At 42.3% G+C, this 69,032-nt stretch overlaps 1 protein-coding gene across 1 annotated transcript; it reads left to right on the top strand.

The window, feature by feature from the left end:
* The first annotated feature begins 28,277 nt into the window (after nucleotides 1–28,277).
* LOC127557589 (immunoglobulin superfamily member 1-like) lies at nucleotides 28,278–50,016 on the top strand. The gene is made up of 9 exons (XM_051990898.1): nucleotides 28,278–28,437; nucleotides 46,257–46,556; nucleotides 47,150–47,437; nucleotides 47,697–47,723; nucleotides 47,844–47,948; nucleotides 48,146–48,173; nucleotides 48,316–48,392; nucleotides 48,495–48,532; nucleotides 48,744–50,016. The coding sequence occupies exons 1-9, from the start codon at nucleotides 28,278–28,280 to the stop codon at nucleotides 48,873–48,875; spliced, it is 1,155 nt and encodes a 384-aa protein (XP_051846858.1). The 3' UTR covers nucleotides 48,876–50,016.
* Nucleotides 50,017–69,032: the final 19,016 nt, after the last annotated feature.

Below are 69,032 nucleotides of genomic sequence, written 5' to 3'. Positions count from 1 at the left end.
TTTGCGAAATATATGCATGGGTAATTTTTCAACATTGACCCTTACAAAAACTTCTATTCTAACTTTCCCCCTCCTACTCCCTATTCCCTCTCCTAGATGGCAGGTAGTCTAATACATGTTTAAAATGTTATAAAGTATATGTTAAATACAATATATGTATACAAATTTATACAATGAGCTTGCTGCACAAGAAAAGTTGGTTCTAGAAAGAAGACTAAAAAACCCAAGAAGGAAAACAAAAATGCAAGCAAAAAATAACAAAGAGTGGAAATGTTACATTGTGGTCCACAATCATTCTCTCTCTGGATGTAGCTGCTTCTCTTCATTATTGAACAAATGGAACCCGTTTGAATCATCTCATTGTTGAAGAGAGTCACATCCATCACAACTGATCATCATATAGTATTGTTCTTAAAGTGCATAATAATCTCCTGGTTCTGCTCATTTCACTCAGCATCAGTTCATGTAAGTCTCTCCATATCTTTCTGAAATCATCCTGTTGATCATTTCTTACAGAACAATAATATTCTATAACATTCATATACCATAATGTATTCAGCCACTCTCAAAATTGATGGACATCCATTCAACTTCCAGTTTCTAGCCACTACAAAAGGGGCTGCCACAAACATTTTTGCACATGGGGTTAAGACCTCTTTGGGATATAAGCCCAGTAGTAATACTGATGAAGTTTTTAACTTTAAATCCTATGATCCAAATTGGTTTGTCTTCCCACTGTCACCCCCTCAGAGATCTTATATGAAGAGTCTGCTAAGGGGAGAAGAAGACTCTGTTTTCCTTCCTAGAATCTTTTGATCTAACCCCTTAAATCCCATAGTCAATATAACTGGTACTTTTTTGTACAGAAACTCTGACTTGGAGACACTGGTGAGTGTGTCTCCCAGAGGGACCTTTTCACACCTCTTCTATTTTCCCATTATAGTTTCCAAATTTTTCCACATCTGTCTCACTACCACCCTTGGAACCCCACAAGCAGACACCAAGTATAATGGACCAACAGAGAAAAGGACCAGAAGATTCTAGAAAATTCAATTTATCTGTACCTATAAGTGCACATATTTTTGGCACTTGTCCCTGCTGGGGAAATTCGTTTAGATCTAGATGCAGCAATATAGCATCACATTTACAACATGGAGTGGTGATCTTTTAATGCTCTGCAATCCAGCATGTCATCCTGTAAAGTGTAGCAAAGTGTAATAAAAAATAAAAAAGCAAAAAATAGATTCAATTAACATGTGCCAAGAGAATATGAACATATAGTTCTCAAAAGAAGAATTAAAAAGACTAAACAATCATATAAAATGCGCCAAATCACCAATAATAAGAAAATTGAACATGAAAACAATCCACAGTTTGTAGCTTATACCCAAGAAATTGGGAAAAATGAAAAAAGATGGATATTCTAAACATTGTATTTGAAAATAAATACATAACACATTGCTCATGTATTTGTGCTCATCCAAGCATGCTGGAAAGCAATTTGAAATTTTGGTAATAGAGACTAAAGGATTTGTATCATTGATCTAGAAATCTCTCTGTTAGCCCCATAGCCCATGAATGATAAAGGCAATTTTTTTTTGTAATAAATAACTGGGAATAAATGAAGATCGAAGTTCATTGGTTGAGGAAAAGGTAACAAATTATGGCACATGAATATTTATAAGGAGCCATTTATAGAGATTCTTTTTTATCTATTGTCCAGAAATTTTTAGCAAATTAAAACATTTCATTATACAAAGGACAAGATAATAAAATACATTGAATTTCTTTTAGGAAATATAGAATTTAACACAATAGTAACAAAATCACTCTATTTGTTACTGGGCTCCTGTGCCCTTCTAGTTTTATTCTGTGTTTTCCTTCCTTCCTTCCTTCCTTCCTTCCTTCCTTCCTTCCTTCCTTCCTTCCTTCCTTCCTTCCTTTCTTCCTTCCTTCTTTCCTTCCTTCCTTTCTTCCTTCTTTCCTTCCTTCTTCCTCACTACCCCTCTCTACCCTCTCCTTCCTTCCCTCCCCTCTCTCCTCACTCCTTTCTTCCCTCCCCTCTCCTCCCTCCGTTCTTTCCTCCATCCCGCCTTCTCTTACCCCCTCCCTTCCTCCCTCTCTCTCTTCCTCCCTCACTCTCTCCCGCCCTCCTCCCTCCCTCCCTCCCTTCCTTCTTTCCTTCCTTCCTTCCTTTCTTTTCTTCTTTCTTTCTTTCCTTCTTTCTTTCTTTCCTTCTTTCCTTCTTTCTTTCTTCTTATTTTTGTTAACTAGAATGTGTTTTTGGGTGGGATGGAGAAGAGATATATTTAGAAATAATAATTATATAACTACAATCTCTTACTATATTTAACATAAAGAAATCTCAGCATCTTGAGGGTAGGCATTATTGTTTTTCTGTTGGATTTCCTACATTAACTGGGGGAGAAACAGGCTTAGATGTATTGACCCCAGACTATCCATTATTAATTTTTCTACCAACTCCAATAATATTCTTCCACTTCTAATTAACATTGTTCACATTCAAGCCTCTCCCAAAGTCTAGCATTGACCTCCTTCTCTGCCATTTATGTTTATGGCTGCCATAGGAGAATTATCTGGTAGAGTCAAATGGTGTTAAGACACATAGTGGCCTAATGGATTGAGCACTGGGCCTGTATGCAAATGTGTCCTCACATACTTAGTAACTGTTTGATTTCAGACAAGCTCCTTATTTTCTGTGTGTCTCAGGTTTTTCAACTATAAAAAGGATAATGATAGCACTTACCTCCTGGGTTGTTAAGGATTAAATGAAACAATAAATATAAAAAGTTTCATAAATTGCCTGGAACATTATAGGTGCTTAATACTCATTCCCTCCTTATGCCACAAAGCATGGAACCTTGAAGACAGTATGTGCTTATTAAATGTTTTCTTTTGAATTTGAATTAGAGAAAGCAATGCATCATCCCTCCCTGTTCTAAATTTCTCTTTACAACCACCTCACTTCCATTCTGATGGGTATCAGCTTAGCTTAGGACTCATGCCAGGAGGGTAGAAAGATTGTTAGAGTCCATTTGGCTGCAAGTGTGTCTGCCTGAGAATTCCTTCGATTGGTAATTATGGAGATACTGCCAAAGCTTCCTCACTGCTTCTAGCCCTGCTTTTTCTCCTAATGCTAAAGAGGGATGAGTTTTCTCCAGTTTTACAAAGAACTTGCATGAATTTTTTTTTTTGTTGTTGTTGTTCTAAGTACCAACTCACTGAGGTCAACATGACAGTTTATTATATACAGAGATTAAGATGTTGTTACACAGCACAGATAGTAAGAGTAGGACTAGGATTTCAAGGCAGGCGTTCTGCTTCTAAATCCTAATTTTGCTTCACCTCTCTTCTCCCCCCCGCCAATACTAAAGAGGGTGTGCGAAGATTGGAGGGGAGTGGGATGAAACATGGAAGAATAAAGACAAGAATTCATAACAGATAGGTGTGGATGCCTCTTTAGGGAAGACTAAAGAGAAAGCTTTCTGGGAGAGATCTTCTCTGTTTCACCTGTTTTAGAGGGGAAACAGTTGGAGCTTGTTTTATGGGGTGGAGACAGAAGCCCTGCCACCACATCCTGTACCCAAGCCTCAGTCCCAGTCCCTTCTCCTTTCCTTTGGACAGCTGAGATCATTCAACTGAGAACAGCACTTTGACTGCACCATGGCCTTCACACTCTCCTTTTTACTCTGTCTTGGTGAGTCCAAGGGATCAGGAATAGTGATGGAGGAAGTGGGGGATGATGGGAGGATTCTGATAAGGTACATGCACAGGGAGCTGTGGGGGAATGAGCAGGTTCTTCATGCTTCTCAGTGTCATTAATTTAACAATTTCTGGCATTCAGAAAAAATACATGTCAGGTATTTTTAATGAGAGGGGGATAAGATGTGGTATGGTGAGTGCCATTCTAGGACTTGGCTCACAGGAATGTCTCTTTGACAGGGCTGTGTCTGAGCCAGAGGATCAGAGCACAGGAGGGTGAGTCCTATCCCCCAAATACCCCTTACTCCTTCTCGTGTATTAATATAAACAGTCTCTTCTGGGGAAGTTGTGACTCTAGAAAACTGAGGTTTGAAGATGTATCTTACTGAGCTGGCAGAGAGCAGTCCTAGGGGAACATGGAGATAGAAGCTGCTGAAGCCAGGATAATGAGAGGAGGGAGACCTTCCCAAGTTCACAGGCTGTAGCTCTCTTCCAAAAATGCTCTTCCTGGGCAGTACCCTTCTTGGGCACAAATGGGACCATCTGGTGCCAAGGCTTGACAATAGGAAATTCAATATCTCACAAGGGATTAGACACGATAAATATTTGTAGGCTGGAAAATGAGTTTCTTTTCTTTTCCTTTTGCTTTTTTGTTCATTCATTTATTATGTTTTTATTGTTATTATTATAGCTTTTTATTGACAAAACCTATGCATGGGTAATTTTTCAACATTGACCCTTGCAAAAACTTTGTTCCAATTTTCCCCCTCCTTATCTCCACCCCCTGCCCTAGATGGCAGGCAGTCCTATACATGGTAAACATATTAAAGTATATTTTAAATATAATATATGTGTACATATTCATAGTTATCTTGTTGCACAAGAAACATTGGATTTAGAAAGAAGGTAAAAATAACCTGGGAAGAAAAACAAAAATGCACGTGGTCCACATTCATTTCCCAGTGTTCTTTCTCTGGGTATAACTGATTCTGTCCATCATTGATCAATTGGAACTGAATTGGATCTTTTCATTGTCAAAGATATCCACTTCCATCACAATATATCCTCATATAGTATTGTTGTGGAAATGTATAATGATCTCCTACTTCTGCTTATTTCACTTAGCATCAGTTGATGTAAGTTTCTCCAGGTCTCTCTGAAATCATCCTGCGGCTCATTTCTTACAGAACAATAATATTCCATAACATTCATGTATCATAATTTACCCAACCATTCTCCAATTGATGGGCATCCATTCAATTTCCACTTTCTAACCAACCGCTACAAAATGGACTGCCCCACACATTTTTGCACATACAAGTCCCTTTTCGCTTCTTTAATATCTCTTTGGGATATAAGCCCAGTAGTAACACTGCTGGATCAAAGGGTATGCAGAGTTTGATAGCTTTTTGAGCCTAATTTCAAATTGTTCTCCAGAATGATTAGATCCGTTCACAACTCCACCAACAATCCATCAGTGTCCCAGTTTCCCCACATCCCTCCAACATTCATCATTATCTTTTCCTTTCAGTTTAGCCAATCTAACAGGTATGTAGTGATATCTCAGAGTTGTCTCAATTTGCATATCTCTGATCAATAGTGATTTGGAACACCCTTTCATATGAGTAGAAATAGTATCAATTTCATCATCTGAGAATTATCTGTTCATATCTTTTGATCATTTATCAATTGGAGAATGGCTTGATTTCTTATAAATTGACTATTTTGTTTGTAAACCTAAACTATTCCACTGATCAACTACTTTATTTCTTAGCCAATACCAAATGGTTTTGGTGACTGCTGCTTGATTGTTGAACAAGTGGAACTGATTTGGTTTATCTCATTTTTGAAGAGAGCCACATTCAACAGAATTGATCCTCATAGAGTATTGTTGCTGAAGTATATAATGATCTCCTGGTCTGCTCAGTTCCTGACTTTCCTTTGGCAGATAGATTCCCAAATATTTTATACTATCAACAGTTATTTTAAGTGGAATTTCTCTTTGTATCTCTTGCTGTTGAATTTTGTTAGTGATGTATAAAAATGCTGAGAATTTATGTAGATTTAGTTTGTATCTTGCAACTTTGCTAAAGTTGTGGATGATTTCTAATAACTTTAGTAGAATCTCTGGGATTCTCTAAGTATACCATCATATCATCTACAAAGAGTGATCATTTGGTTTCCTACTCTAATTCCTTCATTCTCTTATTGACAAAGCTAGAATTTCTAATATAATATTGAATAGTAATGATGATAGTGGGCAATCTTGTTTCAAACCAGATTTTGCTGGGAATGGTTAAAATTTATCACCATAACATATGATGCTTACTGATGGTTTTAAGTTGATGCTACTGACTATTTTAAGGAAAAGTCCATTTATTCCTATACTCTCTATTGTTTTCAATAGGCATGGGAATTGGATTTTATCAAATGCTTTTTCTGCATCTATTGAGATGATCATATGGTTTTGGGTAATTTGGTTATTGATACAATCAATTATGTTAATAGTTTCCCTAATATTGAACCATCCCTGCGTTCTTGGTTTAAATTCTACTTGGTCATGGTGTATTGTCCTGGGGATGATTTACTGTAATCTTTTTGCTACTATTTTATTTAAGATTTTTACATTAATGTTCATTAGGGAAATTGATCTATAATTTTCTTTTTCTGTTTTTGTCCTACCTGGTTTCATTATCAGTACCATGTCTCATAAAAGGAATTTGGTAGGACTCTTTCATTCCTTATTTTTTCAAATGGTTTATATAGCAGTGGAGTTACTTGTTTAAATATTTGGTAGAATTCACATGTAAATCCAACTGGTCCTGGGGATTTTTTCTTAGGGAGTTGATTAATAGCTTGTACTATTTCTTTTTTGCAAAATGGGAATTTTTAACCAATTTAACTTCTTCCTCTGTTAATCTGGGAAACCTATATTTTAGAAGATATTCATCCATTTCATGTAAGTTATCAAATTTATTGGCATAAAGTTGGACAAAGTAACTCCTAATTATTGCTCTAAATTCCTCTTCATTAGTGGTAAGTTCTCCATTTTCATTTTTAAGACTAAAATTTTGATTTTCCTGTTTCTTTTTTCTAATAAAATTTACCAAGGGTTAATCTATTTTTTTATAGCACCAACTCTTGAGGGTTTTTTTTAAATTAATTCAATAGTTTTTTTTTTTACTTTCAATTTTATTAATCTCTCATTTTATTTTTAGAATTTCAAGTTTAGTAATTGATTGGGGGCATTTAATTTGCTCTTTTTCTAGTTTTTTTTTTATTTGCAAGCCTAATTCATTAATTTTCTCTTTCTCTATTTTATGCAAGTAGGCCCTTAGAGATATAAAATTTCCATTATTACTGCTTTGCTTCATTCCACATCTTTTGGTATGTCTTCTCATTATTGTCATTATTTTGGGTGAAATGATTAATTGTGTCTATGATTTGCTGTTACAGCTATTCATTTTTTAGGATGAGATTATTTAGTTTCCAATTACTTTTTGGTCTATTTTGCCCTGGCTTTTTATTGAAAGTAATTTTTATTGCATTGTGAGCTGAAAAGGATGCAGTTACTATTTCTGCCTTTCTGCGTTTGAATTTGAGGTCTTTATGTTGTAATATATGGCCAGTTTTTGTATAACTTCCATGGACTGCCAAAGAGAAAGTGTACTCCTTTTAGTTTTTTCCAAAGAGCTGTCATACCTAACTTTTGTAGTGTTCTCTTTACCTCTTTAATGTCTGTCTTATTTATTTTGTGGTTTGATTTATCTAGTTCTAAGAGTGCAAGACTGAGATCTCCCACACTTATAGTTTTGCTGTCAATTTCTTCTTGCAGCTCTTTTAATTTCTCTATCCTCTCTAATTATCCTGTCTAAATTTTTTGTTAATTCTGTTTTTCTTAGGAATTCACCTATTTCATTGAATGTCCAACTTTTTCCCTGGAAAAAAATGCTCAGTTTGGCTGGCTAAGTTATTCTTGGCTGCATACCAAGTTCTTACCTCTTTGAAATATCAGATTCCAGGCTCTTTGATCCTTTAAAGTGGATACTGCTAGGTCCTGAGTAATCCTTATTGTGGCTCCTCTGTATTTGAATTTTTTTTTCCCTGGCTGCTTGTAGTATTTGTTTCTTGGTCTGATAGTTCTGGAATTTAGCCACAATATTTCTTGGAGTTTTGATTTTGGGATTTCTTTTAGTAGGTGGTCAATGAATTCTTTCAATGTCTATTTTACCTTCTATTTCTCTAACATCTGGGCACTTCTGTTTGATGAGTTCCTGAAAAATAGTGTCTATGCTCTTTTTTTCATTATGATTTTCAGGGAGCCCAATAATCCGAAGATTATCTCTCCTAGATCTATTTTCCAGGTCTGTTGTTTTTCCAAGTCGTTATTTAACCTTTTTTCTATTTTTTTTCTTTCTTTTTTTTTTATTTTGGTTAACTGATTCTTGGTATCTCCTCAAGTAATTCATTTCCATTGTTCAATTCTGATTTTTAATTAATTATTTTCTTCATTTACTTTTTATTTCTTTTTGTAATTGTCCAATTGAGTTTTTTTTTCTATTTCTGCCTTACTGCATTTGAGTTTGAGGTTTTTATGTCCTAATATATGTTCAATTTTTGTATAGGTTCCATGAACTGCTGAAAAGAAAGTGTACTCCTTTCGGTTTCCATTTCACTTTCTCCAGAGATCTATCATATCTAACTTTTCTAGTATCCTATTTACCTCTTTGACTTCTTTCTTATTTATTTTGTGGTTTGATTTATCTAATTCTGAGAGTGCAAGGTTGAGATCTCCCACTATTATAGTTTTGCTGTCTATTTCTTCTTGCAGCTCTCTTAATTTCTCTTTTAAGAATTTAGATGCTACACCACTTGGTGCATATATGTTTAATATTGATATTGCTTCATTATCTATGCTACCCTTTAGCAAGATATAGTGCCCTTCCTTATCTCTTTTAATTAGATCAATTCTTGCTTTTGCCTGATGTGAGATCAGGATGGCTATCCCTGCTTTTTTGACTTCACCTGAAGCATAGTAGATTTTGCTCCAACTTTTTACCTTTACTCTGCATGTATCTCCTTGCTTCAGGTGTGTTTCCTGTAAACAACATATTGTAGGATTCTGGCTTTTACCCACTATATTCATTCCCTCCATTCTTTCTCTCAGATATAATAGGTTTCCTTTGCCTCTTCATGAGATGTAGTATCCCCACTTTACCCTTTTTCTGGTACAATGTCCTTTCCAATCTAGTTTCTAGAACAAGGTTTACATGTATTCTTTATACATCTTTATTGCAGAAATATAGTTCCAAAGATTTCTTTTTACCTTTTTAGGTTTGTCTTGAGTTCTATATTTGTAGATCAAACTTTTTGTTAAGTTCTGGTTTTTTCATCAAAAATAGGTGAAATTCATTTATTTCATTGAATGTCCATCTTCTTCCCTAGAAAAAGATGCTCATTCTGGCTGGGTAAGTTATTTTTGGTTGCATACTGATTTCTTTAGCCTTTCGGAATACCATATTCCAGGCCCTTCGATCTTTCAATGTGGATGCCGCTAGATCCTGGGGAATCCTTATTGTGGCTCCTCTATTTTTGAATTGGGTTTTTCTAGCAGCTTGCCGCATTTTTTCCTTCATCTGAGGGTTCTGGCATTTGGCCACTATATTTCTTGGTGTTTTGATTTTAGGATCCCTTTCAGTAGGTGATCGATGAATTCTTTCAATGTCCATTTTACTTTCTGTTTCTATGACTTCTGGGTAGTTCTCTTTGATACTTTCCTGGAAAATAGAGTCCAGGCTCTTTTTTTCATCATACTTTTCTGGGAGTCCAATTGAGTTTTTAAATGAGTTGTTTTGTTCTATGGATTTTTTCCCATTTTCCCAATTTTATTTTTTAAGAAGTTATTTCTTTTTTCTAATTCACTAATTCTGTTTTTCAGAGAGTTGATTTCTTTATCCACTCTATCTTTTACTGAGTTACATGTCTTATCTAGACCCTCTTGCAAAGCTTCCCTTTCCTTTCCCCATTTTTCTTCTAGCTAACTTTCATGAGCCTTTTTAATTTCTTCTATGAGAGTCTTATATTATGGGGACCAGATTATATCACCACTTGGGGTTCATCTGTTTTTAGTCTGCTTAGGGTTTGAAGTCCATTCTCTTTCAGTATAGAAGCTACCTACAGTTAGAACTGGGTTTGCCTTTTCTCATTTTAATAAAACAAAACGAACAACAACAACAAAAAAGTTTCAGTTTGCTTTTGAGGTAATGTGAGGTTACCACGCTTCCTCAACAGACAACAGGAAGGAGCAGTGAAGCAGCAGTGGGACAACAATGGCTGTGCTAGGATCAGCATCTGCACTGGGATCACTGTGGCACGCTGAGATGGTGCTAAGTCCTTCCTGTTGGTCCATTGGTTTGGTCAGATCCAGAGAGACTCTAGCATTTTGGGGTTATAGTCTTTACTCCCTGTGTTTATAGCTTCTCTGCTCATCTACTGGCTTGCTGCCAGAGAAGAGCAGCTGACACTGGGTTCAAATTCTCCTTGCAAACTTTCAGCCTCTTAAGACCACACTCCAGCCCTCTCTGGTCTGCTCAGCATGAGCTGTTTTCTTTGCTCTCACTACCTACCTGCCTGAGTCTGAGTCTGGCATAGCCCTGTTCTGTCCCCATGCTTGAGCAAAAACATGCCTTTTCTGGTGAATTTCGAGATTATCTTCTGTGTTAATATGTTGTACTCCCAATATTCATGGGTTTTGACAGTCAAGCATTAATTCTGAGGCTGAGTTTCATAAAAAATAGTTTGAGGGTAAAGGAGAGCAAAGGAAGATGCATGGGTCCTCTCCACCATCTTGGCTCTGCTGAATGAGTTTCTTTTCAAGTGTTTGGGAGCTCTCAATTTAGAGTTCCAACTGTTATTTTGACCAGAGGACTATCTAACAATCATTCAGTGAACCCCAAAACTAACACCAATAGAGTGTTACAGTAAAAACTCACATTGGCATGGTGCTTTAAACTTGAAACAGTGTATTTCTCCCAAGGCCCTGAATGGTCAGAAGGGCATAGAAGCTGGGTGTTCTCAGGGAGAAGAAACTAACATTAAACATCTGAGACACAGGCAGGAGGAGAGTGATATTGACAACTGAGATCTAGAGACTTCTCTGGGAGGTTGGTTTCATCCCTAACAACCAGGGATACAGTGCTGTCATGGTACCCCCTTAGCCCCTGCTGCTGTCATGTCCTCCTGGGATGATATCCCTATGCCCTCTAGGTCACCTGCCTCAGATTCTGGAACTTTCTGTTTTCCTTCTTCCCACTGAGGTCCAAGAGGTCTCTTTAATTCTTTATTCCAGTATGTTTATGTTCAACAAGTAAGGAAAACTTTTATTGTTCCTTTCTCCACATAGCTCTATTCCTCTAGAATGGAATTAATTATACAACACACACATATACATGTTTATATGTATATAAATAAACATATGTATTCATATAGATATAAAATCAGTGTTCAAACATGTTTACTGATAGATCAATACATTGATGTAGTTCAGTCCTCTAATTTTTCAGGCAAGGAAATCAAGCACACAAGGGGCAACAAGAGTGTCATGAATTCCCCCAGCTAAACAGCATGGGAATTTTGTAGATTTACAGCTCAGAGGAGCTCTATGGCTCTGCTTGTCCATCTGTATATTTTAGAGAGCTAGATATAATGACCCAGAGGTTTAAGTGGCCACAATGCTCATAAATGAATGTCTGGGAATTTGAAGTGATGGCATTACTATAAGATCTATTGGCTTTCCACCAAATAGTAGCTTCTGGGAAGCCATTTCCTTTGGTCTCTTCCTTTCTTTTATTTTACCAACCAGTTTATGTGCCCATTTCTGATCAGTACAAGAGAGACATTCCTATACAAGCATTTCTGCTTGTCTCAGCCAATCCATCTCATCTCCTCTTAGAAATTCACCTTCTTGATCATCCTCCTCCTCACCTTCCAATCTTTGATCTCTCCCTATTATTTTACTCCTTCCCTGCTGTCTAAAATCCCAAAATACCAAGCCTCACATCTTCAGATATATGAAAATGAATGTGTTTCCATGATCTCCACCATGTCACAACTAAATGCATGTGAAAAGTTGTTTATACTCCTTGCCTCAGTTTCCTCTCCTACCTCTCACTTTTCATCTTTCTTTGGACCTCATTCCTCAAAACTGCTCTCTCTTTAAGTGGCAAATCTGATGATTGTATTCATTCCTCATCCTTCTTGGACTCTTTCTAGTTTTTAACACTAATAAATGTCTCCCTCTTTACTGCTCTCTTCTCCCTGGGTTTTGTTGACTACTCTCTCTTCCCTGTTTGCTTCTTCTTAATCTTCTTTCTTGGATCATCATTTTTATCATGACCCCAAAGGAATATAATCCTTATGACTCTTGTCCTGGTCCTCTTATCCCATCTCGAAATTGTCACTTAGTCATTTCATCCTCTCTTTGGCTTACATCATTATCTCTACTCAGCTCCAGTTTAGGTTTATTTCCAGTCCTTCCATTTCTTGGTATTGAACCTGGTAAACTATATGTGCTCCATTTATCTAGAAATGTGAGATGTGTACATTTAGAGCCATCTCCACTCTAAATGTTCATATGGAACGTTTGTGTCTGACCTGTGGTAGAATTTTCAGAACTCATATTAGTCTTATTAGCCACAGTTCATCACACTGTACCTTCACCCCCATATAGTGATCTCCTTTTCGAGAATAAAGGACAAGCACCTCTATAGTCTTCTCAAAATCGACAAGCTCCAAACCGGAACTTTTCTTTCTCAGAGAGAAAACATTGCTTTTCTTTTTCAATTAGGAACACCGCCAACCTTCTAGTCATGTAGATTTGAAATCTTAGAGTTTCTTGTTATAGATGTGGAAAATGAATCTCAGGGAGGGCAATAGACTATGTCTAGATCATGCAGCAAATAAGTATCAGAGTTTGGTCTAGAACTTGGGACTTATGACTTCTCAATTACATTCCAAACCAAAACTTAGTTTTAGGTCTTGATACTTTCTGTGGTTGACAAGGGTTAAAAGTAAAGGGAGACCTAGAACAATTTTCCCTACTGAGTTATCAAAGGTAGGGAAAAAGAAGATATGGACTGTGTTTTATTGAGAAAGTTTCCCTTAAAACATTTTTACATTCAAATGTTCTGATAAAAATCTCACTTCTAAAATACATAGAGAATTGACTCAAATTTATAAGAATTCAAGCCATTCTCCAATTGATAAATGAGCAAAGAAAATGAACAGATAATTTTCAGATGAAGAAATTGAAACTATTTCTAGTTATATAAAAAGGTCTCCTAATCACTATTGTTCAGAGAAATGCAAATTTAGATAACTCTAAGATAGTACTATATACATTGGTTAAGATGACAGGAAAAGATAATGATGCATGTTGGCAGGGATGTGAAAAAACTGGGACACTGATACACTGTTGGTGTAACTGTGAATGGAACCAACCTTTCTGGAAAGCAATTTGGAACTATGCCCAAAAAGTTATTAAACTATGCATACCCTTTAACTCAGCAGTATTTCTACTGGGATTATATCCCAAAGAGATCCTAAAGGAGGGAAAGGGACTCACCTGTACAAAAAAAAAGTTCTTTGTGTAGTGGCAACGAACTGGAAATTGAATGGATGCCCATTAGTTGGGGAATGGCTGAGTACGTTATGGTACATGAATGTTATGGAATATTATTGTTCTGTAAGAAATGACCAGTAGGATGATTTCAGAGAGGCTGGAGGATTTACATGAATTGATGCTAAGTGACATTAGCAGAACCAGGACATCCTTATAATGGCAACAAGAAGACTATATGATGATCAATTCTGACAGATGTGGCTCTCTTCAACATTGAGAAGATTCAAACCAGTTCAAATTGTTCAGTGATGAAGAGAGCCATCTACACCAGAGAGAGGACCACGGGAACTGAGTATGGACCACAACGTAGTGTTTTCACTCTTTCTATTGTTATTTGCTTGTATTTTGTTTTCTTTCTCAGCTTTTTTCTCCTTCTTGATCTGATTTTTCATTGCAACAAGATAACTGTATAAATATGTACATATAGAGATTGGATTTAACATATATTGTAACATCTTTAATACATATTGGACTATCTACCATCTAGAGAAGGGAGTGTGGGGAAGGAGGGGATAATTTGGAACATAAGGTTTTGCAAGGGTCAAAATTGAATAATTACCCATGCATATGTTTTGTAAATTAAAAGCTTTAATAAAAAAGAGAAATTTTCCCCTTCTGATTCTTAAATTAGAAAAGGATTCTGGAAGAGGACCAGAAATCATTATGGCAGATACCTTAATATATAGATGATAAAACTGGAAATGAAAGAAAAGGAATTTGTCCATAGTCACCCTAATACATATGAGAAGAGGTGGGATCTGCACCTATATGTTCCAACTCCTACTTCAGCGACTTTTGTTTTCCAGGCCCTCTTCCCAAACCTAACCTCTCAATTCAGAAAAGTTTTATCCTGGTCCCAAGGGGCAATGTGACCTTCAGGTGCAACATGTCAAATGATGATTTGCCACCCCTGAAATGGACATATCTTCTGTTCAAGGAGGGGTATTCCAAGCCCTTATGTTCAAAGACTACAAAAGCAAGCTGGGTTGAGTTTACCCTACCGTTTACTACAACCCAGGATTTTGGGAACTACAGCTGTAAGTTCTTTGACTCTCAGAACTCACAAAATGAGTCAGAGTCCAGCATCGTCCTGGAGATTTCTGAGAAAGGTGAGAATGGGGATCTGGTTCTATTGTTGTAGTTGTTTTTTATCTTGTATAATGTATTTCTTTATTTAAACAAATAAAAAAAAACAAAAATAAAAGAAAACCCATAAGAATAACAGTGACCTGATTCCTATGCTTTTTAGGTCCCTTCATTGGCAGCACAGGGTCACTCATTTGGAAAGGGAAAGTGGAAATATTCCAGTGATGCAATTCTCCTTCTCCCCCTGCCCTCAGCTAATCACATTGCAGTACAATCAACATATTTGTCTATATCTCCAATTCAGAAATGCCTCAGCTCTTGGGGGGAATTTAGTCTCATCCTTTTAAGTTCCACCAAAGACATTAGATTCCTGTGGCAAAACCGTGGTTGGTCTTTCAGATTATAAATTCTGAAACAAAGCCCCAACAAGAAAATAAATCTCAAGTTCCTTCTGCGTATTTGGGGGAGAATCCCAAATTCCAAAGATCAGCTTTGAGGTCCACACTCTTCTGGAGTCCCTCCTGTGACCCATTAAAGATTAACTTGGTCCATAGACAAAGCTAGGATGAGGACTGTTAATGCAGATGTGTGGTCTTTGCCCAAAAATGGGGGAGGGGGAATGAAAAAAAATAATCCAAATGAAGGTACTCAAAGCTAACTCTCCAAATGCTACAATGAGCCTTCTTGCAGGAGGTGTCTTCAGAGGCAAATAGATATGATAACTCTTAAGAATACAAAATCAAGCAGTCTCAAAGGAACTGAGAACAGTTAGTTCTTTCTTTAAAATGATTATAACTTACGTTATTTTTTAATGTAGAAATTAATATTTATTTTGTATATTTAAAAAAGTTTTGATTTCTAAATTCTCTCCCCTCCGACTCCCCGGCCCCCGGAAAGGCAGGCAGTATGATACACGCTATTCATGTGAAATCATTCAAAATATATTTCCTTATTACCTATGTCACAAAGACCCAAGAAAAATAATACATATATACTTATACATGCATATACACGTACATAGATAATTATAATTGTTCACAAATATACACATGTGCCCTCATAAACATCTCTGCAAGGTTGTACTATGTTTGGTCCTCTGTCTCTCTGAGGGTGGATAGCATCATTCTTCTTGGATCCCAATCTTTCCATAGCTTTCTAAATTCACCAACCCATGCTACACCACAGATCTATTCCAATGTTATAATGTCTACATCTAGTTCCACTGAACAGAACAGAGGACTGAGAACTGGAAGGAGTGTCTTGAGAGCTGAGAGGATCCTATTGGACAGGCTCAGCTGGCTCTTGGAGAGAGAAAGTTCTCATTGGTGTCATGAGCTTCTTTGTCAGGTTAATGAAACCAATGGATCCTTTCTCAGAATAAAGTTTTGAAATGCATAAAATGTAATACAAAAGATTGAGAAGGAAAAACCAAATGTATTGTGATACAATTATCAAAACATCAATTCCTCCTCCCCAAGTTCAAGGACCCTAGTTAAGGAACCCCTGTACTAGGATCTCAGCAGGACCATAAAGCTATGGCGAGAAGGCACCTTGGCTAATCTGTAAGCATTCATTTAGTGTTTGCCACGTTCTGGGCACTGGGTGATACAGTAAAAACCCTTTTCACCTCTTGTTTGTTTCTTTGTTTTTGGTAGTTCATAGCAGGGTGTGTAGAATAATGATACCGTGTCTCTAGTGCCTTCAGGTTCACAAATTGATTTAGAAATAATTTCCTTTGATTCTCAAAACTCAGAGGCAGGTAGTATTATTCTTCCTATTTTATAGAAAGTGGACATGACAAAGAAAATATACATAATAAACTCTTCTGTTTTGACAAAAATCTGTCAACAATAATCTTTAAAATCACTTCATCATTAGTCTATCTCTGAGCATTTGTGGTTTTAATTGGCAGAGCCGTCTTCTGTCACAGAAAGCATTTTAAAGAAACATTTATAGTAATATTGAACAAGGAAATACCATAGTATGAGAAAACAAGAATACATCATGGTTAACTTCTTTAAAAAGAAAAGTCATTCATCTACTTTTTCAGGAATAGTCCTGGAGAATCAATTTCTTAAAATCATGCTGGACCAGCCCTCTCAAGCTAGGCTCAGATGATGTGAAACAATCAAAAGGACCTCTGATACTCTAATCAAGACTTGACTCTTCCTTAAGGAAGTCCTTAATTCTCATCTTCTTGGGGATGAGGAAAGATCTTTAATTTGAATATCTCTTTCTTGAAATGTCAAGTCCCACTCTGCCTTTCTCAGTAGAAGGATGCTGGTGACATTGGCTGCCACTGTACTGTGTTCAGGACGAGTTGTAGATATTGTGATTCTCTTTTTAGATCCTCATTTTGCCTTCCTGTTTTGGAAGAAATACTTAAAACAATTCAAATAATAACTAAGCTACACACTCCTTTCTTGTGAAATTTATTACCCCTTAAGTTGGAGATGCCCCTGGAACTGCATTTCTGTGCTCTTTCCTTACTGGCAGCACAGGGTTACTGGTATCTTAGTTTTCAATTGGGAGGTGAAAGTGAAAATATTCTAATGATGCAGTTCTTTCTCCCCCTTCTCCCAATTAATCACATCGAGAGACAATTATCACATTTACACATATTTCCCATTCCAGAAATGTCTTGGCTCTTGAGGAGAATTTAGTCTCATCCTTTCAAGTTCCACCGAAGATACTAGGTTCCTGTGGCAAAACCGTGATTGTTCTCTCAGACTACAAATTTCAAAACAAAGAACCAACAAGAAAACAAATCTCAAGGTCTTTTTCCATGGTTGTGAAAGAAGTCAAAAATTTTAAAGATCAGCCTTGAGTTCCACATTTTTATTGAGTCTCTTGTGCAATCCATTAAAGATAGACTTGGTCCATAGACAATGATAGAATGAGGATTGTTGGTTAAGATACATGGCCTTTGCCAAAAAAAAAAAGAGTTTAAGTTCTAAATTCTCTCCTCTCCAGCTTCTCCCCCACTCACTTGAAAGGCAAGAAATATGATGCCCATTATTCATGTGAAATCACACAAAACATATTTCCATATTAGCCATGTCACAAAAATACAAGAGAAATAAAGTGAGAAAACCAGACTCAAATTTGCACTCAGCCTATCAGCTCTTTCTCTGGAGGTACATAGGAAGTTTTCATTATGAGTCATTCTGAATTTCTCCTGGAATACCAAGACCAGTCTGAAGGGACCCTTGGCTTTCTAGAGGCAACTTTTCTGTAAATATGACCAGGTGTACATCCGTGGGGCACAGATTGTATACAAAAGAAGCCAAGGTAGATTGAGGAAGGAGGGAAGTCCCCTGTAAGAGGGTGTGTGGTTTGCAACTCACTCAATAAATCTCAGAGATATCTCAAGGTGCAAGGAGAAAGTTGATTTGGTTCTTTTGAGAATAGGGCAGTTACTCTCACCATATGGAGAGGTAAAAGTGAGGGCCCTGAGCACAGACAGAAAGGGCCATAGGTAGGTTCTTTGCAGCTACATTAACCCTCCCCCTTTGGCTCATCCTCATTGACTGAGAATGTGACCTTACATTCTAAGCTTGAAAACTACATCGAATGAGGAAACAACACATAGATTCAAATGTAAACAAAGACAGTCCTTTTGCTGACCTGAGATGTGTTTTCAATGCATGAGAGTTAAGGGGTGAGTCAGTTTGCTCTACACTCTCCCAGAGTTGTCCCCCATATCCTGGGAACTATTTGCCAATGAGGAAAGGAAAGGGAAATGAGGAACCTGATCCCATCACTTAGTTAATTTATACTTTCCCTTTGGAAAAAATATTAAATTGTCCATTCAAGAGGGTCCTGAACTGAGCATTGGGAAACACCTAAGATTCTAAGAGAATCTGTGCTTGACAGAGGAAGGGAAGAAATGGGCAAACCAGTGAGGATGCCCTTTAGCTTGTGTCTGAGGTGAAGCATGGGGAGGAAGGGTGGAATGAGAGGGAGGAGGAAGATTATGGAGAGCTGTCCCTGTCACAGAGAGGACTTGAGATTCAGTTCTGGGTAACTGGGAACCACTAGAGTCATGAAGTAGGAGAGTGAAATGTTAGAGCTGTGCCTTGGTAACATCCCTATGTGAGGGATGAGCTATGGCCAGAGTCCTCAAAGCAATTGTGGCAGCTCAAAGCAGCAATCCCAGCAGCAGCAGGCCTCTGCCACCGATAGTATTAGCAGTAGTAGCAGCCCCAGCAACCCCAGCAGCAGCAATGCTTTAACAACAGTCATGGCCTTTGGGCTCCCCTCCTCTCCTAGCCTCTTCCTTTTCCTTCCAACTACAGTGCTCACTCAAAGCCTTCTAGCCCCTTGCCTTTGCTTTCTTCTGATCTCTTTATAATGTCAGCTTCTCAGAGGATTTCTGGAGAGCCCAACCTTCCAGTGGCTTCTTTGTCAGATGACAGAAAATTATTTTTTAAAATTTCAGATTAGAGCAGCAATTCTCACGCCTCATAAAAGTAATGTAAGAAGAGGGAATTCCTCCTAAAGGAATCATCCAGTGAAAAAGCACCAGAGTAGAAGGAAGGACGTCACCGGGAAGGACTAGAGAGGGAGGGCCAGCTTGAATGATTCTTAGAGTGTAGACAATGGAACAATCAGTGTCCAAGGAGGGTAGAAAGATTTCCTCAAGGTCATATTTTTAAGGACTTTAGAAGCTTAACTTTGGACTTTGTATTTGGTGTTAAAAGGCAAAAGGAAGACACTAGAGTTTTTTAAGTTAGGGAGTTACAGCCAGCTTTTGGGATCTGCTGTAATGCTGGAGAAACTAAGGCATGATAGAGATTAGAGAGTATTTAATAATTTATTTAAAAGGGAGAGATATACTTGGACCAAATTGATCCATGGTTTGGTCCCAGGGCAGAATGAGACTATTGTCTCCAAGAATCCAGCCAACAATGTGAGTTCTCAATGAACTATATACACATGGCTCAGACTCAGGGGGTAGATGGAGGCAGGGGTGGAGTCAGAGTGCTGAGAGTGGATACAGGATTCTGACAATCCGGTTCTGACAGGGTGAGGGGAGTCATGGAGGATGGGATTACTTAATGCGGGGAGGAACCCCAAAGATGGGGAGAGGCATCTTGATAAGACGGTATCTGACATTCTGGTAGCTTGGGATGGGGAGAGACATTCTGATATTCTAAAACATAAGATCTTTTATCTTTATCAAATATTCTGATAAAGAGGGAAAGAAGGTTTTGTAGGACTGAGCTTTGAGCTGATAGTATAAACTGAAGCAGAGAAACTGAGTCAGGACTGGATCAGGATAATTAGGGAGACTGAGTCAGGACAAGAAAAGAGAACTGTGGCATAATTTAGTGCCGAACTCCATATAACAGATCACATTACTGGCAGCTGGTGATGCATTGAGTCAAATGTTTAGATTATTTTTAAAAGGGAGAGGAAAATTGCATATTCAAATAATGGGAGCTTGACTTTAGCTCCTGGCCAGATTCAATAATATCCTCTCACAGATCAGGTTAGTAACTATCCAGATATCAGGAAACTGCAAGACTTTGTTTTGGGTGAGAAAAAGCTCTACAACTTCAGACTTTTTTGTTGGTCCCTTGAAAGGAGAGCACATTCTTGCCTTTGATTTTTTGTTCACTTGCATTTGCATGCAAATCAGACTAGGTTTGGGGAGTGTATTGGGCTTCATTGTCTAGATTGCCCAGTCTGGTAAGTTGTTATTTGGGAAGGTTGGAAGGTTCAGGAGGGGTGGAGATAAGAGCCCCTGAAGAATGATTAGGGTCACAAGTTCTCCCTAATTGGTTAAATAGTTGTTGCATAAATTTTATTTTCTTAAACCAAAGTAAACTAGGATCTTGATGTCAGGATTCTTACAAAGTGATGTCAGTTGTCTACTGTTGTCTACAGTTGTCTACAGGAATAAGTTAGCAGTTCTCTACTTCAGAGTTCACACCTTTCACACCTTTAAGAGTTCACACATTAGTTCACACATTAGCATTCTAGATTCACAAGTTAGGAACCCACAATCCCATTCTCTTGGAGGAGGAATCAACCTTTGAGTTCCCACCTCTAAAAGAGCACATAAAAGGACAAGCACTAGAAACTTTGAGGGATGGAGACAGCAGGAGGAGTCAGTTGAGGACATTGAAAGCCAGAATTCAGTGGGGAGATTCAGAGCCAGGATTCAGAGTGAGCTGGAGGCTGAAGCTGGCAGAGGCAAAGGACTAGCAACAAGAACTTTCGGAACCAAGGAAAGCTTACCGGGCTATTTTGGAAGAGATAATAAAGAACTGGACTGAAACTAAGGCTGTCTCCAGAAGCCCCCCAAGAAACCTGCTGATAGAGAACAATTATATTTTAGAAAAGAAGAACACTACATCTTGAATTTTAAATTATCACCAGATATAGGAAGTCAACAAACAGACCCATAAGTCACACTTAAAACATGTTTCCTGTCTTTTCTGGGTTGTTCAAAATAAAATGTGGCTCATTGTTCTTGTGGAAAGAACTGTGAACAGAGCATCCTGTCCTTGTCAGCTAAAGACTTTTCAGCTTCCACAGCTTAGTGGACATGAGTAAAGGGCAGTAGGGGGCCCTGATGAGCTGAACTTTTTTAGCAGAGCATCTCAGCCTCACGTCAAGAGAATAGACCCCCATGGGAGGACGTGCAAGGCCTGAGTAATTTTCCACAAATACAATATGTTTAGTCTGGGATGACCTGCTCTTTATGAACCCATGATTTGGACCAGTCTGGGGGCAGGATCAAGGAGTCTGCTAAGAGAAGGGTGAACTTCCAGAAATATTCTTATGTCAGCATTTACCTCATTTTCTCTTCTCCCTCAGATTCTACCCAGTCGGTTTATTTTGTGATCAATCTCATTCACATCAGCCTGGCTGGATTGGTTCTCCTTGTCATTGGGATACTTTTGGCCAGTGACTGGAACAGCCTGAGGAGTTGAGGATGAGCCAGAAAATGTCTGCCTGGAGCAGTAAGGCTGGAGAGACAGAAAGCATATGTTGAGATCAAAGGATTCTAGGAACTTCAAACTAACCAGCAAGCATAGAGGGAAAGAGATCAGCCAACTCTGGATAGCATAAGAAGACTTGGACCCAAACTCAGCTAATACCCAGAGCTGACTATCAGAAACCTTCTGTCCCCTTCCGTTATACCTACTTCCTGCTCATCAGCCCTGCTTCTCTTCATGCTGTATCACCATGTCCTCTCCTCCTTGTATTCCCTTCAAACACATGTCATAAATGTCATCCCGGATTCTACTAATAAATAAAGAGAAAAGGTAAAACATATTTCCCAAATAGCAACGCTTCTGAGAGTTATGAAATTCTTGAAGAGTAGCAACAATTCTCTTCTCTGACCTACCCTATATGCTACAAAATACTTTTTAAAACCATTGCTAGGTGGGTTAATGAATGCTTAAAGTCCATTTGCTAAAAGTACTTCCATTCTGCTCAGAAGAATGGAGACAAGCACACGCTCAAGGTCTATGTGAAGAACTTTGAAATCAGTTGTGAGATGCAGGATACACTGGAATCCAACCACCCCCCCACAGCATTTATTCTATAAAGCAGAATTGCAGTAGCTCAAAATCACATGAGATTATCAGACTTAGACCCATCTCCCCTCCCAGTGTACCTGCCATGTGGTGCGGCTTTTCAAGCACCTATCAGTCCGATCAGCCACAATCATATACCCTGTACCTTGACCCTGACTTAGTGATGCCATTGTGGTCCTCTTCAAGCACAGAGAACAAAAAGCAACAAAGCTTGTGGTAATGTTGCACTCATTTCCCTTTCCTTTCAATCTATAACGTGTTAGTAACAACATCAAGTCCAGGGTTCTGGGCCAGCCAAGTGAGAGCTTAGGTGTTAGAAATCTACAGAGTGGATCACGTGATGAACTTCCTCTCCTGAAAAGCCAGGCAGTCCTAGGAAGGAGAAGCCTGCTGATGGTCAGCATGTAGGAACTCATTACCTCTTGAGCTCTCCAAGGTGCCATGATCAGTGGAAAGGTCCCGCTCTCTGTCATGGTTGGTTCCCTTGTTCTGAACTTAAGAATTATCGTGAATTAGAGGAGACCTCCTTAGATGTGAAGTCCAGATTCAGGAAGGAAAATTTATTTTCATTATATTAAAGAAAAGCTGACTTTTAAAGAGTGGTTATTGTTATCAACTCCTCTTGTGCAACATTTTCCTTTTTTGAGTGTGTTCTGCTGTGTATGGGATCAGTGCGGCTGCACGTGGATATTATATGTAAATAAATCAGTTTGCGAGCATTTCAACTGGGTGCCCAAACATTTGATCTATAAGACAGAAAACCAACAGTCAAAAAGCCTTTTGGTTGGAGAGCCTCTCATTGAAAACTGGGGTGAGAGCGTTCCCTCAAAGGACACCCAAAGTTAAAGTCAGGCAAGACCATGATGGCTTAGTTCTATTTCTGATGCTATCTTCTTTTGGGAGCTTCCACCTGCTGAGCACGGTGACCTGGAAGCTCCCTATGAGCCGGAAACTATTAGAGAACTGAGCTTTATTCTCCCTAGAATCCATGAGTACCTATGGAGAATGATGGTGACATTACAGGGGAAACTTGACCAGGCCAACCCAAAGCAGTGAAGCCTCCAGGCCCGAGAACAGTCATAATCTGCCACCTGAGCATGGATGGTGAGAGGCAGCAATGGTGCCCTCAGATCAACTTTAAAAGCAGGTGGTGAACTTCAATCGCTGGCCCATGGGGATTGGAAGAAGTGTTGCTCTGGTTTACTGCGTGAGAGGTGCTGTCTCTGGCCAGGGGATCGGGCAGGAGAGAGCCAAGCAGGTCAGGCAGGATTTCTTTATCTGGTGTGCAGTGGGGTAGGGATGTGGTCTAGATGCATGGGCCATGTAGGAGCTTCCCATTTTCCTCTTTTTATTATTGGCTCACTGGGAAGAGTGGCCTTGTTTCCAGTGGCTGGCAAAGTGCTAGTGATGTTCATGCCCTCTCCTGTTCTGCTGCCCTTGGAGCAAGTCCTTATCCCCTTGCTCTGGTTACAGATTTGTCTGGAATGGTTGCATTTGACATGAGATCTACTAGTTTCTAGCTGAGATCTAGGGCTGGTTTATTCCCTATATTGTGGGCTATTCCTAGCTGAAAATCAGGAAAAGAATCCCAGAAGGCCTGAGCTGGGAGGAATCTTTGAGATGACAGACTCCATCCTCCCAACGTTAGGGAAAAGGAAATGAGGAATAAGAGCTGGATCTGAGCCCAGGAGCCCTCCTCTCTGAGCACCGCATGTAGGCTGAGAGTGTCTGCAGCTTCCCCCTGAGCCTGCTTGGGTGGGACGGAAGCCTCCCCTGAGTTTCTCCTCTAAAGCCCCAGATTTGGGTCAGAGAGAGTTGGGCTCCAACTTTGAAGATGCTTCTTATATTGTGAGAGGCCCAGGGGCCTGGGTGACCATCTGTTCCAGTCCTGGCATTTATTACGAGAGCGATTAGAGGCACAGAGAGAAAGGGACTTGAGTAATGGCCCACAGTTCATTGTGGGCAAAGTTGGGGCGGGAACCCAGATCCTGATTCCCAGCCCAGTGCTCTTCCTCCCCAAGACCTCTCTCTGAGCCCCAGCTCGGAGCCCTTCCAGCTGCTGAGGTGACCCCCGGGGGAGGTGTGGCCCTCCAGTCTCAGGGATTTGGTCTCAGGGTCTTTGGGAGACTGGCCTCCTGCTGAGACTCCGAGCCTGTCAGAGGGAGAGCTCAGCAAGATGTCCTCCAGATAACATGTCTCAGAGTGGAAAGAGTGTGGCCAGACTCGTGGGAGGAGACAACGGGTCCCTCCCACATCCTGAGCAGGACCTCTCTCGGGGCTCGCCGACTCCTGCTCTGTACTCACTGAGGTCTGGGAATCTCGGGCGCACCATGGGCCCAGACCTCCTGTGTCTGCTCTGCCTTGGTGAGCCCCTGGGCTGGGCTGGGGGAGGAGGACGGGGGGAGGAGAGCTTTTGGCCAGCACACTGCGGGGTACGGAGAAAGACCCTCTGTGCTGAGGCAATGATCTTGGACTGAGCAGGTCCCAGAGCTCTCTGCCACCTGAATCTGCCTCTGTTATTGTCATGGAGGAACTGAGGGAAAGACCTTTTAGGGGAAGAGCCTGGAGGGAGTTTGGAGTCATCAATAATCTGAGCTTCTCTTCCAGGGCTGTGCTGCATCTACGGGACTGGGGCCCAGTTAGGTGAGTGTTTCCCTTTGGGGCCATCTTGTTGAGGACAATCAAGGAGGGAGAAGCTGGGGTGGGTCCACGCCACTGGTCTATTTCTGATTATCAGGGAGGGAGGGGGCCGCCACTGATCCATTCATCGTTCCCAAGGGAAACAGGAAGGGAGAAGAGGGACCTGATCCCTCTCCCATTCCTCTCATAACCCTCAGGAAGGGAGAAGGAGAGGATGGCTTGGGATGAACCTGTGGAGATATTGGGTTCCACAAATGATTATTTCAGGATTAAAGGCAACTCTTCTGAACCCGGACCTAGTTCTCTTTATACACCAAATTGCACAGGGTCCCCTCAGGCTGTGTAAGGGGGGATTCATTCCTCATTATCCTCCTGAGGTAACGAACAACATGCTCAGGTGAGAAATTTCTTTGATTGTGTCATCGCATAATTCCCCAATGGCATAAACTAGATGGAACAAACACGTTGGACTGAAGCATTTCAGGTTCTTGAATGGAAGATCTTGATGAGGTTTTGTTCTTGACGGGAAGAACTGGGCTCCCTTCTGCAGCCAGGGGAAGCCCAGGGGACGTGTGCAGGAGCATTCCAGCAACGGGTCAGAAGGAGGCTTTGCAGGGCTCGGAGAGTCCCCATGGCTGTCTCCCCGTAGCCCACGGCTGGGGCTCGGCACACTTTCTGGCTCCATTCTCCGCATACAGCTCATCCTTGGAGAAATCGGGTTCCATCCTATTTTCACTTTTCTCCTTCCCAGTTGAGTTTCTCCCCTATTTTATGGAATAATTCTTTAACATCACATGGGAGGCGCCTGTATCTGAGCAGAGAACGTCTCCTTAGCTAAATTACTTGGGGCTGGGCAGATGAAAGAGTCCCTCTTACACACTAGGGCCCTTCCTCCTGCTCTGTGCAGCCCCTGCATAACCAGGAAGCCCAGGTCAGAGGCAGCCTCTCTGTGGAACATTCGTGGACAGTTCCAGGCAACGGGGACCCTGCCCGGGCCCCTCCGGGAGCCTCACACCTGTCCCCGGTTCTTGAATGGATGCCTGTGGGGGCGCTTCCCCCCTCAGCCATTCTCAGTTATGGGGATGAAAGGTTGGGGGGGCAGGGGGAGGATGGGAGGCAGAGGTTCATGGCCCTGCTCCTTTCCTGGTTCTGCTTCTCTGTGCTCTCAGGCCTGGCAGGGCCTCTCTGTGGTCTCAGTTTACTCCTGACTAACAAGATGAGGTCAGAGTATTCATGCCTCAGGGCCATGAGGCTGCCCCTGTGACTGTCCCGGGGGCATCAGGGCCCGAGGCCAGAGGCTGGTTTTGGGCTGAGAGGGGAGGCTTCCTTACCCACAGGGAAGCAAGGAAGGGGGGGGCTCCCTCAGGCCCCGGGAGGGGTGAGGAAGGCTCCTGAAAGGCCCCTGGACGTGGCTGCTCAACCTCCCCGGTTGCACCTGAATGAGAAGCCCAGGCTGGCTGGGACCGAGCTGGTCTTATTGTGGAGAGGGCTGTGCATGTGTGTGTGTGTACATGTGTGCATGTGTGTTCAGTGACCTGGGAGCCTGTGTGCACACCCGTGTGAGCCTGGCTCTGTGCTTGTCTACATGAGTCTCTGCGAGTCCGTTGGTTCCCAGCTTGTGTGTTTGTGGGTGATTCTTTGTCTCCCCCTCTGCCTTTCTTCACATTCACCACTGCCCTTCGGAGCTCTCTGGGTCCCAGACAATCTCTGTGACCTGGGCACAGACAGGCCCAAGGGGCTGGGTCAGGGGGCAAAGGGCAGCCCTCAGCCCCCCTGCCAGGTCTCATTTCTCCCTGGACTTTGAGGTTGGGGGAGGGGAAGGAGATCACCATCCAGATCCTTCTGGGCCCAGCCACCTCCTGGGGACTGAGGGTGGGGAGAAGGGCAGGGGGGGGGGCTCCAGCTCTGGGGGCGCTGTCAGTGTCCTGCCAGTCCCTCCTCAGAGGCTGCTAGACCTTCTATTGCAGGCAGGTGCCCTGGAGGCTCTGAGGTCCCCGGGCTGCAGAGACCTTACCCAGGGTTCTCCTCTGTGTCTCTGGCGCTCTGTGAGGGACAGCCGCGGCTCCCCCCTTTCCTCTGAGGGACGGTGCAGTCAGGACATCAGAGGCTGTAGCCCCGGGGCCCGGGGATGTGAGAAGGAAGCCTGGGAGCAGAGCTGAGCTATCAGGAGGCAGCTGAGTCCTTCCTCAGAGTGAGAGAATTTGGTCTGGGACACTCAGCAGCGGTGGGTTCTGGGCAAGGCAGGTAACCTTGTTCTCCCTCAATGTCCCCTGCTGTTAAGTGGGGACAACCTGAGCCTTCAGCCCCTAGGCTGTGAGGAGCCAGTGGGATAATATCTGTCAAGTGCTTAGCACAGCACCTGGCCCCTAGGGCACAGTACACAAACACCAGGAGTTGTTATTATCCATGACTATGATGTTCATCAATTCTGGTGCAGGAGGTGGGAGCCTCAGTCTCTGGCCCAGTCACAGACTAGTCAAGCTCTGACTCTGGGCTTTCCTTTCCCCTCCCCCACATCCTTCCTCTCTCTCCCAGGATCTTCTCCCAGGCCGACTCTTCATGCTAAGCCGGGTCCTGTGGTGAGACCAGGGGAGGAAGTGACCTTCAGGTGTAAGAGACCAACATCATCATACAATTGGTTGGTGACATTCCTTCTCCTGAAGGCTGGGACACAGGAGCCCTTGCAAAAGAACCAGGAAAGCCTTTCTGAAACCAATTTTCCCCTGAAGTCTGCAAGCGCCCAGGACTCCGGGAGCTACAGCTGCATGTACTACGTGACTTCCCGCCCATGGGTCAGGTAGGAAGCCAGTGAGACCCTGGAGGTCTGGGTGACAGGTGAGAGAGCAGGGGCAGCACTGGGGGCCAGGGCAGGTCCCGGGTTCTTGGGAGAGGTCGGTGTGAGGAGCCCCTGTGAGCCCCGTGCCGGAGAGTGGGGGAGCCAAGGGAGGAGGCCCCGTGTGAGGGGCTGCCCTGGCCAGTGTGAATGAGTTAGATGGAGGCAACAGCAAACGTCACTCCCTGAGAATGAGCCAGGTGGGCATGTTCCCCCAGGGAATGTCTCCAACCTTTGACACTGAGGTGGCGCCTGCCCGGAAGGGAGGTCAACCCCAGAGCCATGCTGGCCGCCTGCCGAGCTCTCACCCCCAGCAGAGGACCCAGATACTGCCATGGAGGCCTTTCTAATTGAGCCCTGGGAACTCAGAGTGGGGGGGTGGGGCAGCGGGGGCACTTTTACCTCTGACACTGCCGGGTTGGACTAGGGGTGAACTCAAGCAGGGTAATAGAAAATAAAAATAAAAAAAAAAACTAAGTTTTTTTTTTTTTTAAGAGTTAGAGTTAAGTTCCCAGTGAGGCAGGAAAGGCAAAGAGGGGCTGGGAATAACAGAAAGAGTGGCCAGGGGATCCCCCCGAGGCTCGCTAACTCCTGGGAGACTGGGAGAGCTCTGTCTCTGCTTTCCCCCGCAGACAGCCTCCCCAAGCCCTCACTCTCAGCCCGACCCAGCTCCAAGCTAACCTCAGGGGACACCGTGAGCCTCCTGTGTCAGGGGCCATCCCGAGGTGTGGAGTTTGCTCTGTACAAGGATGGAGAGGAGATGCCTGTGAGCACTCATGACCCCACCCAGCAGGGGGCAGAGTTCCCCTTGATCCACGTGAACATCGACCAGACTGGAAAGTACAGGTGCTCTTATCTCCTCGGGAGAGACAGCCGGGTCCTGGCCCTGCCCAGTGATCCCCTGGAACTCATCATACAAGGTGAGGGCCGGATGCCTGAAAGTCCATCTAAGGAATGGCTGTAGTTCCCCCTTCTCCCCAAACCTTAATCTGCAGAACTGGGCTAATAGCCCCAGGAATCCCTTCAGCTCTCACTGGGAGACTCAGAAACAGAGGAAGGGAAGCCCCGGCCTTTCCCCGGAATTTCAGGGCCAGTGGGATCATGCTTGGGAGCTGGGCGGGGGGTTGGCTTTCAGAATCTTCACTCCTGGGATCTTCCCTTTTCCATTCCATTTTCTAGAGGAGCAGAATGGACGTCTCACAAGAGGTAAGGGTCCATGAGATGGGGAAGGGGTCAGTGACCATCTTACATCTGAGCTCAGTTCTTAGGTTGGAGCATGGAGGTAGTGGATGGCAGATTGGGGGGAGATAAATGATGATTATAACTGATTTTATTTTTAATGCAAAAGTTATTATCTATTTTTTAACTTCTAAAGAAGTTTTGAATTCTAAACTCTTTCCCTCCCACTGGGAAGTCAAACCAATGATACCCATTATTCATGTGAAATCACACAAAACATGTTGCCCATGGCATAAAAACCCAAGAAAAATAAAATGGGAAAACCAGACTCAAATCTGCCCTCAGAGCCTCCCCTCTCTCTCTCTGGAGGACAGAAGTTCTCATCGTGAGTCATTCTGAATTCCTCCTGGAATACCAAGACCGGCCCAGAGAGGCCCCTGCCTTCCTAGAGCTGCTTTCCTGTGAGCCTGACCAGGTGTGCACGTATTGGGGCACTGACTGTATACAAAAGAAGCCAATTAAGGAAGGAGGGAAGTTCCCTGGGAGAGGGGCTGAGCTCAGCTTTGGGAAACACCTAGGATTGTCAGAGATGGGGATGCTGAGCCCGACAGAGGAAGGGCAGACATGGGCAACCAGTGAGGCTGTCCCTTTGCCGAGGGGAAGAATGGGGAGGAAGGGTGGAATGAGAGGGAGGAGGAAGGTCATGGAGAGCCGTCCCTGTCACACAGAGGACTTGAGATTCAGGTCTGGGTAACTGGGAGCCACTAGAGTCATGGAGTAGCAGAGTAAAAGGTCAGAGCTGTGCCTTGGTAACATCCCTTGTGAGGGATAGGCTATGGCCAGAGTCCTCAAAGCAATTGTGGTGGCAGCAGTCCCAGTAGCCCCAGTGGTCTTTGGGTTCCCCTCCTCTCCCAGCCTCCTCCTTTTCCTTCCAACCTCAGTGCTCACCCAAAGCCTTCCAGTCCCTTGTGAGTCCTCTGGGCTGTTCCCTGGCTCCCCATCTCTGTACTCCAGGCCCCTTTTCTGACTTCTCCCAGACCTGGAATGCTCTCACTCCCCACCTCCATTTCCCAGCTTTTCTGTCTCTAACTGTCTCTATCCCTGTCTGTCTGTCTGTCTGTCTCTCTCTCTCTCTCTCCACTTCCACTTTACTGTTATGCAGATACCTCCCAGATCAATGCATTTAGTCCAATGAGACAGAGTCAGAGTCAGACACACAGAGATGGAGACAGAGACAGAGAGACTGAGTCCCCCATCACAAATACCTATTAGCCTTTACAGATGGAGCATTCCAAAAGTATGTTAAATTAAAAAAAGAACAAAACCGCTCAGCATCTTTTTGGCTAAATGTTCCCTCCACATTTCTAGACTTCTTTCTAGACTCAGAAAAATTTGCTTAATTCATTTTCAGTTTCCTCATCAATAAAATGGGGGACCTGGGCCCAGTGCCCTCCAAGCTTTCCCAGACCTAAGTCTATGAGCCAAGGATCTTTGGAGATGTTTGGCCAATCAGTGCCTAAAGACTCAGCCAAGGGAAGATTTCTGCTCCTATGTGCTTCCAATTCTTGATCTTGCTTCCCTGCCAAGAGTTCCTCCCCAAACTCCCTACTGCCTACCAGTGGCCAATGTAGCCAATGCCTGTGCTTTCCTCTGACCTCTTTGTAATGTCAGCTTCTCAGAGGATTTCCAGGGAGCCCCACCTGCCATTGGCTTATTTTTAAACTTTCAGGTTAGAGCAGCAGTTCTAATGTAAGAAGAGGGAATTCCTACCAAAGAAACTGTGTGGTTCCGAATGATGAGGGAGTCACCAGTTAATAACAAGCTGGAGAGATCTCTAGGAGCAAAGCACAAGTTTACTGTAGGTTCTCAAGAAAATCCAGCATCCCACCCATGGAGTAGACAATGGAAGGGAGGAGGCCCCTTTCAGGACAGGTTTGACACTTAAATAATCCTTAACACAAAAGCCCCTCCCACCACTGACCCTCATCCTCATTGGCTGAGGATCTTACATTCTAAACTCAGGAACTACCCAAGAAATTGAACTTGACGAATAAGTACATAGTTACCCATATTTGATTGAAATAGAGAGAAAATGATGTCACTGGAGGATAGCAGGAAGGGGACTTAGGTGTGCCCTTAAGTCAATGCTCAAAAACCTTCGGACCTACTCCAACTCTGAAGTAGATGAAGCCTTTCTCGATTTTCACAACTGTCCTGAGAGATCTCACCTCTCCTTGTTCAGAATCTTTCAGTGAAAAAGCAGCAGGATAGTGGAATGCCAGAGAAACTGAGCAAGATAGAGATTAGAGAACAATTTAATAATTTAGTTAAAAGGCAGAGATTTCCCGGGACCCAATGGCTCCACAGTTTGGTCCCAGGACTGAATGAGACTATCATCTCCAAGAATCCAGCCCTGAATGTCAGATACTAGATTCTTTTATAGGGTTAATGGGTTAGGTACCTGGATAGGGAGGAGCTAGTGGAGGGAGGAACCTAGGATGAGGATGACATAATGGAGGAAGGTACTGGAGAGGCTCCTGATATTGTAATGAACTCTTAAATGAATAAAGACCTTTATCCCATCAAACATTAAGAGAGAATGATTATAACCTGAGGCAGGGTAACTGAATAGGACAATTAGGGAAATTCTGTCAGGACATTAAAAGGGAACTGGGGCACAACAACAGAAGAATGAATGTCCCCTGGAAGGACTAGAGAGGGAGGGCCAGCTTGTCTGGCTCTCAGAGTGTAGGCAGCGGAACAATCAGTGTCCAAGGAGGGTAGAAAGATTCCCTCATGGTCATATTGTTAAGGGCTTTAGAAGCTAAGCGAGGATTTTATATTTGGTTGTTAAAGGGAAAAGGAAGACACTAGAGTTGATTAAGTTAGGGAGTCACAGCCAACTTTGGGAGCTGCCATCATTTGGTGCCAACTCCACATCACAGGTCACATCACTGGCAGCTGATGATTCATTGGGTCAAATGTTCAGATTATTTTTAAAAGTGAAAAGGAAATTGGTTATTTGTAAATAATGGGATCTTGACTTCAGCTCCCGGCCAGATTCAGTAATATCCTCTCACAGATCGTTAGTAAGCATCCAGATAGTGGGAGGCTGCAAGGCTTTGTTTTTGGTGAGAAAAAACTCTACAATTCCAGAGTTTTTTTGCTGGTCCCTGGATAGGAGAGCGCATTCTTGCCTTTCTTCATCTACCTTTGACATTTGCATGTGAATCAGACTAGACTGGGGAATGATTTGGGCTTTATTGTCTAAATTGCTCCAGTCTGGCAAGTTATTATTTGGGAAGATGAGAAGGTGGAGGCGGGGAGAGATAAGAGTCCCTGGAGAATGATCAGGGTTACAAGTTCTCCCTAAGTGGATAAACAGGAGTTACATACATTTTCTTTTCTTAAACCAAAGTAAACTGGGATCTTGAATTTTAAATTGTCACCAGGTATAGGAAGTCAACAAACAGACCAATAAGTGTTGGAATCCTTACTAACTGCTAACTAATTAGAGTTGATCTAATCTTACAAGAAGATGTTTTGGGCAGAACCTGAAACAAGGTACTAAGTAGAACTACCCATAATCCCTCTCTCTGGAAGGAGCATAAATAGGCCAATGGGCCAGTCGGAGAGTTCTTCAGAGGAAGACGCTACAAGTCGAGATTTCACCGGAATGACATGAAGACTGGAGCTGGCTGGAGGCTGAAGAAAGCAGAGGCAGAGGCTGAAGGACCAGACCTTTGGATTTAAAGACATTTGGAGAGAGCTCTTGGAACCAAGCAGAGAGATAGGCCTCTAAGCTAACCGGGCTTTATTGGAGATAATAAAAGATCTGAACTTTTATCACCTGGCTGCGTTTTGAGAAGAAGAAGATCACAACAAATAAGTCAGACTTAAAACTTGTTTCCTGTCTTTTCTGGGCTGTTCAAGGTAAAGTGTGGTTCATTGTTCCTGTGGAAAGAACTCTGAGTAGAGCATTCTGTCCTTGTCAGCTAAAGACTTTCCAGGCTCCACAATTTAGTGGATGTGATTAAAAGGCAGTAGGGGGCCCTGATGGGCTGAACTTCTTCAGCAGAGAGCAGCTCAGCCTTAGTCAAGAGAAGAAACCCCAATAGGAGGACTTGCAAGAGCTGAGTAATTTTCTACAAATACAATATGTTTAGTCTGGGATGACCTGCTCTTTATGAACCCATGATTTGGACCAGTCCGGGGGCAGGATCAAGGAGTCTGCTAAGAGGAAGGTGAACTCCTGGAAATATTCTTATGTCAGCATTAAGCTCATTTCCTCTTCTCCCTCAGACTCTACCCAGTTGGTTTATTTTGTGATCAATCTCATTCGCATCAGCCTGGTTATATCGCTCCTCCTTATCTTTGGGATATTTTTGGTCAATGACTGGAATGGCTTGAGGAGTTGAGGATGAGCCAGAAAATGTCTGCTTGGAGCAGTAAGGCTGGACAGACAGAAAGCAGATGTTGAGATGAAAGGATTATAGGAACTTCAAACTAAGCAACAAGTGTTGAGGGAAAGAGAACAGCCAACTCTGGGCAGCATGAGAAGACTTGGACCCAAACCCAGCTAATACCCAGAGCTGACCATCAGAAACCTCTGTCCCCTTTCATTGAACCAACACCACCTACTTCCTGCTCTCCAGTCCTGCTTCTCTTCATGCTCTGTCACCAGGTCCTCTCCTCCTTGTATTCCCTTCACACACATGTCATAAATGTGACGCCGGGCTCTACTAATAAATAAAAAGAAAAGGTAAAATGTATTTCCCAAATAGCAAAGCTTCTGAGAGTTATGAAATTCTTGAAGAGTAGCAACAATTCTCCTCTCTGACCCACCCTATATGCTACAAAGCACTTTTTAAAACCATTGCTAGGTGGTTTAATGAGTTCCGTGACCCACAAAGACCTGAGTTCAAAACCTATTACAGACATTTACTAGGTGCGGGATCCTGGGTAATTTATTTAACCCTTTCTCATAGTCTCAGTTCCTCTATCTGTAAAATGCAAATAATAACAGCATCATCTTCAGAGGGATGTTAGGAATATCAGATAAGATATATTTCTATATTTGAAAGTTCTTTGTAAAACACATATAGATGTAGCTATATGCACATATACATGTACATAAACATGTGCCTATAAATGAGTCTTATTTACGATATCTCTGTGTATTTCTATGTATACATAGACAGATATATATGCATTTTATACATGCTGACTATTAACATTGTACAATCATGAACCATGATAGACTCAGCTCTTCTCAACAATGCAAGGATGCAATGCGATCCCCAAAGATTCACAGTGGAAAATGCTAACCACCTCTCTGGCCACTGGAAGAGATTGCTTTTATTTGCACATTCCATTATGGGTTGGGCAGAGTCCCTCCTAACTCACCTAAGGCTTTGAGATCCCTCACTTACCCTCAATGTTGTTTAGCCCATTTGCTCAAACAGTTTACATGAAATGGCCTTTGGGCATGCTTCAGCTCCTTGGAGACACTGGTGAAGGTTGGGGGAATCATGTGGACACCAAGAGTGGAAAATAGGCTTCCCACCATGGATACTCATTTTTATCAAAAACAAGACTAAGGAAGAAGGCAAATTAAATTCCATTTCCCACTAAAAGTAACAATTTCATAGGCTTTTATAATGCCCTGAAGGCTACTTATGGACCAAAACCCTCTAGAACTTCTTAACTAGTCAGTGCTGAAGGAGTTCATTGTTCAGTGATAAGGGTGTGATCTTGGAGAGATGGACCTAATGCTTCCATAGTGTTCTCAAGTAGCCATCGTCAATCAATGCTGGTGCCAGTGCCCATGTGCCTCAGGTTCAAGTCAATTCCTCTCTAGGCAAATCAGGCTCCTCTCATTTGGCAAAGTGCCTGATGCTGATTCTAGTCCAGCTGAGCTTTCCAAGGCAGGGAATCCACTATGCATAGAAATGCTGATGGAAATGTCCTGGGTTATATGGTAAGAAGAAGCTATGCTCCTAAGTAAAAGGATGTTTCCATCATCCATCTATATAAAGGAAAAATATATAGTTTGTCCTGTGATAAATACAGTGAAGTCTTTCTCTTATTTATTGCTTTCAAGATTCTTGTCAGAGTCCTCTTCAAGGGGCTGCTTCTTCACTGGGAAGATGGTCATTTGCTTGAGAGTCACTGGATCTTCAGAAAGGGCTGAGGAATAGCTGCTTGATGAGTCCAGGAGAGATTCCAGGATTGAATAGCAAGCTATATACAATGTGCATTGGTCTTTGATTTGGTCAGTTCTAAGGGCTTGTGGGAAATGATGCCAAATTGGGTTGCCCAGAGTCTTTTGTGACATGATGGCTTGCTGGCCTGGATTTTGGATAATGGACAATGTTCTCACACTTTCCCAGTCATCGATGGAGGGAAGCAAGGCTGTGTGCTTGCTTCCATGCTTTGTAACATAATATTTTCTTCAATATTATCAGATGCCTTCAAAGAAGACAAAACAGCACCAAGGTCAGCGACCGTACTGCCAGTACATTATTTAACTTGTAAAGGCTACAAACTGCGAATAAAGTAAAGGAAGAGTTGGTACATGAGCTTTTGTTACAGATGATTGCGCACTCAATAACACCTCTGAGGTTTCCATCCAGTAAACTATGGATCGGATCCCTGCTGCTTTTGCTAATTTTGGCCTTAAAAAGAACACCAAGAAAGCACAGCTTTTCACCAGTCAGTCCCCCATTATCCGTATGTGGTGTCATCTGTTACAGCAAAAGGGAAACGTTTGAATGTTGTGGGTAAATTCACTTATTTTCGCAGTATATACTCCAAAGATGTAAACATACATAAGGATGTGAACAAATACATTGCCACAGAGCTGGCTCAGTGTTTGGGAGATTTCAAAGCAAAATGTGGAAGAGGAGATGTAATAGACTGACTATCAAATTGCAGGTCTACAGCACTACTGTGCTGACCTCATTGTTCTATGCCCGTGAAACCAAGTCAGGAAACTGAATCGCTTCCTGTGGTGTTCTCTTCTTTACAATATAATGGTTCTCTCTAGGAGCAGGTTTCTTGGGGAGCCTTAGTTTCAGTTAAAAGTAACAATCACTCCAAATACAGACAGGTGTTAAAAGTTCAGATCTTTTATTGCAGAGTTCTGAACTGTGGGGAATAGATAAGGTGAATAACTTATAGGAATGTATGAATTCTTTTTCTGTATTTTATTATTTCTGTGTCTCCCCTATGACCTGTATAATATGTGCAGGCTCATATCTACTTGAGCCTTGGCCAGCTAGAAATATATTTACTTAACCTGAGCTGATGACATTTATTGGTATTTGACATTTATCAATATTTAGTCTATTAGCTGGACCACTATCTGCTTGATTAAGCCTGAAGGCCTGACTTTCTGTTTCCTAGAAATCAGAGGATTTGAGGGAAACGGAAACCTTCCATTCCAATCTCCCCAAATAGCAACACCCAATTAGATGCCTCCCCCTCCCCTTCTCAATGCTCTCTTACTTGTGATGTAATTTCTTGTATAAAAGCTATGTATCTTTCCTACTTCTTTAGCCTTCCTACTGCGAGCTTTCTCTTTTCTTATCTCATGATGAGACAGCTCATCCTCTGGAGGTTTTCAATAAACAACCTTTCTGCCTTCTACTGAGTGATCTCTGAGTAGTCATTTTGGGTAAGGGTCTTCTACATCCCTCACAGAACTGACTAACTGACTGAGCCTCTGTCAGCTTCTTATATATGATCTCCCAAAAGTTGACTCCTCCTCTGAGAGAGTGGGATTATGGGATCTGAGAGTGGGATTATGGGTTTCTGATTTGTGAATCTCCCAAAAGTGTGAAATCCAATGAGTACTTAAATATATTAGTGAGCTAGAGGATTTGCTAAGTACCATGCAAAATTAGGCAACTGACTTATCACTTTGTAAGGATTCTAATAGCTTCCATGGGAAAGGTCTTAGGAAGATATTGAAGATTACCTGGGGAGAAAATAAGCCAGATTTTGAGAACCTGTGTGGGATTGAATTACCAACCACACAAACTGTACTGGAGAGTCTCTGACGGGCTGCTCACATTGAATGCTTAAAGTCCATTTGCTAAAAGTACTTCCATTCTGGTCATAAGAATGGATACAAGCACACACCCAAGGTCTATGTGAAGAACTTTGAAATCAATTGTGAGAGGCAGGATACCCTGGCACCCAACCACCTGCCCACAGCATTTGTTCTATAAAGTGGAATTACAGTGGCTCAAAATTCACTTGAGATTAGCAGACTTAGACCCATCTCCCCTCCAAGTTTACCTGATATGGGGTGCGGCTTTCCTAGCACCTATCGGTCCGATCAGCCACAATCATATACCCTGTACCTTGACCCCGACTTAGTGATGCCATTGTGGTCCTCTTCAAGCACAGAGAACAAAAAGCAACAAAGCTTGTGGTAATGTTGCACTCACCTCCCTTTCCTTTCAGTCTATAATGTGTTAGTAACAACATCAGGTCCAGGGTTCTGGGCCAGCCAAGTGAAAGCTTAGGTGTTAGAAATCTACAGAGTGGATCACGTAATGAACTTCCCCTCCTGAAAAGCCAAGCAGTCCTAGGAAGGAGAAGCCTGCTGATGGTCAGCATGCAGGAACTCGTTACCTCTTGAGCTCTCCAAGTTCCAAGATGACTGGAAAGGTCCCACTCTCTGTATCATGGTTTGTTCCCTTGTTCTGAACTAAAGAATTATCATGAATTAGAGGCGGGCTCCTTACATGTGAAGTCCAGATTCTGGAAGGAAAACGTATTTTCCTTTTGTTAAAGAAAAGCTGTCTTTCAAATAGTTGTTATTTTTATCATCTCTTGTGCAACTTTTTCTTTTTTGAGTATGTTCTGCTGTGTACAGGATCAGTGCGGCTGCACATGGATATTATATATAAATAAATCAGTTTATGAGCATTTCAGCTGTGAGCTCAAACATTTGATTGATAAGACAGAAAACTAACAGCCAAAAAGCCTTTTGGTTGGAGAGCCTCTCATTGAAAACTGGGCTGAGAGCGTTCCCTCAAAGGACACACAAACTAAAAGTCAGGCAAGACCATGATGGCTTAGTTCTGTTTCTGACGCTATCTTCGGGAGCTTCCACCTGCTGAGTACAGGGGCCTGGAAGCTCCCTCTGAGCCAGAGACCATTACAGAATGGAGCCTCATTCTCCCTAGTATCCATGAGTACCTACGGAGAATGATGGTGACATTACTGGGGAAACTTGACCAGGCCACCCCAAAACAGTGAAGCCTCCAGGCCGGAGAACAGTCATAATCTGCCACCTGAGCATGGATGTTGAGACAGAGCTGAAGGTCAGAAAGTGAATCCCAGAGGGCCTGAGCTGGGAGGAATCTTTAAGATGACAGAATCCGTCCTCTCCACATGAGAGAAAAGGAAATGAGGAATAAGAGCTGGGTCTGAGCCCAGGAGCCCTCCTCTCTGAGAACCGCATGTAGGCTGAGAGTGTCTGAGCCTTCTCCCAGGGCCTGCTTGGGTGGGAGGGAAGCCTCCCCTGAGTTTCTCCTCTAAAGCTCCAGATTTGGGTCAGAGAGAGTTGGGCTCCAACTTTGAAGATGCTTCTTATATTGTGAGAGGCCCAGGGGCCTGGGTGATCATCTGTTCCAGTCCTGGCATTTATTACGGGAGCGATCAGAGGCACAGAGAGAAAGGGACTTGAGTAATGTCCCACAGTTCATTGTGGGCAAAGTTGGGGCGGGAACTCAGATCCCCATTCCCAGCCCAGTGCTCTTCCTCCCCAGGACCTCTCTCTGAGCCCCAGCTCGGAGCCCTTCCAGCCGCTGCGGTGGCACCCGGGGGAGGTGTGGCCCTCCAGTCTCAGGGATTTGGTCTCAGGGTCTTTGGGAGACTGGCCTCCTGCTGAGACTCCGGGCCTCTCAGAGGGAGAGTTCAGCAAGATGTCCTCCAGATAACATGTCTCAGAGTGGAAAGAGTGTGGCCAGACTCATGGGAGGAGACAACGGGTCCCTCCCACATCCTGAGCAGGACCTCTGTTGGGGCTCGCCGACTCCTGCTCTGTACTCACTGAGATCTGGGAATCTCTGGGGCACCATGGGCCCAGACCTCCTGTGTCTGCTCTACCTTGGTGAGCTCCTTGGGCTGGGCTGGGGGAGGAGGACGGTGGGAGGAGAGCTTTTAGCACTGCGGGGTACGGAGATAGACCCTCGGTGCTGAGGCAATGATCTTGGACTGAGCAGGTCCCAGAGCTCTCAGCCACCTGAATCTGCCTCTGTTCATGTCATGGAGGACTTGGGGGAAAGACCTTTTAGGGGAAGCGGCTGGAGGGAGTTTGGAGTCATTGATGATCTGAGCTTCTCTTCCAGGGCTGTGCTGCACCTACGGGACTGGGGCCCAGTTAGGTGAGTGTTTCCCTTTGGGACTATTTGTTGAGGACAATCAAGGAGGGAGAAGCTGGGGTGGGTCCACGCCATTGGTCTCTTTCTGACTATCAGGGAGGGAGGGGGCCGCCACTGACCCATTCATCGTTCCCAAGGGAATCAGGAAGGGAGAAGAGGGACCTGATCCCTCTCCCATTCCTCTCATAACCCTCAGGAAGGGAGAAGGAGAGGATGGCTTGGGATGAACCTGTGGAGATATTGGGTTCCACAAATGATTATTTCAGGATTAAAGGCAACTCTTCTGAACCTGGACCTAGTTCTCTTTATAGACCAAATTGCGCAGGGTCCCCTCAGGCTGTGTAAGGGGGGATTCATTCCTCATTATCCTCCTGAGGTAACGAACAACATGCTCAGGTCAGAAATTTCTTTGATTGCATCATCGCATAATTCCCCAATGGCATAAACTAGATGGAACAACCACATTGGAGGAAGCATTTCAAGTCCTTGAATGGAAGCCCCTGAGGAGGTTTTGTTCTTGACTGGAAGAACTGGGAGCCCTTCTGCAGCCAGGGGAAGCCCAGGGGACGTGTGCAGGAACATTCCAGCAACGGGTCAGAAGGAGGCTTTGCAGGGCTCGGAGAGTCCCCATGGCTGTCCCCCCTTAGCCCACGGCTGGGGCTCGGCACACTTTCTGGCTCCATTCTCCCCATAGAGCTCATCCTTTGAGAAACCGGGTTTCATCCTATTTTCACTTTCCTCCTTCCCAGTTGAGTTTCTCCCCTAACTTATGGAATAATTCTTTAACATCACGTGGGAGGCGCCTGTATCTGAGCAGAGAATATCTCCTTAGGTAAATTACTTGGGGCTGGGCAGATGAAAGAGTCCCTCTCATACACTAGGGCCCTTCCTCCTTGCTCTGTGCAGCCCCTGCATAACCAGGAAGCCCAGGTCAGAGGCAGCCTCTCTGTGGAACATTCGTGGACAGTTCCAGGCAACGGGGACCCTGCCCGGGCCCCTCCGAGCCTCACACCTGTCCCTGGTTGTTGAATGGATGCCTGTGGGTGCGCTTCCCCCTCAGCCATTCTCAGTCATGGGGATGAAAGGATGGGGGGGCAGGGGGAGGATGGGAGGCGGAGGTTCACGGCCCAGCTCTTTTCCCAGTTCTGCTTCTTTGTGCTCTCAGGCCTGGCAGGGCCTCTCTGTGGTCTCAGTTTACTCCTGACTAACAAGATGAGGTCAGAGTATCTCATGCCTAAGGATCATGAGGCTGCTGCTGGGACTGTCCCGGGGGCATCAGGGCCTGAGGCCAGAGGCTGGGTTTGAGCTGAGAGGGGAGGCTTCCTTACCCACAGGAAAGCAAGGAAGGGGGGGTTCCCTCAGGCCCCGGGAGGGGGTGAGGAAGGCTCCTGAAAGGCCCCTGGACGTGGCTGCTCAAACTCCTCCCCAGGGTTGCACCTGACTGAGAAGCCCAGGCTGGCTGGGACCGAGCTGGTCTTATTGTGGAGAGGGCTGTGTGTGTGTGTGTGTGTGTGTGTGTGTGTGTGTGTGTGTGTGTGTGCAGTGACCTGGGAGCCTGTGTGCACACCCGTGTGAGCCTGGCTCTGCCCTTGTCTGCACGAGTCTCTGCGGGTCCGTTGGTTCTCAGGCCTGTGTGTTTGTGGGTGATTCTTTGTCTCCCCTACTTTCTTTCTTCACAGTCACCACTGCCTTCGGAGCCCTCTGGGGCCCAGACTATCTCTGTGACCTGGGCACGGACAGGCCCGAGGGGCTGGGACAGGGGGCAAAGGGCAGCCCTCAGCCCCCCTGCCAGGTCTCATTTCTCCCTGGACGTTGAGGTTGGGGAAGGGATGGAGATCGCCATCCAGATCCTTCTGGGCCCAGCCACCTCCTGGGGACTGAGGGTGGGGAGAAGGGCAGGGGAGGCTCCAGCTCTGGGGCCGCTGTCAGTCTCGTGCCAGTCCCTCCTCAGAGGCTGCTAGACCTTCTATTGCAGGCAGGTGCCCTGGAGGCTCTGAGGTCCCCAGGCTGCAGGGACCTTACCCAGCCTTCTCCCCTGTGTCTCTGCCACTCTGTGAGGGACAGCCGCGGCTCCCCCCTTTCCTCTGAGGGACGGTGCAGTCAGGACATCGGAGGCTGAAGCCCCGGGGCCGGGGATGTGAGAAGGAAGCCTGGGAGCAGAGCTGAGCTGTCAGGAGGCAGCTGAGTCCTTCCTCAGAGTGAGAGAATTTGGTCTGGGACACTCAGCAGCTGTGGGTTCTGGGCAAGGCAGGTAACCTTGTTCTTCCTCAAAGTGTCCTGGAAAATGGGGAGAACCTGAGCCCTCAGCCTGCAGGCTCTGATGTTCCAGTGGGATAATATCTGTCAGTGCTTAGCACAGCACCTGGCCCCTAGTGGGCAGTATACAAACACCAGGAGTTGTTATTACCTATGACTGATCATCATCAATTCTGGTCCATGGGGTGGAGCCTCAGTCTCTGGCCCAGTCACAGACTAGTCAAGCTCTGACTCTGGGCTTTCCTTTCCCCTCCCCCACATCCTGCCTCTCTCTCCCAGGATCTCTTCCCCGGCCGGCTCTTCTTGCTGATCCGGGTCCTGTGGTGAGACCAGGGGAGGAAGTGACCTTCAGGTGCACGAGACCAATATCATCATACAATCAGTTGGTGACATTCCTTCTCCTGAAGGCGGGGACACAGGAGCCCTTGCAAAGGAACCACGAATGGGCTCCTCTAACTGTTTTCCCCCTGAAGTCTCCGAGTGCCCAGGACTCCGGGAGCTACAGCTGCATGTACTATGAATCTTCCTGCCCATGGGTCAGGTCGGGAGCCAGTGAGGCCCTGGAGGTCTGGGTGACAGGTGAGAGAGCAGGGGCAGGACTGGGGGCCAGAGCAGGTCCCGGGTTCTTGGGAGAGGTCGGTGTGAGGAGCCCCTGTGAGCCCCATGTGGGAAAGTGGGGGAGCCAAGGGAGGCGTCCCTGTGTGAGGGGCCGCCCTGGCCAAGGTGAATGAGTTAGATGGAGGCAGCAGCAAACGTCACTCCCTGAGAATGAGCCAGGTGGGCATGTTCCCCCAGGGAATGTCTCCAGCCTTCGGCACTGAGGTGGCGCCTGCCTGAAAGGGAGGTCAGCCCCGGAGCCGTGCTGGCAGCCTGCTGAGCTCTCACCCCTGGCAGAGGACCCAGATACTGCCATGGAGGCCTTTCTCATTGAGCCCTGGGAACTCAGCGTGGTGGGTGGGGCAGTGGGGGCGTGAACTCAAGAAAGGTAATAGAAAATCAAGAAACCCTAGTTTTTGTTTTTAAGAGTTAGAGTGAAGTTCCCAGTGAGGCAGGAAAGGCAAAGAGAGGCTGGGAATAAAAGAAAGAGTGGCCAGGGGGTCCCCCCGAGGCTCCCTAACTCCTTGGAGACTGGGAGAGCTCTGTCTCTGCTTTCTCCCGCAGACAGCCTTCCCAAGCCCTCGCTCTCAGCCTGGCCCAGTTCCAGGGTAACCTCAGGGGACAACGTGACCCTCCTGTGTCAGGGGCCATCCCGAGGTGTGGAGTTTGCTCTGTACAAGGATGGAGAGGAGATGCCTGTGAGCACCCGTGAGCCCACCCAGCATGGGGCAGAGTTCCCCTTGATCCACGTGAATATCAGCCAGACTGGAAAATATAGGTGCTCTTATCTCCTCGGGAGAGAGAGTCAAGTCCTGGCCCTGCCCAGTGATCCCCTGGAACTTAAAATACAAGGTGAGGGCTGGATGCCTGAAAGTCCATCTAAAGAATGGCTGTAGTTCCCCCTTCTCCCTAAACCTTTAATCTGCAGAACTGGGCAAATAGCCCCAGGAATCCCTTCAGCTCTCACTGGGAGACTCAAAGACAGAGGAAGGGCAGATGTGGGCAACCAGTGAGGCTGTCCCTTTGCTGAGGGGAAAAATGGGGAGGAAGGGAGGAATGAGGGGGAGGAGGAAGGTTCTGGAGAGCCGTCCCTGTCACACAGAGGACTTGAGATTCAGGTCTGGGTAACTGGGAGCCGCTAGAGTCATGGAGTAGGAGAGTGAAAGGTCAGAGCTGTGCCTTGGTCACATCCCTGTGTGAGGGATAGGCTATGGCCAGAGTCCTCAGAGCATCTGTGGCAGCTGCAGCAGCAGCAATGATCTGACTACAGTTGTGGCCTTTGGGCTCCCCTCCTCTCCCAGCCTCCTCCATTTCCTTCCAACCACAGGGCTCACCCAAAGCCTTCGAGCCCCTTGCGAGTCCTCTGGGCTGTTCCCTGGCTCCCCATTTCTGCACTCCAGGCCCCTTTTCTGACTTCTCCCAGACCTGGAATGCTCTCACTCCCCACCTCCATTTCCCAGCTTTTCTGTCTCTAACTGTCGCTATCCTTGTCTGTCTCTACCATTGTCTCTTTCTCTCTCTCCACTTCCACTTGACTGTTATGCAGATACCTTCCAGAGCAATGCATTTAGTCCAATGGGACAGAGACAGCGTCAGACACACAGAGATGGAGACAGAGACAGAGACAGAGAGACTGAGTTCCCCACCACAAATGACCTATTAGCCTTTACAGATGGAGCATTCCAAAATTATGTTAACTTTAAAAAAGAACAAAACCGCTCAGCATCTTTTTGGCTAAACGTTCCCTCCACATTTCTAGACTTCTTTCTAGACTCGGAAAAATTTGCTTAATTCATTTTCAGTTTCCTCATCAATAAAATGGGGGCCTGGGCTCAGGGACCTCCAAGCTTCCTCCCAGACCTCAGTCTGTGAGTCAAGGATCCTTGGAGATGTTTGGCCAATCAGTGCCTGAAGACTCAGCCAGGTGAAGATTTCTGCTCCTATGTGCTTCCACTTCTTGATCTTGCTTCCCTGCTGAATTCCTCCCCAAACTCCCTACTGCTTACCAGTGGCCAATGTAGCCAATGCCTGTGCTTTCCTCTGATTGTAATGTCAGCTTCTCAGAGGATTTCCGGGGAGCCCCACCTGCCACGGGCTTCTTTGTGAGGTGACATAAAATTATTTTTTAAACTTTCAGGTTAGAGCAGCAATTCTCACGCCTCATGAGACTAATGTAAGGAGAGGGAATTCCTACCAAAGGCATCATCCAGGGAAAAAGGACCAGAGTAGAAGGAAGAATGTCCCCTGGAAGGACTAGAGAGGGAGGGCCAGCTTGACTGGCTCTCAGAGTGTAGGCAGTGGAACAATCAGTGTCCAAGGAGGTAGAAAGATTCCCTCGTGGTCATATTGTTAAGGGCTTTAGAAGCTTAACAGAGGACTTCATATTTAATTTTCAAAGGCAAAAGGAAGTCACTAGAGTTGATTAAGTTAGGGAGTCACAGCCAACCCCATATCATAGACCACATCACCGGCAGCTGATGATTCATTGGGTCAAATGTTCAGATAATTTTTAAACGGGAGAAGGAAATTGGTTATTTGTAAATAACGGGAGCTTGACTTCAGCTCCCAGCCAGATTCAGTAATATCCTCTCACAGATCGTTAGTAAGCATCCAGGTAGTGGGAGGCTGCAAGAGTTTGTTTTGGGTGAGAAAAAGCTCTACAAATCCAGACTTTTTTTGCTGGTCCCTTGAAAGGAGAGCACATTCTTGCCTTTCTTCATCTGCCTTTGATTTTTGCTCCCTTGCATATGCCTGTGAATCAGACTAGGTTTGGGGAGTGAATTGGGCTTCATTGTCTAGATTGCCCCAGACTGGCAAGTTGTTATTTGGGAAGGTGGAGGAGGGGTGGAGACAAGAGCCCCTGGAGAAAGATCACAAGTTCTCCCTAAGTGGTTAAACAGGATTTACATACATTTTTTTCCTTAAATTGAAGTAAACTGGGATCTTGAATTTTAAATGATCACCAGATATAGGAAGGCAACAAACAGTCCAATAAGCCAGACTTAAAACTTGTTTCCTGTCTTTTCTGGGCTGTTCAAGGTAAAGTGTCATTCATAGTCCCCGAGCCCTACAGAAACCTTAACCAACATTCTCCCCAGTGGCTGCCCCTCTCTGAGGGATGGCAGGAGCTCCCTTCTTTCCTGTATAATCAGGACAGCAGAGGCTGACAGAACCTTGGAGCCTCTGGGGATGGTTCGAAGGAAGCCTGGGAACAGAGCTGAGCTGCCAGGAGGCAGCTGAGTCCTTACTCGGAGTAAGAGTTTGACGTGGTCGCTCCTGGGGACAGTGGTCCCCATGGTCAGAGATGCTGAGCCAGTGGCTAGGGAGACTGCCATAGGAGGCAAGAGCAGGACAGGTTAGAGCAAGGAGAGTTTAGCTGAGAGTCTGGGGAAGGGAGATGTGGGGAAAGCTGAAGAACTTACAGATCAAGCACATATCGATCAGAGACTGTTAGCTCAATTGATTGAAGCCTTAAGGCCTCAGTTTAGACTTCTCCGGAATCATGTGATATTAGATAAGGCCTGGAAGACATTTCATTGTCCAAAGAAAGGATTAAAAAAGTTTTCGAGGCCGAAGAAGCCGCACATCACCTTGTCTACTGCATCCCACTGACCAAGCAGGGGAAGAGACTTATGTGACCAATCACAATGTATAGAGTGGTGGGATCTGGGGGTTCTTTGTCTGAAATGTATAAATACTGTGAACATTTTCAAGAGAGTTGCCCTGTCCTGTGGGAGTTTGGCTCACAGACCAGCATGGGGGCGGCTTCTCGAGACTCTCACAAATCTTCTGCTTTCTATGAGTGATCTCTGAGTAGTCAAGAGTAGGTTTCTTTTTGTCCCAAACAGAGAGATGTGGGAATGAGGAAGATATAGGAGAAGTTATCTGGCGTTGTCCCCTGGGTGCTAGGCCCAATATGTCTATGCCTTCCAAGAGCAGTGAGAGCGCTGGGCCAGGAGCCAGGAGCCCTTGAATTTGGTCTGGGACACTTGGCAGCTGTGTGATCCTGGGCAAGGGGGTTAACCTTGGTCTCCCTCAAAGTCTCCTGGAAAATGGGGACAATCTGAGCACTCAGCCCCAGGCTGTGAGGGTCCAATGGGATAATTATCTGTCAAGTGCTTAGCACAGCACCTGGCCCCTAGGGGGCAGTACACAAACACCAGGAATTGTTATCATCACTGACTATGATGTTCATCAATTCTGGTCCAGGAGGTGGGAGCCTCAGTCTCTGGCCCAGTCACAGACTAGTCAAGCTCTGACTCTGGGCTTTCCTTTCCCCTCCCCCACATCCTTCCTCTCTCTCCCAGCATCTCCTCCCAGGCCGTCTCTCTATGTCCAGCCGGGTCCTGTGGTGAGACCAGGGGAGGAAGTGACCTTCAGGTGCCGGAGACCAACATCGTCACACAATCAGTTGGTGAAATTCGTTCTGCTGAAGGCGGGGACACAGGAGCCCTTGCAAAGGAACCACGAACGGGCTCCTCTAACTATTTTCTCCCTGAAGTCTGCGAGTGCCCAGGACTCCGGGAGCTACAGCTGCATGTACTATGAGGCTTCCCACCCAAGTGTCAGGTCGGAAGCCAGTGAGGCCCTGGAGGTCTGGGTGACAGGTGAGAGAGCAGGGGCAGGACTGGGGGCCAGAGCAGGCCCCGGGTTCTTGGGAGAGGTCAGTGTGAGGAGCCCCTGTGAGCCCCGTGCGGGAGAGTGGGGGAGCCAAGGGAGGAGGCCCCGTGTGAGGGGCTGCCCTGCGCAGTGTGAATGAGTTAGATGGAGGCAGCAGCAAATGTCACACCCTGAGAATGAGCCAGGTGGGCATGTTCCCCCAGGGAATGTCTCCAGCCTTCGGCACTGAGGTGGCGCCTGCCCAGAAGGGAGGTCAGCTCCGGAGCCTTGCTGGCCCCTGCCGAGCTCTCACCCCTGGCAGAGGACCCAGACACTGCCCTGGAGGCCTTTCTCATTGAGCCCTGGGAACTCCGAGTGGGGGATGGGGCAGTGGGGGCACTTTTACCTCTGACACTGTGCAGGGTTGGAGTAGGGGTGAACTCAAGCAGGATAATAGAAAAAACTAGAATTAAGTTCCCCATGAGAGGGAAAGGGTAAAGAAGGCGTGAGGGGGAGAGAAAAAGTGGCCAGGGGAACCCCCTCCCCAGGCTGCTAACTCCTTGGAGACTGGGAGAGCTCTGGTCTCTGCTTTCTCCCGCAGACAGCCTCCCCAAGCCCTCGCTCTCAGCCCGGCCCAGTTCCAGGGTTACCTCAGGGGACAACGTGACCCTCCTGTGTCAGGGGCCATCCCGAGGTGTGGAGTTTGCTCTGTACAAGGATGGAGAGGAGACACCTGTGAGCACCCGTGAGCCCACCCAGCATGGGGCAGAGTTCCCCTTCATCCACGTGAACATCAACCAGACTGGAAAGTACAGGTGCTCTTATCTCCTCGGGAGAGACAGCCGGGTCCTGGCCCTGCCCAGTGATCCCCTGGAACTCATCATACAAGGTGAGGGCTGGATGCCTGAAAGTCCATCTAAAGAATGATTATAATTCTCCCTTCTCCCTAAACCCTTAATCTGCAGAACTGGGCAAATAGCCCCAGGAATCCCTTTGGCTCTCACTTGGAGACTCAGAAATAGAGGAAGGGAAGCCCCTGCCTTTCCCTGGAATTTCAGGGCCATTGGGATCATGCTTGGGAGCTGGGCTGGGGGTTGGCTTTCAGAATCTTCACTCATGTGATCTTACCTTTTCTACAAATTTTCTAGAGGAGCAGAATGGACGTCTCACAAGAGGTAAGGGTCCATGAGATGGGGAAGGGGTCAGTGACCCCCTTGGATCTGAGCTTGGGGGGATCATTTGTGAGAGGACAACAGAGCCTGATGACTAATGTTTTTACTTCCTTCCTCCCTTCATTACAGAAACCAAAACCATCCTCATCACTGCTCTCAGCTGTGCTTCTATTCTCTTCTTCCTCTTACTCTTCTTTAACTTTAGCGGTCATTGTTACACTCAGACTGGTGAGTTTGGGGAGAACAGGAGTGAAACTGAAAGGAAATTGAGGGACCAACCTCATGGGGTTGCATGGGGACCACTGGGACCTCTGTTTATTCAGATATGAAAATGGGGGCTAGCCTGGAATTATCTTTAAGGTGCCTTCCAGCTCTAAATCACAGGCTGGTGACTGACCCAGGTCTCCCTCTTTTTCTCTCATCAGTGATTTCACATGGAGACACCTCCAGAAGGTAGGGAGCTTCAGCTCATCTTCCCTTAACTCCTTTGACTAGTGTGATCTTAGACCTTCTGTGATTCTGTTGGGGAGAGAAGGATGAGTGATTCTCCCACTATGAAAGAGCTTCTCAACCCCATCCTCTTTTCTTCTCACAGATTCCCAAGGTGCCTCAGTTGTACTTGGTTTGTCTGCTTCTCTTCTAAATCTGGAGCTCCCCAAGATGAGACTGAGTGTAAGTGACTGAGGCAGGTGGCGGGGCAGGGGTCCTGGCTGTGTCCTTGGGAAGGCCTGATTTCAGGAGTCCCCAACTGACTGAACCTTCTCTCCGCTTCAGATGCCCAGGTTGCCAAATGCAGACACTCCAGGATATCTGTGAGTTATTCTCATCCTGCTCTGGGAGGATCCTGTCTCCTCTTGAGTCTCAGCCTCATCTCTCCCAGCTTCCCTCCTTTATTCTAGCTCTTGGTTTCATCCTCTTCTCACTAACTGATCCATGATCTCATTCTTTCTTCCTTCAAAGGAAGTATCACAGTATCACTCAAGTAATACTGGTTGATCACTCCCCCTCTTGTTTTTCCTTTAGGTTCCTCAGGCTGAAGATCCTGAGGGACTGATCTATATCCAGCTGAATCCAGAAGCCCTGAAGAAACAACAGACAGCCCCTGGGAAGATGTGTTCTGATCCAACAACGTATGCTACTCTTGCTCTGCAATAATGAACAAGAACTTCTTGCTCTGTGTTCTTCCTTAGGATCTTTTGCTAGATAATTATCTGTGTTCCCCTTTATCAATGGGAGTACCCTTTAAATTCTCTTTGCGTTTTCTCCTCTCACTTGCTTCTGGTGATCTCCTCAGCTTCTCTGGGTTTTATCACCATAACACAGGTCAAAGGGTCCAGGCCCTCTTCCCTGAACTCTAGGCTCACATCACCACTTGCTAATTGAAAATTTCCAATTGGATGTCCTATAGGCATTTCCAACTCTACTGTTCTAAGTAGAACTTTTTTGTTTCTTCCCTCTCCAAACACCTACAACTTTCTCCTTTTTTTCAAATTTCCCTCCTACTGAAGGCACCAGTATTCTCATGGTCTCCCAGGGCCATAAATTTGGACTTATCGTTAAATCTTTTTTCTGCCTATCCTGAGTCATTTGACAACTCTTTTCTATCCTATCATCATAGGATCTTGCTGTTCTAGGCCCATTTCTTTGCTCATATTGTCCCTTGTCACCACCCTCTTCAATTATTTCCATGCCTATTCGTTGAGATTTCTGGATCTGTCCTCAAAAGCATCAAAATGACATTTTCTAAAGCTCTGGTCTGACATAATTTATATTTTGTCAAGGAAGCTTTTATGTCTTTTTCTTACCTTTAGGATCAAACACAACTTCTCCATTTGGGCATTTAAAATCTTTCACTTATTAATTCTTACCTGTCTTTCTAGACTCAGTGTATGTTCACTCTCTCTCACTATTCCAAACAAACTGAGCAGCCTGTTGTTCCTCAAAACTAAGAACTGATCTCCCATCTTTGGGTCCTTCCAAAAGAATTTCTCCACTGCTTTTCCACTTTTGGAATGGGATTTCTGGGAATCTTTTAAGGTTCAGTCCAAGTCTATCCTTTTATAAACAACCTTTCCAGATTCAATAAAACCGAGTTTCTTTCCTAACCATTATGCTTCTTACTCATCATTGATGTGTTTCTTTTTTAAACACCTAAAAAATAAATTTAAAAAACACCAATTAAATGAACACTTCCACATAAAGTAGCAGAAAGAGTTTGTATGAAATTGATTTTTATGTTGACCTTGCTTTTCTTTTTGGAATCTATAATAAATTAAACATGTAGCTTTCTGTTGTTTGGGATGATTTTATTAATTTTTTTTCATATCAGCAGAATTTTTTCCAGGATCCTTCCCCTTCCTCATTTCAAGGAGCCATTCTATTATACAAGTCAACAGATAAAAAGGGCCTAGTCTCTAAAGGAATGATGAATAAGCATTGGGGATACAAATAAAGACAAAAGATGGCCTCTGGTCTCAAGGAAATGACAGTGTAAAAGAGGAGACAACATGCAAACAAATACATTCAATTGAGCTATATATAGAATCAATAGGATATAATGAATAGAAAGAAGACATCAGAATGCATAAAGGTTAGGGAAGGAAAGGCTTCCTTTAGGAGTTGAGACTTACAGAAAGCCAGGGAAGGTAGAGATGAAGAGGAAAATAACCATGGAAGACATAGGAGATCAGATGGGAAAATGCCAGGAGTGAAGAGATGATAGAATATTTGTTTCAGGAAACAGTAAGGAGATCAATGTCACTGCATCAAAGAGTCTGTATCTGGGGATTAAGGTGTAAGCTGACTGAAAAGGGTGGGACTAGTTTATAAAGGGCTTTGATTGTGAAAGAAAGAACTTTGTATTTGCTTCAGAAGGTGATAGGGAGCCCTTGGAATTTAATGAGTGTGTTGGGGGGAGTGACAAGATTGGACCTGTCTTTTAGGAACATCACTTAAATGCTTGAATGGAGGATTGATTGCTGGGGAAGGTTCTTGAAGCAGATGCCAACTATTGCAAAAGTCCAGATATGGGGTGATGAAGCTTGCACTAGGAAAATAGTAGTGTCAGAAGAAAGGTGTATTTGATAGGTTCTGCAAAGATTAAATTGAAAGGTCTTGGCATAATATTGCATATGAGGGGAGTGTGAGATATTGAGGAATCTAGGATGATTCCTAAATTGTGAGTCTAGAGTCTAAGATGATGGGGATGCCCTCTACAATCACAGAGAATTGAGAAAGAAAGGAAGTTTTGGGAGGAAAATAATAAGATCTGTTTGGACATAATGAGTTTAAGATATGTATTGGATATCTAGTTCTAGATGGTAGATTGGAGGTCAGCAGAGAGACTGGGAAAGGAAAGGTACATTTCAGAACTGTCAGCATAAAGATGGTAAACAAATCCTTGAGGGTTCATGAGTCATCAAGTGAAATAGTATAGAAGGTGCAGAGGAGAGAGATCAGGATAGAGTCTGGAGGGACACCTCTGGTTAGAAAGTATGACCTGGAGAAGAGGGAACAAAGGAGAAAGAGAACTCATCAGATAGGGAAGAGGAAAACACAGAGTATTGTCCTAAGAACTTCGAGAGGAAAGTATAAAAGAGGAGGATATAGAAAGACTGGAAGGGTGATTTGTGTTTAGGTGTGTGACATCTTATAAAGGACTTTGATATCATACAGAGGATTTTATATTTTATCTTGCAAAAGGAGCCACAGAGGTTTATTAGGAAATCATCATAAGATCTGATATAATCAGATGTGAGATTTAGAACCAGTAGGGTTTGGAAGCAGATTATATATTGTAGGGAGAATAAGAGGAAGTTTCATCACTAAGGTTGTGAGCCTGGGTGAGGAAGTGTATGGTAGTACCCTGGACAGTGACAAAAAATGAAGATGGAAGGGCTTTGCTGTCAGTGAGTGTGTGTGTGTGTGTGTATGTATGTGTGTATGTGTGTGTGTGTGTGTGTGTGTGTGTTTATGTGAGGCTAAAGAGTTCAGATTTGTATCTGTTGCCTATAAGATCTTTGTGGGACATCCACTTTAACATCTCCAACAAGCAGTGGGGAGATGGGAGTGTACAAAAGCTGGGTAAATAGATTTGGAGAATAGTTGTACAGAGATAATTAAATTGAGGAGAGCTGATGGGATCATCAGATGAAATAGTAGAGGAAGAGATGAAAAAAATTCTAAAAAAGAGCCTTGGAGAACCTCTATAGTTAATAGATATGACCTGGATGAAGATCCAGAAAAGGTGACATAAGGAGAAGCACTTGAATGGGCGCAAAAAAAAAAAATCCAGGTTTAGGAAATCCCAGAGAAGAACATAAAGAAAAAAGGGGGTTGAAGAAAGGTTAAGAAAGATAAGTGCTGAGGAAAAAGCAAGTAGTTGTGGTAGTCAAGAGTCTTGTTACTTTGGAGGGAGCCATTTCAGTTGGCATTAGAAGTTAGATTGCAGAGAGTTAAGAAGAAAGGAAAAGGAAAAAAGTAGGAAACAAGAATTGCAGAAGGTCTTAAATCATTTAGGTATGAAAAGGGGGAGAGATATACAATGATAGCAGACATACATGGAGCATATGAGGATTTCCTGAAGATGGTAGAGGCATGTATGTGTTTGTAGGCAATAGGGAAGAAATCTTTAAACAGAAAAACTCAAGATTATTGAGAGAGGTGATAGTGGGAGCATTGGAGACAATAAAAAAGAATGGGATTGGTTGTGCCTATAGAGTGTTGGCCTTGGCAAGAAGAAGGGTCAAGTGCTGATTTTTAAGGAGGAAAAATAAAAGAGGAAAAAGAAAAAAATGGGAAAACCAATAATATATTGAAAATGAATGCAATATGCCATATCCACATTGTCAAAGGAGTGGATTATGAGAGTTTCTTTCGTTGTTCTTTTTTGGAACCATTCTTGTTCTTTATAATTCCGCAATATTCAATTCTGATTATTTTTTGTCTTTTCTTTCCAATTATATTATATAGCTGTGGAGTTGTGTAGCTAGATAATGTAATAGTTAGAGTCTTAGTTCTGGAATGGGTAAAACCTGAGTTAAAATTCAGCCTCAGATTTCACCAGTTGTGTGACATCAGGCAAGTCATATAATCTCCTTCCCTTTTTTCAGTTTCCTTAATTGTGTTTGGGGGTAATAATAAGCACCTATCTTGTAGGATTGTTGTGAGGATCAAATGTGATAATATTTGTAAAAATATTTAGCAAGATGTTCTCTAGCTTACATATTTTAGAGTGGAAATAGTGTGACAAGGCATTAGTGGAGTAGAGAGTGACCTAAAACATTGTAACAGAAAAGAAAAAAAATCTGTATATTTTAAGACTGAGAGTTACGTTTCCCTTGAGAGGGGAAGGCAAAGATGGGCTGGGGGAAAAGAAAAAGGGGCAAAGGGAATCCATTCTAGGCTAGTTAACTCCTTTGAGACTTTGAGAGCTCTGGTTTAGGCTTTCACCCCCTTTCCAAGCTCTCTATTTCAGCCTGGCCCAGTCCTAAGGTCCTTACACCACCTTAGTACTAAAGGAGTCCTCCCCCTTTATTATACCTTTCCTCTACTATTTCTGCTTTCCCTTTTATTTAGCCTACCCTTTTCCTTTTCCCCTTTTCCCCACTTTTCTATAAGGTGAGAGAAGTTTCTTGGTGAAATCAAATATGACTAATATTCTTTCTTTGAACCAAATCTGATGACAGGAAGATTCACATAATATTCATCCCCCTCCCTTCTTTGCCTCAATTATAATAGGTTTTCTTTGCCTCTTCCTGAGATGTAATTTCCTTCATTTTCTCTCCACTTTCCCCTCTTTTTTTCCTGTTACAATCCCCTTTCTAACTCTAGTTTCTTTTTTATATTATAACAGCAAAATCAGATTATACATGCACTCTCTATGTATACCCATAACAGACATACAGTTCTCAAGAGTTCTTTTTTTTTTTTATCTTTTTATGCTTCTATTGTTCTAAATTTGGAGATCAAATTTTTTGTTTAGCCCTAGTCTTTTCATTAGAAATAAATGGAATTCATCTGTTTTATTGAAGGTCCATCTTCTTCCTCAAAAGAAAATGCTCAGTTTAGTGGGATAATTTATTGTTGGCTGCATTCCAAGTTTCTCCACCTTTCAGAATATCAGATTACTTGACGGTGGAAATTGCTGTGTCCTGGATAATCCTTGTTGTGGCTCCTTGGTATTTGAATTGTTTCTTTCTGGCTCCTTGTAATAATTTTTCTTTGGTCTGATAGTTCTGAAATTTAGCCATTATATTCCTCAGAGTTTTAATTTTGGGGTCTCTTTCAGAAGGTGTTCAGAGAATTCTTTCAATGGCTATTTTACCTTGTGGTTCTATGACATCTGGGCAGTTCTCTTTGATGATTTTCTGAAAATTATTTTCTAGACTCTTGTTTCATCATGGTTTTCAGGGAGTCCAATAATCCTTAGATTGTCTCTTCTAGAACTATTTTCCAGGACATTTGTTTTCCCAATTAATTATTTTACTTTTTTTTTCTATTTTTTCTTTTTCTTTTTCTTTTTTTTTGGTTTTGCTTGACTGATTCTTGTTGTCTCATTGAGTCATTCACTTCCATTTGTTCAGTTCTGAATTTTTAGTCAATTATTTTCTTCATTTACTTTTTTGTTTGCTTCTTTTTTATATTTGTCCATTTGAATTTTTAAGTGAGCTATTTTGCTCTATGAAATTTTTTCCATAGAACAAAATAACTCACTTAAAAAAATCAAATTTCTACCTCTCTTTTAAGATCCCTTTTAATTTCTTCTAGGAGAGTCTTGTGTGATGGGGACTAGGGTATGTCACCTTATATGTGGAGATGTTCTGCTCTTAATCTCCTCAGGGTTTGAAATCTGTTTTTTCTCTTTCACCATAAAAGCTATCTGTGGTCAGAGCTCTTTTTTGCTTTTTAAATCATTTTTTAAAGTTAAGTCTGTTTTTAGGGCAGGGGAGGTTTTCCAAGCTTGCTCTACAAGCAGCCATGCTGTGCTAAGTTCGTGATGACTCACTCCCGGTGCTGGGGGGTGTGTGGCCAGGTCCTGGGAGATTCTGGCATTTTGGGGTTCACTATTTACCTTTTGTGTTTGTGTTGGATGTTTTATAACTTCTCTGCTCATGTACTAGCTTGCAAACAAGGCAGAGTAGCCAACATTGCTTTAGATTCCTCCCCATAAATTCTCCACCACATGGAGTCTGCACCACCCCAGCCTGTGCTGTCTGCGTTGGCATTTGTGCTTGCACTGCTTGTGCTTGGCCCACCTCCCTCTGTGCCCAATTGAAACAGACCTTTTCTGTAGATCTTCAAAATTATCTTCTGTTAGTAATTTGTTGTACTCCCAACTTTCATGGATTCTGCCATCCAAAGCTAATTCAGAAGTGAATTAGTTGATTAATCTGAAGGTTGTAGGAGAAGAACAGAAAAAAAAGTTTGTCCTCTCTGCCATGTTGGCTCTACCCCCAAATCCTGCCTCTTTTTAATTATAACTTAGAAAATAAAAAATATGACACCCAAGTGTTGTCATAGCAACTGTCAAAGATTCATCACCTCTCTGACAGAGACAGCCTTCTTTAAAAGAGACCTTAACCATTTTCAAGGTGTGATTAACTCAAGATACTCTCTGCATTTTCCTTATAATTTGAGTGATTTTCAGAAGGCAAATTTTACAAAACACAATTTTATTGTACATAGTCAATGAGGAAGGAAATCATCAAGTTTCCATGAAGTTCCTGTGTTCCAGGATCTGTGACCTCCTATTCTGCATGCTGCTGATTTCTAAGCTTCTTAAATTCATGGAATGTTCAGCTTTTTGCATACGTGTCTCTATTATTCAGCATGCATAGTACCTGGCATATGACAACCATAGAATACATTCCTTTGAGGTAAAGGGATGGGATGAAAAAGAAGAGTTAGGGGAAAGAAGGAAAAATCAGTTTCAACCTGTGACAGGAGTTAGGTGAAGAGGGAAATTAAAAACTATAATGTATTTTAAACATTTAGCACACTCAGGAGGAAGCAATAGATAGTCTGAATCTGATTTGGGTTTGTTAATTTTATACCATACCTCTTTTGTACGTGACTGTGGCCAAATGTTACTTGTTCCTTTTTTTGTAAATAAGGATAATAAAAATTTCCTTTGCTACAGCTTGAGGATTGGGTAAGGGAAGTGGTTTATATATCTTAATAAGATTTTTCTTTGGCCTTTGAATCCAAAAGAGGAAGAGAAGAAAGAAATGCATCTCAGCTCTGCTCACTCCTATTCCAAGTCAAGTCCTTTGGGAAATAATTGGGGAACATATATCCTTAATGGCTTCTGCAAACTCTCTTGCAGATCTCTAGCACAAATTTTTACTCTTTTTATGGCCTGGTCTCCAACCAAGAATATGACACTGAAGTTTCAAAGGTTGAAACTTGGGAAAGCCTTGCTAATTCCTCACAACAAAAGGGATCAGCAGACAATGAGGCTACTTCCCTTCCTGCCCTTGATGTACTAGGAGCTTGAGAATTCTTAGGTGTGTTGGCAGTTCCCTCTCTGGGTTCTATGGCCTATGAGGGGTACCAAAAATCTCCTATTTCTGGCAAGAACAAGTGTTGGGATTGGAAGATAGAAGGAGAGCTGTAATAACAGAAGATTATGATCAGAGTGAGTTATTTCAGAGCTCATGAATATGGATGTGGAAGATTTGTGGGTGATGAAAACAAGGTCAAGAGTTTAATCATCTTTGGTCATTTGGGACAACTACATAAAGTACTATGTTATCCAAGTCTTTTCAACTCTTCCATAACCTCCCTTCACTATACACACACACAAACACACACATAAAACAAAGGAAAAAGTTTTATGTTAAAAAATAGGAGGGTGAAAAAATACTGATGCAACATTTTTTTTCCTTGTAAGCTTTATTTACATGGGTTGGGAGAGAATAGACATATTTTAACCCTGGTCAAAGTCTTACCAATGTTTTCATGTGAAATCTTACTTAGCTGGCCAGTCATAGCACATCTACCAAAAGGAGAGGCAGAAGCTAGAGGAAAGCAGAGCATGTTTGTAGTATCAGTAGTGACAAGCTCTGAGACTCAGGGAAATCATTTTCTGGGAAACAAAATCATAATACAAAAGGAAAACTCAAACAAGAGTTGATTCATAGAGAAAAGAAATAAATAGGAAAAATAAAACTGAGGGCAGGAGGACATGACTACCCTCTATGTAATCATTGTTTAAAGAGAAAAAATTGGCTTTTCAGGATGATTCATAATTCAAAAATATGAATGATCTATACCACAATGAAAACATTTCTCTAAAATCTTTGTCTTTGTCATCTCTGGTTGGAAGTGATTGCTCCCTTTGTTTAAATTGCACAGTCCTGTGGTCTTCTTTTAAGTCCCATAATAAGTCATCAAAGTCTCTGGAATATTCTCTGGCCATCCCTCAAGATTGAATGCTCTCCTTCTTCGTTTCCACATCCTGACTTCCTAGCCTTCCTTTAAGTCTAAGCTAAACATTCATCTTCTACAAGAAGCCTTTCCAATGTTTCTTAATTTTCATGCTTTTGTTCTTTTAATCATTTACTATTTATCTTGTATTAATCTTTTTGTGATTTTTATTGTTCCACATCTTCCCCACATTTAAATTGGGAGTTCTTTGTGGGCAGGAACCATCTTTTGATTCTTTTTGTATCCACAGCACTTAGCACAGTGGCTCACACAGAGGATGCCTTTAACTAATATTTCTTGATGATGGATTATAAAGAAATTACAATGATAGCAAAGTAAAACTAAAATGTAAAACTTTCCATAAATGATTTTTGTATGTTAAAACTTGGAAATGAAGAAGGATAAAAAATCAGAATGTCTCTGCCTTCAAGGAGTTTGTAGTTGTAATGGGGAGATCAAACACATACAGAGAAAAGTAATTAGAAAGAATAAATGCATCATAATTACAAGAAGAATAATGACAATAGAAAAGATCTTGTATAAGGACATGGAAAGTGAACTATATGGGGACTCTGCAAGGAAAATGGGAAGAGGGAGAGAGTTCCACAAATGGAGGATTCCCTGTGAAAAGGCACAATGGAGCAGGAGAATGTAACTTATGGGAAATAGCTAATAGTCAACAATCAGCAAGCATTTATTAAGCACATATTGTATGCCAGCATCTGTGTTAAGCACTGGGGACACAAGGAAAGGCAAACACAAAGAAACAACAGCCTCCAACAGTCTATATTCTCTGGGGGTTCTGACTCCAATGGGTGACTTTCACTTGAATGGGGAGGGGTGATAGTTGCAAAGACCAGGTGTGTATACCATGCTAGTGCAGTGCCGGGGCTTTCAATATCAGGGATGAAATCATTGCTACTAATAAGACTAATTAGGAAACAAAATTCTGACTGAGCCATTTAAAATCATGAGAGATGATTCTGTTAAAGGGCTGCACACAATATGTCATCAAATTTGGGAAACTTTGTAGGGGCCACTGGATTGGAAAAGATCCATTTAAAGCTAAATTTCATATACCAGCAAGATTATGTTTAAGATTATTTAAGTGTGGGTTTAGCCATATGTGACCAATAATTACAAAAGGGCAGGTGAGTTTTCAAAGAGGCAGAGAACTGAAAGAATAAGTTGCCAACATTTTGCTGAATTATGGAAAAAGCAGGGGAGTTTCAGAAAAAAAAACACCCAGATATTTACTTCTGCTTCATTTACACTAAAACCTTTTATTATGTGGAATGTGGCAAGTTTTCAAAGTGATGGCAGGGCCAGATCATTTTTTCTTCTCTCTTGAGGAATCTATGCAAGAAATAATAGAACAAAATATGGAACTAGTCATTGTTTTTGGATTGGGAGAGGAGTACAACTAAGCTGTATGTTGTCATATATTTATTTAATGTTTATTCTGAGCACTTGATGTAAAAAGTGAGACTGGATGTATTAAAAGCCACAATCGCAGTTTCTGGGAGAAATACCAAAAATCTCATATATGCAGATGACATCCCTCTGATGGCAGAAAATGAAGAATAAGAGACCTTTGGATGAAGGTGAAAGAAGATGGCCTAAAAGCCACCTAAACATGGAAAAAAACACAGTGAGATCTTTGTCACTGTCTCATCTTTATATTCCAAATAGAGGGAGAAGAAATGAAAACAGTTTCAGATTCTATATTCTTGCATTCTAAGATCACTGTAGACAATGACTGCCACTATGAAGTTAAAAGACTCTTGTCGCTTGGCAAAGCTTTGGCAAATTTGCACAGCAGGTGAAAATCAGAGACATCAGCTTGCTGACAAAGGTCTGTAACCTTTTTCCAGTAGCAATGTATGGCTATGAGAGTTGAAATATAAGAAAGGCTGAACACTATAGAATAAATGCTTTTGGATTCTGATGCTAGAACAAACTTTGGAGAGTTTTAAGCAATAACAAGATGTTTAGATGAGTCAAAGCTTAAATTGCTTCAGACTAATCAATAGAAGATCAAATGCTGACTCTGAACTGTAAATCATTTGACCATATAATGAGAAGACATGATTCATTGGAAAAGACCATGATGTTGGGAAAGATTGAAGATAAATGGAAAAAGGGGATGGCCGAGGACAAGATGGATACATGGTTTCATGGAACAATGAACATGAGCTTGGACAGACTTGAAGAGTTAGTGGAGGACAAAAGAGCCTGTGGTGGTGAGTTGCAAGGGGTCACAAAGAGCTAGATATGACTGAATCATTCAACAACAGCAACTATAAAGTTCACACCCCCTCCCCAAAACCACTACCACCTTAATTTGGCCTATGTCAAGGCTTTCCTTTACCTCTCCATAAGTGATTTATTGCCTTATTTATGGCAATAGGTCTACTTAAACAAATATTTTGTTAAATATTGTCCAATTATAAGCAAATTTTATATATTCTCTGGTTTAAAAAAATAACACCCCACATTATTCTAGTGGAAAAGTTAAGCAGAATAGAGAGGAATGTTGGGGAAGGGAATGTGGGAGCAGTCAGTGGAGAGAGGCATTGAGATATGGCAACTGTCAGTTAAGAATAACCAGGATGAGGAGTTATAATTGGTTTGTTATTTATTTGAAGTATCATTTCAGATAAATTTGGTTCAGTATCAGGTGGAATTGTCTCATGGTGGAATACAACTTTATGTGGCTAGAAAGAGCATGTGTAGGTGGACTGTCCTCATAAAAAGAAAGATAACTGCTAGGGAGGTATAGGAATGTGGAGAGAGTACCTGGAGCTCAATGGAATGGATGCTTAGGGAGAACAGGAAGTTCCCCTTCTTTGGCCATGGGGTGTGTGGATCAGAACATATCAGCTGCCAGATCTGTTACCATGAGTTTATGAAGTGCTTACTATGTGCTAGTCAGTACTCAATGAAAACAAAGAAGAGGCAACTTGTTGATTTTCCAGGTCAGGACTCTCTACCCATACTCTTAATCCCATGGCTGCCTATCTCCTCTAGCAGACTGTTGCACTAAATCATTTTTTTCCTTCTAATCTTCACTCTCTCCCAATATACTTTTCCTCTGTTTCTTTTGGTCATGTCCAATTGTCTTCCATGTTTTAAAAAGCCTTCACTTGCACTCTCTTGTCAAGCAGTACTCCTAAATGTCTCCTTCCTCTCACAGATGTATACCTATTAAAAACAATCTAAGCTCATTGCCTGCACTTCCTCCCCTCTCACGCGCTTTGGAAGCCGATGTAACTTGGCTTTTTGCCCCTATCTCAGTTGAAATCACCATTTCTAAATTTACCAATGATCTATAATTGTCAATTCGAATGACTGTTTTCCTCCCTCTGCTCTCATTGGTTTTGACCTCTCTACAGCATTTATTCGCACTGTAAGCCCTGAGACATGCTCTCTTCTCTAGTGTTTCTGAGGCAATATTTTCTTGGTTCTGCTCCTCCTGGGCAATTTCTGTTAAACTTTCTATCTTGACAATCCCATTAATATCCAAGGTTTCAGTTAACATCTTAATCCAGGCTCAGATCAGCATATTCAGCCCAACATCTCTTTTGCGCTTCCATCTTATATTACCATTTTACTCTTGGCCATTGGAGCTGACTGTCCCAGAGATACCAAATGCAAGATAGTCAAAAGATAAATCATTATCTTTCCCCTGACCCAATCCTCTTACTTATTTCCCTATTTACTTCAGGGCACCACCATCCTTCTACTTACCCATCTGCACAACTATGGGATTGAACTCCTCCTGTTGGAAATGAGAAAAAGGAGCTCCAGATAACAGTTGCTCAGATCACAGAGAAGGAAACCACAGAGACAGGTCATACTCCTTATATCAAGGTTAGGTTGCTAAGTATGGTGATGGGCTTGCTTGGTTCCCATAGACAACAATATTGGGTGAAGTCTAGGTCAGATGGGTCTTTAGATAATCACCCTATTTTGATTCCTTATATTTAGGAGAAAGGTACATGATAGAAACCTCTTTTACATGATGGTTTTCAGCTTGCATTCCTACATTATTTGAAGCAGAATAGCATTAGAGATCAAGCCTACTTCTTTTATTTCACATATGGCAAAGCTCATTTTATAGAGGGCAGCTAGCTGACACGACAGACAAAATACCAGGCCTGCAATCAAGGGACTCCTTTTTGTGAGCTGAAATCCAGTCCCAGACACTTACTAATTGTGTGGCCTTGGTTAGGTCACTTAACTCTGCCTCAGGTATCTCTTCTGTAAAATTTGCTGGAGAAGGGAATTGTAAACACTCTCATATTTTTGCCAAGAAAACTCCAAATGGGGACAACTGAAACTGATTGGAAATGATTGAAATGACTGAATACGCACAAAACTTTAGGGCAGAAATTGAACTGGGTCAGTGTCACTCAGATAGTTATTAGCAGACTCGAGTTCTGGACCCAGGTGTTCTAACTCTTACATAGTATTTTCTCTCTTATATGATCTCTCCCAAAACTCAATCCCATATCTCTGAAAGCTCCAATATAATCTCTAGGGACAACAGAATGCTTCACTCCTGACTGACATTGGCTAGTAGCTGTCCTTCATTTTTGAAGAAGACCAAAATAACATCACTGGTAGAGCTAAGTTAGGCTCCAAATGTGATTGCTCAGACCGATATGAGCTCAGAATGCTCTGTCACAGGTCAGACACAAATATTCCAGATGAACATTTGAGGTAGCTTCTCTAACCCCAGCTGAATCTGTATTATATCCCTTCTCTTTCTTTATTTCTTCTTTTTTCATGACAGGAAGAGGTGAAAATCCATAAATATTGAGGAAATAAACAATTGGCTGAGCAATGGGGCTTCACTTTCCTTATCTGCAAATGATAATCTAGAATTAGAAGATATCTAAAGTTCCTTTTAACTTTAAATCCTATGATCCAAATTGGTTTGTCTTCCCACTGTCACCCCCTCAGAGATCTTATATGAAGAGTCTGCTAAGGGGATAAGAAGACTCTGTTTTCCTTCCTAGAATCCTTTGATCTAACCCCTTAAATCCCATAGTCAATATAACTGGTACTTTTTTGTACAGAAACTCTGACTTGGAGACACTGGTGAATGTGTCTCCCAGAGTGACCTTTTCACACCTCTTCTATTTTCCCATTATAGTTTCCAAATTTTTCCACATCTGTCTCACTACCACCCTTGGAACCCCATAAGCAGACACCAAGTATAATGGACCAACAGAGAAAAGGACCAGAAGATGCTAGAAAATTCAATTTATCTGTACCCACAAGTGCACATATTTTTGGCACTGTTGTCCCTGCTGGGAAAATTAATTTAGATCTAGATGCAGCAATATAGCATCACGTTTACAACATGGAGTGGTGATCTTTTAATGCTCTGCAACCCAGCATGTCATCCTGTAAAGTGTAGCAAAGTGGAATAAAAAATAAAAAAGCAAAAAATACATTCAATTAACATGTGCCAAGAGAATATGAACATATAGTTCTCAAAAGAAGAATTAAAAAGACTAAACAATCATATAAAATGCTCCAAATCACCAATAATAAGAAAATTGAACATGAAAACAATCCAGAGTTTGTAGCTTATACCCAAGAAATTGGGAAAAAAAATGAAAAAAGATGGAAATTCTGAACATTGTATTTGAAAATAAATACATAACATATTGCTCATATATTTGCGCTCATCCAAGCATGCTGGAAAGCAATTTGAAATTTTGCTAATAGAGACTAAAGGATTTGTACCATTGATCTAGAGATCTCTCTGTTAGCCCCATAGCCCATGAATGATAAAGGCAATTTTTTTTTGGTAATAAATAACTGGGAATAAATGAAGATCGAAGTTCATTGGTTGAGGAAAAGGCTACAAATTATGGCACATGAATATTTATAAGGAGCCATTTATATAGATTCTTTTTTATCTATTTTCTAGAAATCTTTAACAAATTAAAACATTTCACTATACAAAGGACAAGATAACAAAATACATCGAATTTCTTTTAGGAAATATAGAATTTAACACAGTAGTAACAAAATCACCCTATTTGTTACTGGGCCCCTGTGCCCTTCTAGTTTTATTCTGTGTTTTCCTTCTTTTCTTTCTTCCTTCCTTCCTTCCTTGCTTCCTTCCTTCCTTCCTTTCTTTTCTTCTTTCTTTCTTTCCTTCTTTCCTTCCTTCCTTCTTCCTTCCTTCTTTCCTTCCTTCCTTCCTTCCTTCTTCCTTCCTTCCTTCCTTCCTTCCTTCCTTCCTTCCTTCCTTCCTTCCTTCCTTCCTTCCTTTCTTTCTTTCTTTCTTTCTTTCTTTTTTCTTTCTTTCTTTCTTTCTTTCCTTCTTTCTTCTTATTTTTGTTAACTAGAATGTGTTTTTGGGTGGGATGGAGAAGAGATATATTTAGAAATAATAATTATATAAAATACAATCTCTTACTATATTTAACATAAACAAATATCAGCATCTTGAGGGTAGGCATTATTGTTTTTCTGTTGGATTTCCTACATTAACTTGGGGAGAAACAGGCTTAGATGTATTGATCCCAGACTATCCATTATTAATTTTTCTACCAACTCCAATAATATTCTTCCACTCCTAATTAACATTGTTCACATTCAAGCCTCTCCCAAAGTCTAGCACTGACCTCCTGCTCTGCCATTCATGTTTATGGCTGCCATAGGAGAATTATCTGGTAGAGTCAAATGGTGTTAAGACACATGGTGGCCTAATGGATTGAGCACTGGGCCTGTATGCAAATGTGTCCTCACATACTTAGTAACTGATTTCAGACAAGCTCCTTATTTTCTGTGTGTCTCAGGTTTTTCAACTATAAAAAGGATAATAATAGCTTACCGCCTGGGTTGTTAAGGATTAAATGAAAGAATAAATATAAAAAGTTTCATAAATTGCCTGGAACATTATAGGTGCTTAATACTCATTCCCTCCCTATGCCACAAAACATGGAACCTTGAAAATAGTATGTGCTTATTAAATGTTTTCTTTTGAATTTGAATTAGAGAAAGCAATACATCATCCCTCCCTGTTCTAAATTTCTCTTTACAGCCACCTCACTTCCATTCTGATGGGTGTCAGCTTAGCTTAGGACTCATGCCAGCAGGGTAGAAAGATTGAGTCCATTTGGCTGCAAGTGTGTCTGCCTGAGAATTCCTTCGATTGGTAGTTATGGAGAAACTGCCAAAGCTTCCTCACTGCTTCTACCCCTGCTTTTTCTCCTAATGCTAAAGAGGGATGAGCTTTCTCCAGTTTTACAAAGAACTTGCATGAATTTTTTTTTTGTTGTTGTTGTTCTAAGTACCAACTCACTGAGGTCAATATGACAGTTTATTATATACAGGGATTAAGATGTTGTTACACAGCACAAATAGTAAGAGTAGGACTAGGATTTCAAGGCAGGCGTTCTGCTTCTAAATCCTAATTTTGCTTCATCCCCCCTTCCCCCCCCCCCAATACTAAAGAGGGTGTGCGAAGATCGGAGGGAAGTGGGATGAAACATGGAAGAATAAAGACAAGAATTCATGACAGATGGGTGTGGATGCCTCTTTGGGCATTAGGGAAGGCTAAAGAGAAAGCTTTCTGGGAGAGATCTTCTCTGTTTCACCTGTTTTAGAGGGGAAACAGTTGGAGCTTGTTTTATGGGGTGGAGACAGAAGCCCTGCCACCACATCCTGTACCCAAGCCTCAGTCCCAGTCCCTCCTCCTTTCCTTTGGACAGCTGAGATCATTCAACTGAGAACAGCACTTTGACTGCACCATGGCCTCCACACTCTCCTTTTTACTCTATCTTGGTGAGTCCAAGGGATCAGGAATAGTGATGGAGGAAGTGGGGGATGATGGGAGGATTCTGATAAGGTACAGGCACAGGGAGTTGTGGGGGAATGAGCAGGTTCTTCATGCTTCTCAGTGTCATTAATTTAACAATTTCTGGCATTCAGAAGAGATAAATGTCAGTTATCTTTAATGGGGGGGGTAAGATGAGACATGGTATGGTGAGTATTCTAGGACTTGGCTCACAGGAGTGTCTCTTTGACAGGGCTGTGTCTGAGCCAGAGGATCAGAGCACAGGAGGGTGAGTCCTATCCCTCAAATACCTCTTACCCCTTCTTGTGTATTAATATATACAGTCTCTGCTGGGGAAGTTGTGGCTCCAGAAAACTGAGGATTGAAGGTGTATCTTAACTGAGCTGGCAGAGAGCAGTCCTAGGGGAACATGGAGATAAAAGCTGCTGAAGCCAGGATAATGAGAGACGGAAGACCTTTCCAAACTCACAGGCTGTAGCTCTCTTCCAAAGATGCTCTTCCTGGACAGTACCCTTCTTGGGCACAAATGGGACCATCTGGTGCCAAGGCTTGACAATAGGAAATTCAATATCTCACAAGGGATTAGACATGATAAATATTTGTAGGCTGAAAATGAGTTTCTTTTTTTTCTTTTTCCTTTTGCTTTTTTGTTCATTCATTTATTGTGTTATTATTATTATTATTATTATTATAGCTTTTTATTGACAAAACATATGCATGGGTAATTTTTCAACATTGACCCTTGTAAAAACTTCTGTTTCAATTTTCCCCCTCCTTACCTCCACCCACTGCCCTAGATGGCAGGCAGTCCTATACATGGTAAACATATTAAAGTATATTTTAAATACAATATATGTGTACATATTCATACAGTTATCTTGTTGCACAAGAAACATTGGATTTAGAAAGAAGGTAAAAATAACCTGGGAAGAAAAACAAAAATGCACGTGGTCCACATTCATTTCCCAGTGTTCTTTCTCTGGGTATAACTGATTCTGTCCATCATTGATCAATTGGAACTGAATTAGATCTTTTCATTGTCGAAGATATCCACTTCCATCAGAATATATCCTCATATAGTATTGTTGTGGAAGTGTATAATGATCTCCTACTTCTGCTTATTTCTTAGCATCAGTCCATGTAAGTTTCTCCAGGCCTCTCTGAAATCATCCTGCTGATCATTTCTTACAGAACAATAATATTCCATAACATTCACATATCATAATTTACCCAACCATTCTCCAATTGATGGGCATCCATTCAAATTCCACTTTGTAGCCAACTGCTACAAAATGGACTGCCCCAAATATTTTTGCACATACAGGTCCCTTTTCCCTTCTTTAATATCTCTTTGGGATATAAGCCCAGTAGTAATACTGCTAGATCAAAGGGTATGCAAAGTTTGATAGCTTTTTGAGCCTAATTCCAAATTGTTCTCCAGAATGATTGGATCCGGTCACAATTCCACCAACAATGCCTCAGTGTCCCAGTTTTCCCACATCCCTCCAACTTTCATCATTATCTTTTCCTATCAGTTTAGCCAATCTAACAGGTATGTAGTGATATCTCAGAGTTGTCTCAATTTGAATTTCTCTGATCAATAGTGATTTGGAACACCCTTTCATATGAGTAGAAATAGTATCAATTTCATCATCTGAGAATTGTCTGTTCATATCCTTTGACCATTTATCAATTGGAGAATGGCTTGATTTCTTATAAATTGACTATTTTGTGCTGTAAACCTAAACTATTCCGCTGATCAAGTACTTTATTTCTTAGCCAATACCAAATGGTTTTGGTGACTGCTGCTTCATTATTGAACAAGTGGAACTGATTTGGTTTATCTCATTGTTGAAGAGAGCCACATTCAACAGAATTGATCCTCATATAGTATTGTTGTTGAAGTATATAATGATCTCCTGGTCCTGCTCAGTTCCTGACTTTCCTTTGGCAGATAGATTCCCAAATATTTTATACTATCAACAGTTATTTTAAATGGAATTTCTCTTTGTATCTCTTGCTGTTGAATTTTGTTAGTGATGTATAAAAATGCTGAGAATTTATGTGGCTTTATTTTGAATCTTGCAACTTTGCTAAAGTTGTAGATTATTTCTAATAACTTTTTAGTAGAATCTCTGGGGTTCTCTAAGTATATCAACATATCATCTGCAAAGAATGATCATTTCGTTTCCTACTCTAATTCCTTCAATCTCTTATTGACAAAGCTAGCATTTCTAATATAATATTGAATAGTAATGATGATAGTGGGCAATCTTGTTTCAATCCTGATTTTGCTGGGAATGGTTACAATTTATCACCATTACATATGATGCCTACTGATGGTTTTAAATAGATGCTACTGACTATTTTAAGGAAAATTCCATTTATTCCTATACTCTCTATTGTTTTCAATAGGAATGGGAATTGGATTTTATCAAATGCTTTTTCTGCATCTATTGGGATGATCATATGGTTTTTGGTAATTTGGTTATTGATACAGTCAATTATGTTAATAGTTTCCCTAATATTGAACCAGTTCTGAATTCCTGGTTTAAATTCTACTTGGTTATGGTGTATTGTCCTGGGGATGATTTACTGTAATCTTTTTGCTACTATTTTATTTAAGATTTTTACATTAATGTTCGTTAGGGAAATTGGCCTATAATTTTCTTTTTCTGTTTTTGTCCTACCTGGTTTAGGTATCAGTACCATGTCTGTCTCATAAAAGGAATTTGATTGGATTCTTTCATTCCCTATTTTTTCAAATGGTTTATATAGCATTGGAGTCAATTGTTCTTTAAATATTTGGTAGAATTCACATGTAAATCCAACTGGTCCTGGGGATTTTTTCTTAGGGAGTCGATTAATAGCTTGTACTATTTCTTTTTCCAAAATGGGAATTTTTAACCAATTTACTTCTTCCTCTGCTAATCTGGGCAACCTATATTTTTGAAGATATTCATCCATTTCCTGTAAGTTATCAAATTTATTGGCATAAAGTTGGGCAAAGTAACTTCTAATTATTGCTCTAAATTCCTCTTCATTAGTGGCAAGTTCTCCTTTTTCATTTTTAAGACTAAAATTTTGGTTTTCCTCTTTCTTTTATCTAATCAAATTTAACAAGTGTTAATCTATTTTTTCTTCATAGCATCAACTCTTGGTTGTTTTTTTTAAAATTAATTCAATAGTTTTTTTTTTACTTTCAATTTTATTAATCTCTCATTTTATTTTTAGAATTTCAAGTTTAGTATTTGATTGGAGGCTTTTAATTTTCTCTTTTTCTAGTTTTTTTAGTTCCAAGCCTAATTCATTGATTTTCTCTGTCTCTATTTTATCAGGTAGGCTTCTAGAGATATAAAATTTCCATTATTACTGCTTTGCTTCATTCCACACATTTTTGGTATGTCTTCTCATTATTGTCATTATTTTGGGTGAAATGATTAATTGTGTCCATGATTTGTTATTTCATCCATTCATTTTTTAGGATGAGATTATTTAGTTTCTAATTACTTTTTAGTATATTTTCCCCTGGCTTTTTATTGAATGTAATTTTAATTGCATTGCGATCTGAAAAGAATGCAGGTACTATTTCTGCCTTTCTGCATTTAAATTTGAAAAGAAAATGTACTCCTTTCTGTCTCCATTTAGTTTTTTTCCAAAGATCTATCATAGCTAACTTTTGTAGAACTCTATTTACCTTTAACTTCTCTCTTATTTATTTTGTGGTTTGATTTATCTAGTTCTGAGAGTGCAAGGTTGAGATCTCCCACAAATATAGTTTTGATGTTGATTTCTTCTTGTAACTGTCTTAACTTCTCCTTTTGGAAGTTAGATGCTATACCACTTGGTGCATATATGTTTAGTATTGATATTGATTCATTATCTATGTTACCCTTCAGCAAGATATAGTGCCCTTCCTTATCTCTTTTAATCAGATCAATTTTTGTTTTTGCATGATCTGAAATCAGGATGGCTATCCCTGCTTTTTAAAAAATTTACCTAAAGCATCATAGATTCTGCTCTAGCTTTTTATCTTTACTCTGTATGTATCACCCTAT

Source organism: Antechinus flavipes, chromosome 3 (assembly GCF_016432865.1).
Source record: "Antechinus flavipes isolate AdamAnt ecotype Samford, QLD, Australia chromosome 3, AdamAnt_v2, whole genome shotgun sequence".
In the NCBI taxonomy this organism is placed as follows: domain Eukaryota; kingdom Metazoa; phylum Chordata; class Mammalia; order Dasyuromorphia; family Dasyuridae; genus Antechinus; species Antechinus flavipes.
The sequence above is the reverse complement of the archived record's forward strand: the minus strand, read 5'-3'. Positions and strand labels throughout refer to the sequence as shown.

Coding starts and splice junctions, on each gene's coding strand:
- LOC127557589 (XM_051990898.1), top strand. CDS start 28,278: ATGCCTGTGAGCACTCATGACCCCACCCAGCAGGGGGCAGAGTTCCCC. Junction 46,557..47,149: donor CCTGGAGGTCTGGGTGACAG/GTGAGAGAGCAG, acceptor TTTCTCCCGCAG/ACAGCCTCCCCAAGCCCTCG. Junction 48,393..48,494: donor TCCCCAAGATGAGACTGAGT/GTAAGTGACTGA, acceptor TCTCCGCTTCAG/ATGCCCAGGTTGCCAAATGC.